The following is a 72,089-nucleotide window of genomic DNA, read 5'->3' as shown; positions in this document are numbered from 1 at the left end:
GGTCATCTGACCATACTTTATTATTTGTTACCTTCATTACCTTAATTCACAGAAATTGCAGTATATTTACCCTTCACAACAAATACCTATAGGTTCAGGCAGTGCACTTAAACCTTACAAATGTACTTTTAACTGTTTGCTTTTACCAGCACTTAAAACATCCCACTGTTAAAGAAGAAAACAATAACCAAACCTATAATACGAGCAAACTTAATCATTAAAACCTCACTTTAACTTAACAACTTTAGGAACCCACAGACACACACACACACACACACACACAAGCCAGTGGCCACCAAAATAAAATATTAACACAAACCCCTCCTGGTTGCAGACCTGGTCGACGCTTATGAACGTGGTAGCCAAAAACGTTAAGGCCTATTCACTCTAACGAGCCAACATAAAAGTTCACAGTACTCACAAATAAGCGGAGTGAGTATCAGTGTCCATTGTCAAAACACAGCACTTCCAAGCTGTGGAAAAATGATGGAGATGTCCAGCAGGCAGGCTCATGGCAAAACGCTGCAAACGAAATGGAGCTAGTCCGTCCAAATGGGCTAAAACTTGTTGTTTTCATCCTTGCCTGAGTAGCTGCCAGGCTTTCCTTTGGTCACCTGGTGCGCTATCCAAAGTATCCGGTGCGTCTTCGGAGGCTAACTCCTTTAGTTCGCCTCTATCACTCAACTCACAACCACCTTTTTTTTTTTAACCCCTGCTTCTTTCTGTCCTACGCGTCCAACAGGTTCTCCCGGAGCTCTAAAGCCCTTGAAAACCACATAAAACTCACTTTGTTTTTTTTTTTTTTAAAAAAAACAACCAGTAAACATTATTAAGGGGAATATTATATTATATGAGCCTAGGGCTACACCCTCCCCCTCCTAAATGTCTGAATGTCCCTATCAGACTATTTACATCAGAGTAGGTGGTAATTAGAGTTGTACATAGCTTATTTAAAGGAGTTCAGTATTGCTAACGTCTATGGAACTGGGATAACTAATCTGAATTACCATGCCTATGTAGACTACAGTAATACTGTATATATATATATATATATATAGTATATATACTGTGTATATATATATATATATATATAAAGTATATATACTGTATATATATATATATATATATATATATATATATATATATATATATATATACTGTGTATATATATCTATACTAATAAAAGGCAAAGTCCTCACTGACTGACTGACTGACTCACTCACTGACTCACTGACTCATCACTAATTCTCCAACGTCCCCTGTAGGTAGAAGGCTGAAATTTGGCAGGCTCATTCCTTACAGCTTACTTACAAAAGTTGGGCAGGTTTCATTTCGAAATTCTACGCGTAATGGTCATAACTGGAACTTATTTTTTCGTCCATATACTATAATAGACTTCTGCAAAATGGTCGTGGGAGGCGGAGTTACGCCTCCCACGTAATTTAGTGCCTGCCCATATAAGGCCGTCCATCAGCGGCAATCCAATAGAAACACTGCCGCTAAATATTCACGACTGTGCTTATGCAGAGGAAGATGAGATGGTCAGGGTGGTGTTTGGCACAAACTCAGCGAAACTGCGAGAGAAACTTTTAAGTGCCGGGTCTTAGCTAACATTACATATAGCCGTTGACATCGCAAGAGATGGCACCAGCACAGCTGGGAACCTTCGATGCATGTACACCGAGCGGCTCACGTGAACTAACGCAGTGCACAGACAAAAAGCAACAGTTCTAAAGAGTGCTGAACAAAAATCGAATTACACAACTGCGGAAACAAAGTACGGTGTGAACCGTAAGTTTAAATTAAGTTTATAGACACACTCCCGCTGCCGTTGGTCATGCCTACGACGAGTATGGTATTCGCAAGATAAAAGTTTAATGAGAAGACACGAGGTATAAATGAGACTTTGGATCACTTTGTTGCGGAGTTAAAATTGCTGTAGCAAGAAACTTTGAAGTGTTGGGTCTTAGCTAACATTAAATAAAGTCGTGGACATCGCGAGATCGCACGAGCACAGCTGAGAAGCTTCGATGCATGTACTCCGAGCGGCTCGCGTCAACTGACTTTGCAGGACTGGAAAAGATTAAATTAAGTTCATACACACGCTACCGCTAAATATTCACAGGCAATTTCCACAACTTACTATCGGGAATGCCTCTTGAACATTTTACATTCACGACTTCCGATTTGGGTGGTGAACACTTCGATGAATGAAACCTGTTATCTTTACAACGGTTGACAAACACGGAATAAACTTGAACACAACACGTCCTCCAAATACAAACCTGATTGAAAGAAATAATGCTAAACAAATTCTTGATGACAGCAACACTCATAATGGTCACAAGACTATTACATTGACAATCGTGTTACGTTATTTTTAAAATGTTTCCTTTTCTTAGCACAAGCATAGCTGAGAAGCTTCGATGCATGTACTCCATAACACGTTAAAAAAATAACGCATTTAATCACACTTTGTATTCCAAGCAAAGGGTAACTTTTGTCAATGCATGATTTCCTGGTACATCGATTACATTGATGCACACATCAAAACTACAAAAATGTAAGAGTCGGAAGAAAGCGCGTTTCTAGGACTGATTGGAGGGAAATTTCATTTCAAAAGACTACCCGACGGAAGCCTTGATAAAAGCGTGGTTTTATGCACACTGTGCAAAAATGAGTTTGCATACCACCGAGGCACTTCAACCTGACGGTTCCATCTAAATGCAAAACGTAACAGACAGCGAGCACAGAAACTGTGTATGCTGTTAGCACTAGCAGTACGGGTTCGAGTACCAACAAAAGGTGTCGGCAGCCCAATCCTCATGAAATGACTGGCTTCAGGACCAAAATTAGTAAGTCAACATCGGTCAAACTTACAAATTCTCTTGCAAAATACATTGCTTTGGACTGTAGACCACTAACAGTGGTGGAAGATAGGGGGTTAGAAAATGTGCTACAGTTAGCGTATTTCAAGTAAAATTCAACAGCTTTATGACATTGAAAAGCAAGCAGAATTAGACACATTACAGAAAGCAGACTTTGTGGCTCTTACTGGGGATCATTGGACTTCCGTGACCGTTAGTAATTCTAATTACATCTAATTACAAAATGTTCAATGATCACACTGTTTTAGCCTTATGTACAAAATAATTTTGCCTAAGGTTACTCAGAGTTTAAAGGTGAAGCTGGTCAAATTACCTTTTATGTTTCTGCCTTATTTTTTAAGAAGAAAAACTGCACTTTAATGTTGAAATTATTGTTATTATTATTTAAAGACAATACCATTCTGAAAATGTACTTAAAGTACTTAAAATACCACTTTTTGTTAAAGTCTGTCCAATTTTAGCCAGGGATGATATTTTTGTTTCTGTTTTGAAATGAAATGCAGTTTAAATGCATTTTTTTTTTTTTCAGAAATTAAAACAGCTTTAGTTTACAATATTCCTGTCCATGTCTATTATTTGATTCTGTCGCCCACTAAAACCCTTTAAAATTAAAAAACATTTGCGATTTGGGGCAAATTTTCATGTGTGCTTACATTCGATTAATGAAGATTAATTAATTACACAGCCTCTAATTAATTAGATTAATTTTTTTAATCGAGTCCCACCCCTAATACAGTGGTGTGAAAAACTATTTGCCCCCTTCCTGATTTCTTATTCTTTTGCATGTTTGTCACACAAAATGTTTCTGATCATCAAACACATTTAACCATTAGTCAAATATAACACAAGTAAACACAAAATGCAGTTTTTAAATGATGGTTTTTATTATTTAGGGAGAAAAAAAAATCCATTGAACATTGAACATGCATGGAAAACATTGTTTAAACCCTTTACAATGAAGATCTGTAAAGTTATTTGGATTTTTAAAACATTATTGTTGAAATACACAGTCCTGAAAAAGGGACGTTTCTTTTTTTGCTGAGTATATATATATATATATATATATATATATATATATATATATATATATATATATATATATATATATGCATGTGTGTATATATGTGTATATATATATGTATCTATATACAGTATATGTGTATGTGTGTATATATATGTTTATATGTGTGTGTGTATATATATATGTCTATATATATATATATATATATATATATATATATATATGCCAGCAACACTCATGACAATGACAGCACAATTACATTGACAATCATGTTACGTTATTATTAAAATGTTTCCTTCTCTTTTCATTACTTCTTTAACACAATACTTCTCCGCTGCAAAGCATGGGTATTTTGCTAGTATATATATATATATATATATATATATATATATATATATATATATATATATATATATATATATATATATATATATATATATATATACAGTATACTGTGGATGGAGCTATTGGGAGGAAATAGAACTGAATAAATGGTCCACTCTACTATAATGGGCCTCAAAACTGTAAGTCAGTCAGTAAGAGCGCTAACAGAAGTGTTAGTGTTCTCTGAAGTTTTAGGATGTTCCCTATCCACACGTGCATGACTCTCTCTCTCTCACTTTTTATATACATATATACTGTCTATACACATATATATACAGTATATGTGTGTGTGGCTGTGTGTGTTGTCATTCATACGCTAGCGGGTTGTCTCCCAGGCTCATCTAAGGTATGTGGCTCCACCCTGTTACAAAATGCTCTTGCTAACAGTCTTGTCTCTTTTTTTCCCTCGCAGCACTGAGAAACTGCCCCTTGAGAGTAAAAGAGCCAGAGAAGCCATGCCACTTCTGGTCTGGGCAATATAGAAGGGAAATGTCTGCCGAAAGGTGGACCTGTAAACCTGACCTTCATGAACTACACCAAGCTTGACCTACCCAGAAATGCCACTAGAGTGGTAAGAGGCTACTTCTTGATTTTCCTTGTTAGTGCCATTGTGCACCTTTTCAGTTAACTTTTTTGTTTTTGCTGTAACTTTAAATTGGGTTTGCCTGATTGGGCAACTATATTGGGAATTGCTCTTCCTTCTCACTCTGCCTCCTACTATATATATTATAAAAAACAAACAAACAACACACATCAAACACACATAAGAGTCTCTCGCTTGTAGGGGGAAGTAAGGTGTGGTCCGATCTGCTCAGCTGTACTGCATGTTTCTATTTAAAGTTATTGACATTCAAATAGAGTGAGTTCAGCTTGCTTTGTCCACAGATCCAACATGCTAATTAAAGTTTGTTCATTCTGATAACCCCTTGGCTATTTCAACAGCATTTTAGGGTCTGAATGATTCATTCATTTGAATATTAGAATATTGATTCATTAATAATGTAACTCACCATTATAAGTGAAAGTTCTTTCAGCTTATGTAAAATCAATTGAAGATTTTACATTTATGAAGACAGGCTAGTTTTGAGTATTTTTCACTTTACTTTTGTCCTTGTTCCATATTCTTTCCAACTTTGGACGAGCGGCTCCTTCAATAAGGTGCAACAGGCAGTGGTGATCACTGTTCTACCAGCTGTGTATGCGAACATTTACTGAAGAGTTGCAATTCATCCATGTGATGATGCAGGTTTGCTCCACACTCCCATTCAGCTTCTGGGAGCTCTTGAACCCGACACCGTCGGTAATGTCACCTATGAGATTGGCAGTGAAGCACAAACAATGAAGCAAGGGGAAGGTGCAAAAGTGCCAAGTGCTTTTATTAAAACAACAACAAAGTTAAAGTGTTCAAATACTTTGTAAATCAAGCACAGTGCATTTCGAAAGTCTTCAAAAAAATAATCCATAAAAACAGAAGTGAAAGAGTGGAGGTTACAATCCAATAGAGAAAAAAAAAACAATCCCTAAAAACAACGAGGTTAAAACAACAGCTGGAAGTTGTACTTGAAAAATAAAGCCCGGTGCATTCCTACTGCTGGTGACTCCTCTGTTTCTTCCTCCTGGCTATGCACCAGGGGAGCCACCCTTGCTGCAGCTGACCTGCTCTGTCTGCTTCTGCTGATCGATTCAACTCACTGACCCCTGGCTCTGGTAGGCTCCACCAAACAGCGACTTGGGCTCCCCAGCGTCCCAAGTCCCGACTCACGCTGCCTTCCGCGGCAAGTCATCCGTCTTCTAGTCACTCCCGCTCTTCACCATAAACTCAGCGGGAGCAACCACTACGACTGCTCCTCAGGTGTCGGCTAAACACCCAGGCTCTCTGCTCAGTTTAAGCAAGGACCACCCATATCACAAATCACCCCGGGAACCACTTCAGCCACATACCACCACGCCCTCTCGCTAAGCCGCGAGTGTGGCGATTATTTATTTTTTAAAAGTGGGCTTTTGACATGAGCTGTGGACCTGGGCTGCCAGTTGCACAGGGTTGGCAGTGGCATGGAGCCTTCCCATGCAGCTGGGGCTTATTGGGGGGTGGAATTTTTAAAATAAATAATCGCTGCACTCATGGCTAAGTGAGGGGGCGTTGTGGTGTGTGACATTACCAACGGTGTCGGGTTCAAGAGCTCCCAGAAGCTGAATGGGAGTGTGGAGCGAACCTGCATCATCACAATCCAATTTAGATCAAGGGAGAACAAGTCACTGGAAATGGTAAATTTGTTGAATAAAGAAATGCAAGCATTTTTGTTAGTTGAGCTAAATTTGCATTGCATTAGGAAGGTCTTACTATGAGACAATCAATAATTACTTGAAGAATTATAGGCTAGTGTAAACTGAGAGGAGCATAAGAAACAAACATGCTTAAATAAACACTGCTGCTAATATTAGATTAAAGGGACATTTTTGATATCAAGGTTTCGGTCAAATTTAGACATCAGAATAAGATGTCATTGGCTGAAAGGTGAAGACTTCTGAGGTTAAAGATGAGTTTTGAGTCTGGTGACTGGACTTTTGACACTAATAAGATAAACATATTTTATTTAGGTGATTTTAAAAGCTTTGTTTTCATTAAGACTATAAATAGACCACTTTGTTTGATACATGAAGCTTATCCCAGTCAATTCAACCCCAAAGAAGGACATCTCTGGATAAAGTCACTGAGCACACTGACTCATATCGGGTCAAACTAGTTAACCTAGCTCATAAACTGTTCAGTGGGTATACAAACACTTTAAAATAATTTGTTTCTTCTCACAGTCCAAAAACACCCACACTCCTCAAAACAGATAATGGAGGATAAAATACCTGAATACAGTGTAAAACATTACATAGCTTGATGTTTAATGCTGGCTTTAACCAACAAGCCACCTTAAAGACAAGGAACACATTTTCATCTTCATCATCTGACTTTGATATAACAGGAATATGAACAATTGTTCTGTCTAAGGTCTTGGCTCTTCTCCTATGTTCAGTAGTTTGGTTTAGAGTCCTGGATGGCTCAATGACATCCAATAAGACAGCACTCAGTTGTTAAAATAAACAGAACGTGGATTCCCTTTGTATCACCTTGTTCTAATACGCATTCTCTCTGTCAACCTGATCTGTTATCAGGGTCTTGTTTTTATGAAAGATTTTGTACTTTACCTTTGTCTCTTTATTGCTTTTTAAATTCTTTTTCTGTGCTGTAAATTGAAGTCACAAACATGACAGAAGAGTGTGTGATGCCTATAAAACCAACCAGGACCTCCACTCATCCTCCTAAAAGAGGCTCACCTAAACTCAACCAGGTCCCTACTTCTACCGGCTGATTTTAGTAAAAGCAGGTCCTAAAAATGGGGAGATGACTTTAAAAGTTCAAAATCCTAGGATGTTCCAGCAATATATCAAAATATCTCACTAGGAAGAGAACAACTGGTAAACTCTGGCTTGCACATAGACATATTTCATAGTAATCTTTATAAATAAAGATTATTTACCAAAATATTTACAATAAAGCAAAAATTCTCAACAGAGCAAAAAAGGCAGAATGAATTCCCTAAGGGCGGCATGGTGGTGCAGTGAGTAGAGCTACCGCCTCACAGTTAGGAGGTCCGGGTTTGCTTCCCTGGTCCTCCCTGTGTGGAGTTTGCATGTTCTCCCTGTGTCTGCGTGGGTTTCCTCCGGGTACTCCAGTTTCCTCCCACAGTCCAAAGATATGCAGGTTAAGTGCATTGGCGATTCTAAATTGTCCTTAGTGTGTGCTTGGTGTGTGTGCCCTGCGGTGGGCTGGCACCCTGCTGGGGTTTGTTTCCTGCCTTGCACCCTGGCTGGGATTGGCTCCAGCAGACTCCCATGACCCTGTAGTTAGGATATAGCGAGTTGGATAATGGATGGATGGATGAATTTCCCAAGGGGCACTCCACAGAAAAATAAAACTCAATATTTGAATATTTGAAAAATTCATGTTAATCAGCAATTAATAAATTAGACTATTAGGAAAGGCTTTCACTTTATTTTCCTTACCTTTCTCTGTATGTGGAATTCCCAGGCTTTATTGTCATATTAAATGTAATTGAGGCATATATGCATTTTAAGAAATTGATGAATATGGTTTATTGATCCACACAAGGGCAATAGAAATTGTCACGCACGCGCGCATGGGAGGCAGCTAAAGGGCTCGAGTGAAGGCAGTTCTGAGGCATGCCGGGATGTGGCAGAGTGCACTAACTCTCTTTCTCACTTCCCTGTAGACCAAACTCAGGAGGTTCCACCTGGCTCTCTTGGCGTCACTTCTGGGACCAAGCCAATGGAGACAGACCTTACTAGATCCGGCCCCCCTGATGTCACATCTGGGCCTAATCCAATGAATGATGAACACGTGCCTGATCCTTATGACCTCACTTCCTGTCTCCCCCTTTAAGAGCCTTCCCTTTTCCCTTTTCTGACAGTCTTGTTTTGGACTCTGTTGTATGCACTTCAGTGCTGGTTTTTTGAGAAAAACGAATTTAGCAGCCAGGATACCATATTACACGGGTGGCTGCCCCAACCCTTTATCTGTCTTTGTCTCATTTTGTGACAAAATATAATAACTTTATGTGCTGTATATCTACCTAATAAATAGAAGTTAAACAATTTTTATAACACAGAAGAGTCTGGCTGTTCCTTGTTTGTTTACAGGCTTCTTCTTTTTATATATTTTTTTTGCTTGTTTATGTTCTGCTGAGCAGCAGAATTTAAATTAGGACCAGAAGTAGAAACATGAGTCAAGTGCAAGTCTAATTTGGAATTGAGGAATAAATTTCCTCTTTCACCAAATCAAAGACAAAACCTTAAATTGTAGTCGAAGCTCAAGCCAATGGTTCTATAAAGCAGATAAAAAAACCAAATTTGCTAAATCTTGAATAATCCTTTAATACATGACCATTTAAAACTGTAACAACATGGTGGTAACCACATCACGATAAAGTGACCCCCAGGAAAAGCACGAAAATTTAGCCAAAATTAAAAATAGCATCATGAAGAGATTTAGCAGCCCAAGAAAACATAACTGCCATAATTACCACTTACTTTTCTCCAATAAGGAGAAACAAAAACAGAGACCAATCACAACAGTGTACTGTCTTATTTTTTGAGCTTTTTGTTCCCTACAGAGTTGGTGGCTTCCTTCTCCAAAAGTGACAGAAAAAAGGAAGTTCCCCAGAGTTTAGCTGACAGCTAAAGCTTATAATGAATGTTGTCAGCATATCCTTGATTTACAACATTGTTATCAAATTATGTAGTGAGCTAACTAAAACATTGACAGAGCTGTTGTTTGGACATTCTCATTAATTTTCCTTCTGGAATGCAAATGTTGTGTGGGAGTGAATTGGCTTTCTGCTAAGTTTGCTCTCTTAACAGAATTTTTGTGTCTCTGAAAGCCAACAAAAATAGAGCAATGTCCACTTTGTCCAACAGTTGTACAAGTTAAATGTGTTAATCATTGCAAGCTACATTTATATGTGATGTGGACACGGCCCGGGCACAGACAGGCGGACATGTTGTTTTCCACCACCACACGTTTATTTACAAAGTACTATTTACAAGTTTCAAGTGCACACAAACCCCAACACAGTCCTGGCCACACAATGCCTTCTCTTCGGGCCGCCTCCACTCTCTCTTCTCCTGCCTTGTCCTGCCTCCACCCGACTCCAACCGCGAATGAAGGGAGACGGCCCCTTTTATATCATGCCCTATGAGCTCCAGGTGTGTCCCAGCATTCCTCCCTGGACACGCCCCAGTGTGGCGGAAATGCCGGCTGTTCTCCCGGAAGCTCTCTGGGTGTCCCTTCTCTTCTTCCCCCCAGCACTTCCTGGTGTGGCGGAAGTGCTGAGGTCCAGGGTCCCCAAGGCATTGGGGCGCCCCCTGGCGGTGACCACGGGTCCCTACAGGGTTGGGCTTCCAAGGACTCTACCCGTGGCCCCCAAAGCAACCAGGAAGGCAGCCCCCACGTGATCCAGGGTGGACATTGACCCTCTTCCGGTCCCTCAAGGCGTCCCGGCCGGGTCGTTGCCCCTGGCATCCCTGACAGTGAATATATAGATAAAAAAAATACTGTTTTTTTTACACATACTGTGTGTCTATATCACTATTTAATATAGACAATTAAGGCATGAATTACAGTATCATACTATAGTAATTATTAATTATCTTTATCGCAAATTAAAACAATTTGTAAGAAACATAGGAAACTAAAGCATGCACCTTTTGACCTTACTTAAACAGAGTCTCCTTAAACCTTTAAACTCCAGACTCTAAATCCCATTTTACACACAGTTGTGTATATTCTGATTTTAAATTCTGTATTGTTACAGAGTTGAACATTCTATCTTTCAGATTATTGTTTGCACATTGTAAAGGGATTGTTACAAATACATTTTGTAATTTATCAGCTTTTGGTAATTTGGATCTGAATTGATAATCAGCCTAAGAAAGGAAAACACTGGTGGATTATTCTTTTTTAATCATTTTTAATTTGACATGAAGTTAGGCTTTTAAGTTTGGGGTGCATGCTGGGAAGATCAATCAGGAAGGAAGGCAGAGAAAAGCAGGAGAGAGAAAAGCAAGGACAGAACAGTAGGGAACAACAAAAAAAGAAGAATCCAAAGAAATTGGCAAGAGCTCTGTGGACTGAATCAACACTGCACCCAGACTTGAAAAGAATCATCTTGCATCACCTTTATTTTCTGCATAAATATTTTAATAAGACATTTCAAAAACATTTAAACACCTTTAATGACTCTTTTACAATATATTTCCTACTTTTGCTACCTTCGGTTTTACTCTGTTTTTATTAATGTTGCTTTATAATAATATTAATTTTACCCTGTTTGATTGAGTCATGATATTTTGTTAAAAGCACCCAGTGTGGGTGATTGTCATATTCCCACTGCAGTTAGCAGCTGAGAAGTGACGTCTTCAAAACGAAGCAGCATGGTGAGTGGGCACCTGCTTTGGTGATTGGCACAGATGTAGCTCAGGTCTGAAGACAACCGTTTGGTCTGCTGGAGGCAGCTGTCCATGTGCAGGTAAGACTGTACACATAAAGCAATATAAAGCAGATACCTAAAGTTCATATATATAATACAGTTAAAAGTAACTGCAGCATAGGCAGACCAAAATAAGGAACACAAGAATCTTTATAATTAAATATTTAAGGTAAAGATATAAGAGCACCTGGTGTGGGTGATATTTTCCATTTTCCTACAGGGCTTAGCAGCTGAGGAAAACATGTTTTCCAACAGTAGCAGCTCAGTGGGTGGTGAACCTGCTTTAGCTTAACCAGTTGGTTTGCTTGTGCACAGCTAACAAGTTGCTTGAGGCAGCTTTCCATGTGCAGGTAAGGCTGTACACGTGGGCGCTATAAAGTTAATACCTAACACTCATATAAACAATTTAATGAACAGCACAGGCGAACCAAAACAGTGAGCACAGGAATCTCCATAATAATATGTTCGTGGTACAGTGATAAGAACACTTGGTGTGAGTGATTGCCATATTCTCACAGGGGTTAACAGATGTGAGGGGCCACCTTCAATAATAAAAGCAGTGGGGACCTGAGCTAGTAAGTCTTTTGGCTTAAAACAGCTATTCACGTGCAGATAAGGCTGCACACGTGGGGTGCAAGATACAGTATATTAAGGCACAATTCCACAATAATAAAGGAACTATTTAGGTAAACATTTTTTCATTACTCATTTAGCAGGGCTTTCACATAAAGGTTAATGTTTTCATCAAAAATATCAGACAGAAGAGGGTTAAACAGATATTAAGATATGTTCATATGCAGATAGATCTATACAAAATGGAGTAGACTTTGATGATATTTTTTTAAAAAAGAGCAGTCAAGCACTTTGAAAGGGGAAAGCTCTAGAATTCAGCCAGCCACTGCCCCAAAACCAAAAGAGGGATGATGTCTATGAGCAGTGGCAAGTATGGATAGGGTGTCATGGAAAAAAGTGTTTCCATTCCAGACACAAGAAGCAGCTGCCAAATGTGTAATTCTGCTCTCCGGTCTTCTGAGAGAGTACTGATAATGCAAAGTGTGTTTTTTGAGGAGCTGAAGCACAATAGATAGAAAATGAGGTAGTGACCTCTGGGAACAGATCATATGGGCCTTGGGTGCAGGAGACACCTGATGCAGAAAACATGACATAAAAAGTTAGAGTAAGGCAGTAATCTAACTTACCTTTTCTTACAGAATAGAGAGTAATACAAACAAACTTGAACCATGTTTAGATGGAAGTCCCAAATCCTGGGCCACGGGCCAAATACAATCCATGGTACATATAAAATTGCCTCAGGTCCGGTGCTTTAAAAAGGAACCAGATAGTAGTGCAGTAGTTTTGAAACATTCATCTATATTTAATTCCAAAATTCAGTTGTCATTGTCATAAAGCCGAGCCTCTTTAATATCTAAAATCAAGACGCCTCATGGAGACTTCAGACTTAAATTTGCAAATGATTCTTGCTTAAAAATATTGTTTTGGTAGCTGCTGGAGTAAGTTCAATTGGGTGAGTGTGTTTTTATAATGGACATGAAAAGATTAAAATACAGACAATATAACCAAAATAATCAAAGCTGACCTGAAAGGGATTGGTGCTAGGCAAACATCCATAAAGCTATGAAGTAAGTGAACAATATGTTTAAAAATCCATAGGCATTGTGTAAAATTCAACAATATCCTCAAAGAATATCCAGAAAAGTTACTAAGGCAAACTGAAAAGTAAAATAAATCATCTATCACACAGAAGACAAAATTAATCATGTTGCATTTTTTTAACTATTGTGAAACTAAGTGTTTGTATCTGATGACATAGTAATTCACACAGAACCACACAGACCACATAGTTTCTCATCTGGAATAATATAACATTGCCAGACTTCTTTAATTCAATTTAGTGTCATGGGATGCCAGAGCTTATCCTGTCTGCTTTGGATCAAAAGCAGGAAACAGCCCTGGACAGAGTGCCAGTTTAGTGAAATTCCCATTCACACGCTCCCCCATCCATACTAGGGCCAGCTCAGAATCACCAGTTAATGTAACCTGAGTCTCTTTGGGGATGTGGGAGGAATACGGGTAGGATAGGTAAACTTGGTTGGAATAAGGTTGTTAATACTTTGAAAAGAAATGCCATAAATCGAGATTTATAATGGAGAATTTTTTATTGTTGTAGTTACTTTTGTCAATGTTAAACAGGCTAACCTATAAGTATCAAAAAAGTAGACAGAAAGGGCAACTCACAGAATTAGCGGACAGAATCCTCTGCAAATTAAATGTGCTGTAATTCATTTCGGTCTATTTTGTTAATTTTGAGGGTTAGTTTCATTTATTGTGTCAATACTTTTGTCTCTCTTCATGATGTCATGCTTTGTTACATATTGTGTTTCACTTCCAAGGACGTTTTCTTGTTGCAGTGTTTCACTGCCCACGTATCAATTAAATAATGTACCAGATACAGCCTACTTTAATCCCACGGTTTCACTATGTAACTAAAAATAAAACAAAGACTTACAGCAAAAAGAATTTCTAAAAAAACTTTTGCTTAGATTTTCAGGGTTCCAACAAAGTACTCTTTGACAGGATTTTTGATTTGTTCACGTTATTATTTGATCCTTACATATCCCATTCTGTTTAGTATTTTCAACATGAAACACTTTTTTCTAGTAATATACACATTTTTTCATGTAAAAATATTTTTGCTGGTTACACTAGCTAACTCAGATATGAGAAACTGGTCAAATGTACTAGCATTTACTGGAGGTAAATGAAAATAATCATTAAGGAGAAACCCAGGCTGGGGAATCTTCAAATGGTTGTCATGGCATTTGTAAACATATTGAATGTGAGAGCCTTCACATAAATGTGCAGCAAAAAGGCTGAATTTGTTAAAGACTAAAAACTCTATCTATCTATCTATCTATCTATCTATCTATCTATCTATCTATCTATCTATCTATCTATCTATCTATCTATCTATCTATCTACAAAATCTAAGTGTGAAGGCATAATGTGGTTGACTGGTTTGGTCAGCTAGCTGAATTGATTAGGTGACACTGGGGAGAGTGATATGTCAGAAAAAGGTAACATACGAGAATGAGGCAGGATCAGAATGGACCAAACAGCAGATGCTTCCTTGAAATAGTGAAGCTTGATGACAGTTTTGCCCCAAGAAAAAAATATAATTTCCATTGAAATCATAATCTCTGAAGCATAATGATAATTCTGTAGTGTAATTGCAGCAATTATGGAGGCTAGCCGAGAAAACGTGATAGTTACTGAAATAAGTCAGAATGATGATAATGTCAAAAATAAGATAGGCAAGGTTTTGTATTTAAAAATAGTAACTATACTGAATACTGTCAATCAGCTATTAAATAAGAAGTGAACTTGACGTGAAGACAGATGCCAAACTTACAGGGTCAATTTAGAGAATGACAGTGATATTTTTAGAGATAGAAAAGGTGTGACAAAATGACTATGCAAGTCAAAGAGAATCTTGATGTCAAGGAAGCACAGGGCATACTCCTAAATGAAATTGGAAGGCACTGAGAAAGAATAAGATGTACAGTGATGGGCTAAACAGCAAGATCAGGAGAAAACCTAGAGTTACGCAAAGCAAGTCAGACTATGGAAACAAGGGGTACCATAGAATGATGGGTGCATGATATTGTTTTATTTGATTTTTAATGTCATTTTGATATTGGTGTGGATCAGATGTGTAGAGTGTAATTAGTATTCAGAACAATGTATTCACATTTGACAATTCCTTTTGAGAACTGTTAATAAAAAGGTCAGAAAAAACTAAACAATTCATTTAAGACCAGCTGTGTTTCTCTGTCCCAAGTAACAGGCCTCCTCACTATAATTCAAAATCTCTAAAATTATTACGTCTCGTTTTATAGAAAATGTAATTGAATTTGAATCAGACAAAAGAAAGAAGACACCAACTCATTCAGCTCCTTTTTGCATCACAGTCCACTCATGGTCACTAAACACTTGATAGATATAGTTCTTGTAGTTGAGTAGATCCTGGGCTCGAAAGACTTTGTTAGCCTCATAGAGGTTCTTCCAGAATGGAGGCAGAGGCTTAAATTTACCCAGCCGAGCCATTTCATCATTGTAGTCCCACTGCTCAGAGTCCAGTTTCAGGATGTGTCTTAAGGCAGTGCCCTTCTGAAGTTGAGTCTGCATATCTACCTCCATCTCCTCTTCCATTTGTTTTTGAGTAGGCAGAGTAAAGGATCCGTCCAAAACAGACAGGGCAAACTGAATCTGAAAGGCAAAGAGAGACTAACATGGAACGATGAAACGTACAAAGAAAAAATAACCAGTTTGAATGACCTTCCTTAAATCTTGCTAGGAGTGGTTTCTTTCAAAGAATCTTTAATAGAATCTATATTATTGAGCATGTCTAAGATGGATTATTTACAAGTTGTATGTGTTAATTATCTGAACTTAACCTCAAGCTTATACATAAGAAGAAGCAAAATAACTTATTTGTATCTCAAAAGAAATGGTTCACTTGCTCAAAGTGACAGACTTTAGTCCTTGATAATCAGGCAAAGACTTCCTACAACATCTTAGCCACTTTTTGCATGTGACTGAAATTAAGACAGCACATAGCCAACCTATCTGACTCATTGGCAACAAAACGATTATGACCCAAGCACAAAAAACATGGTAACAATGTTTTAGGAATGAGCATATCAACCAATGCTAAAACCACCAGGCTCAAAAATAGCAAACCATGCAGGGCATCCCAACAGCAAAGATTTAGTTGAAATGAGCCTGACCATAAGAAGAATGGTGTTAAGCAGCAGATGCATACTAACACCTTTGTGCTGCCAGAGTTCTAGTGGTCAGCTGACAACAGCTATGGAGATCAATTACTTTTGATACCTGACCTGCTTTCATCGGTCACAATGATCTGCTCCATCTAGTAGTGGCTTGGTACTACCCTGTTTTATTATTAATTACACATCACCTACACAACATCGTTAAACCCTGTGGCCCAGGGACAACTGGTAATTTACCACAGGAAGATGAAGTTAAATAAAAGAAAAATAAATCCAACTAACCTGGCAATGGAAGTGTGGGAAAGGACAGATTGCACGGCAGATGCCTATAAGGAAGAGAGATGGGAAGGCAGGATGCAGCAGATGTTTATACAGTGGGGTTACACAGTGTTCTCGCACTTGCAGCCCCACCTCCTCCTTTGACAGAAAGGGGAAGGTAAAATTGTAGCCTGTGCACAACATGAAGACATCTGGCTTTGCCCGGTCACCATCCTCAAACACCAGCTCTCCATCTTCATTGATTAGCTTCACTCCTTGTGCTTGACGCACTCCCCTGGGAAGTGGGCAGGTGAGAGGGCGCTGTCTGTGACTCAGGGTCACCTCACTTGCTACTTCAGACAGCTCTATCATGATGTCCATACCAGACAAGCCAGCACCTAGTAATACTACACTCTTTCCAGCAAAGGGCTCTGCAACACGGTAGTCATGACTGTGCATTAGCATTCCTGGAAAAACAAATGGAAACAAAAAATTAATCTAAATAGTAAATGGGTGACAGCACCTTGCAGAAACAGACAGGAGATAAGCCATGGATGACCAGAGCATTTTTGGAAGCAAGCTGTACATAGCCTCTTGAGTGTCTGTTCAGTCCACTGCTGGTGATCTATGAAGTTGTGCTAGGCCCTTAACATGTCTAGGGGAGGTGGATGCTTGTACTGTATGCTTTGGTATCCATTTGTGTGGAGTTTGCAAATTCTCCTCATGTTTTCTTTCTCACTACTCTGGTTTCAAATAAAAAACATTTATTTTTGGTTGACTGGTAATTCTAATCTAGTAAACTAGTGTTAGTGTGTGTGTGAATGTGCAACTGAATTATCTACGTCCTGTACTTGATGCTAACAGGATGAGACACAGCATGACTAAAACATGGAGACAAGTAAGTTCTACAAATTGATGGATATATAAAAGGATGGATGAATGGATCCAGAACCCTATCATTAAGACCAAAAGTAGTGCCTTGGGAACCTTCAGATCTTAACTGTTAGTTTGTATGCGTAGCCTACAGTATAGGCTGAAATGTAAATGACAAGTTATTACTGTAACTATTCTGTTGGGTGTGATGCTTGTCAAAATACACTCAATGAGCAAATATTTAGGAACACTATACTAATACTGGCTAGGATCTCCTTTTGCTCTGAAAACAGCCTTAGTTCTTCATGGCATGGATTCTGCAAAATGATGGAACATTCCTTTGGGATTCTGGTTCATGTTGACATGACTGCATCTCACAATTTCTGCAGATTTGTCAGTTTTTTTAATCTACTGTTATGCCGATTCCAAAAATTGTTCTACTGGATTCAGATCTGATGAGTAAGAAGGACACTGAAAAACACTCAACTAATCATGTTCATAAAAACAGTTTAAGATGACTTTTGATTTGCGACATGGTACATTATTTTGTTGGAAGTAGACATTAGAAGATAAGTAAATAGTGGCTAGGAGGAGAAGTACATTTCTTCTGCAAAAAGAAGCCAATATGGGAAGAAAGGCAAGACAATGAGACAAAAGTGAGAGAAGTGACAGAAAATCATAATAGTGTTTGTAAAGCTGTGATCAGAAGAGGATGTAAAAAAAGAGTATGTCAAACTGCAGAAAGCAAAGCCAAGTGTATCCTCTGGCAGTGAAGCAAATGAGACACGGGCATAGCAGCTCACAGAGCAGGAGGAACGAAGTACATCCACCATCACTGTTGGCCCAAGTATGGCTGTCCTAGTGCACACACTAACAGCTGAATGAAAACTGTTTAGAAAGTTTTTACATCTACTTCATTTTATGTTATGATGTAAATGTTGATTTTGGTGTATAAACTTGCTAATCCTGTGGGTTGTGCTTAAGCAAGAACTTAAATGAAGGAGATTCAGAGGGAGAGTGTCAACATAAATATGTGTTTAATGTTAATAATATGGAAATGACTGAGTTGTCCATTCTTCTCTCATTTGTGTTAGGCATCTCAAAGTCAAAAGGATCAACACAGCGAGAACTGAGGGTTTTCCAAGTAACAATCCAGGGGGGACAGTGAATGGAGGTTCAAACTGTATGGTACAGCAGATATAAATGGCTAGAGTATTAATCTCAAAGCAGGAAGTCTGCATATTGTTATTCCTGCCAAAACTTCTACCTCCCTGCATTCAGTCATTCAGTGATTACATTTAACTGCCTCAAAATTTGGAAGAAAGTCATGTTCAAAGTTGGTGGCTTTGCAGACTGTGCTAAATCAGATGTGCACACTAATGCAATGACTGCTATGGTAGAATAGGGAATTTCAATAGGCAAGTAATGCTTTGAGAGATCCTAATACAGAGTACAGTGAATTATTACAGTTGTTCTCAACCTGTGGGGCGGGCCCCCCTAGGGAGGCGCGAAGTAACAAAAAGGGGGGCGCAAAGATGTGAAAAAAAGAAAACAACAATCAAAAATATGAGAAAAACATCTGTTGAAACCAAAACAAATTAACTTAAACTACATTCTGATACTAGAACAATAAATATAGAGTTAGATAAATGTCGATAAAAGTTAAGTAGGTATAATAAAATATGCATCTACATTTAAAAAAAATGAAAACTGTTATGAAAACTCAGGTCACAAATACTTAAAGGTTGAGAAACACTGAATTAGTAAAATAAAACAGAGTAATGACTGCTATGGCAGAACAGGGAATATCAATAGGCTAGTAATGTTTTGAGAGATCTTAATACAGAGTACAGTGAATTAGTAAAATAAAACAGTGTATGTATCAAACAGTTGGCAGTATCTTACTTCTAACAGCAACCCATAATGTAGTGCGGAGATGCCACAGAGAGATGGAGACAGAAGATAAGGGTAATTTCCATGCTATAATAGAGCTTATTTCTAGATGTGATCCCAAAGTGAAACAAAACGACAAAAAAAGAGCAACGTACAAAAAAAAATGAAACATTAAATTGTCTAGCTGATATGGTCCATATTTAATAATAAATGAAGTCAAAGTACAGTAAGCAAGTCTTTCAGCATAATAATAGAAGGAACAACATGTCATTTGTGCTAAGATACTAACTGGTGCAGTGCATGAACGTTTTCTAAATTTTGAAGTAGCTAAGCATCTGAATGCTACCTCACCTTCAGAGAAAATAATTCAAATTCTCCAGAATTATGGTCTTGATGACCAAAATGACCTGATAGGGCAAGGCTATGATGGTGCCTCAGTTATTTGTGAGAGGAACAATGGGGTACAAGCACGCATTAAAGAGGAAGCATCTTTGTGCACTGCAATATGGGATGGGTACAAAATGTTGCTGGATTGGACCGTGGGTGTGGAATAGTATAAAGAACAAACACACACACACACACATTCTAAGCTTTATATGTAAGAAAACACATTGCTATCAGTATCAGATTATATTCATTAAATTCATTTCATTTCAAGTAATTTGTTTACTTATTTGGCTGCTGCCTTTATCCAAGGCAGCCTGCAATATTTATGATACATTTAGTTGCATTTCTTTTGGTTTTCCGACTGGAGCACAGGAAGGTCAGTAATCAAACTGTGTCAGTATTGGGGCTTGAACCCATAACTTCAGTGTTTGAAGTCCAAAGCCTTAAACCTTACACCACACTCCCTGCCTAACACTATTTCACACTTCCTGCATTCAGATTGAATTTGGCAAAGAGATATTCAGAAGGCCAATGAATGATATGACTTCTGCTCTAATATCGCTATTACGTAATCTTACTATTATATCAATAGACATTCTACCTTGTAATTTGCCTGTTCTGTAGACTTTAATTGTGCCACCCCATGATCTTCACTGGCCCTATCTGGCCACCCCACTAAAAATCTTGTGAACGATCTTCTTGTTGCTCTCATCTAAAAGGTGTTTCCGTCCACCAAATGGCTGATTAGATAACTGCATGGATAAGCAAGTGTTCAGGTGCTCCTAATTATTTGCTCAGTACATAATAAAAAAAAGTTCCACTTCAGGAATATGATTAGAGGTACATGATATTTTAATAAACCTTATATTTAAGTGTACATTAACATTTAAAGGCTATTACTTCAGAATATCACCATCACTCCAAAAGCCAATATACTCAACCTCATTCTTACAGTTTTTGGAATATCAATGCTTAGAAGATGAGCACCACATCTAGTTCATATGCATCATCACCAAAAACTTGTATTTTAGGAAATCTACTTACTAAAATGAATTCTGTCAGAATGTACTGAAGTGGAAAATACAAACATTATCAGAAGAGGACACACTTAGAACAGCAAAAAGCTGTTGACATGAGTTTGTAGTGAGTGATGACTTTTATTTTTAAAATAACTAATATTGTTATGAACATCTGCGGTGGGCTGGCGTTCTGCCTGGGGTTTGTTTCCTGCCTTGCGTCCTGTGTTGGCTGGGATTGGCTCCAGCAGACCCCCGTGACCCTGTAGTTAGGATGTAGCAGGTTGGATAATGGATGGATGGATGTTATGAAAATGACTTTATTATTATTGAAATAGAAAATAAGCCCAGCAGATATTTATTAATTTGTTTTGAGTTTTATACTGTAGGTGTCCCTATTTTTGTGAGATAGAACAAATTCTGCAGTCACAAAAGACTTTCCTCTGCATGTTGTAGCAGACAAGTCCTAAAAACAATCATGGTCTGCAGAGAGAAGTTTTCTTATTTGTCTGCTTTGATTCAGTTGTGTCATATCTTACATATTGTTCAAAATTAGATAAATGGCCTTGACATGTAGTAGCAAAATTATAAATCAGCCAAACTCTTCACCAAAGCTATCCAACTTGGTATGACTACATAGAAACAATTGTTTCTCATCAGCAAGGCAGGTCAGCTTGTCTTTTTTTTCACAATCACGGCCCCCTATTTATTCTGTGTTGGCTAATTTCCTGAACCTTCTCCCACCTTCACCTATTTTTATCAGACACAAGTGTCCCTGTGCAACTCAGCTAATCAAGGTTTATTCCCATGATGGCATAAAGGCCTTTGTTCCAAGCAGCATGATAAGCAAGAGACAGAAATGTCCACAAATGTCATCTCCAAAGTTTGACCTCAGCAGCATCTTCATTAAGCTAGGTCAAGCAATCACCAGAGGCCTTGCCACTTTTAGTTTGCACTCTTGGTCTTAATCACCTACCAAAGAACAAAAGAGCTGAACAAATGTGATTTACTTTACCCTTGAAGTTTTCCAGACCAGCGATAGGTGGGATGTAAGGATCAAAGAAGTGTCTGAAAAGAAGCAAAAAGGCAACTTAAGAAATTATAAAGCAGGCAGCTCCCTTTAGCCACAATTACACCCCAAGTTGTCAAATGTGCCCCACTTTGAAGACATAGCTACTCACCCGTTGCACACCATTACTGCATCAAACTGATTAGTGGTCTTGTGTCCTTTGCCTGTGGCATCAGAGGTGGTCACATCCCAAGTCAGACCGCCCTGTCTTGACTCTGAAAAGACTGGGCGCACAGACTCAACCAACCTATGAAACTAGAGATTGAAACAAAAGCTGCTTTATAAAATTATTAAAGGCACATTTATTAAATCAGATTTTATTCATAATAAATGTGCCGAACAGTCGACTACTAATGTGTACTAAGAGGCAGCTACCTCCAAGTTTAGCAGAACTAAGTGAGCTTTGTCCTTGGGATAAAATAGCAGATCACTCATTTTGAAGGACACAATCCTTCTATCTTCCAGAGTGGTAAGAATTTCTAGCATCTAGGAATGACTTTATTCAGTGCAGTAATATCTGTATGTGAATAGCAATAGCTAGAGCCATTTTTAAATCCTCAAAGGAAAAGAGACAACGGTCACAACTAAAGTGAATGCTTTTCAGGGTTTGTGAGAAGGAGATGCACCAGGGTGACAGTTTAAAAGGAGCAGATAATGAAGTCTAAAATATGTTATCAGTCTGATGATCTGATACTATTCTGTCCAAACAGATGACCATAGTTCATGGTATTCAGTTAAGATTTGATATTCAGCAATTGATGGTAAAACATTTTTCAAAATAGAAAAAGATTTATAATGCTGAAGTGCAGATTTTTATAGGGGTAGCCTGGGGCCTCATGCATAACGTCATGCGTAGAATTCGCACTATAACATGACGTATACACAAAAGCCGAAATGTGCTTACACACAGAAAAATCCAGATGCAGGAATCTGTGCGTACTCCAAGTTCCACGTTCTTCTGCTACATAAACCCCGGTCACCGTGAAAAGAAATGCACGTGCACACACCTGTTGTCCCGCCCCAATTCCTCCCAGAATTACGCCTCTTTGAATATGCAAATCAATATAAATAGCCCTTAAGCTCAGCATTCTGTGAAAAGACAATGGGAAAAGCACGGGGAAAATATAAGAATTTCAGCGAATACCAAGTGGAGGGAAGGGAAAAATATACTATTTGTTGATTTAAACAGTGATATAATCAACAAAAGGAAGCTGATCGAGTGACATAGCGTGTCGGAGAAACTCGAAAGCTCAAGTTCACAAAGTCGCACAGTGCCCGAAATAAAAAAGAAGTCACATATCAAAGTCGCCGTGAAAAGGCGAGTTGTAGCCCACCGTCAGAGTGTCATATGAAAGCTTATTAGGGTACAGACAAAAAAAAATAGGCACACAGTGGGAAAAAAGCACGAAATATCTACTTTAATACTTCAATCTCGAAATTTCCACTTTAATCACATAGTTTATTTCGTCATTAAAGTAGAACATCATAAACTTCATCTTAAAATCATTTAACTTACTATTTTCTCAAATCACATCCTAAGTAAAGTAGCATGTTAAATGCTTTGTTTTGTATTTGATCTTCTATGTGCTCTATGTGTGTGAATCACTACGTGCTTCCGTTCTTTCTCTTTCTCTGACAGGACACGGAATCCATTACATTTGTGATATTACAGATCTCTGAATAATTAAAATATGTGATATCATTTTCATGATTATTGGAATGAAAGCATATTATTAAACATGGGAACGTGGTGGCACAGTGATTGTTCATGTCTCACACAAGATGCTTGATGCACCATACGCGACCTTCGATGAAATAATTTATTGTAGCAGTACTGTCTCTTTCAAACGTACTAACCCCCCACCCCAATTCCTGTCCTTACTTTTCTTTCTCCAAATACCCAATCACCACACAATCAGCTCTGTAATAGACGTTAAGCCATCTGTAAGCTTACAACGAGGATTCTTCAAAACTTTTAAGGAACATTGAAATATCTTCATAGTACGTGTTTAATTATTCTATCCGTCTATCCTTCCAGTGTCGTGCCAGACTCCGCAAATTTACAGCGCGTTGCAGGAACAATACATGAACTTGCTAGCGATGCGGCACCGTGTCCTCACATGTTTAATTATTAACAACACAGATTATCTAAATGAAGTTAAAGCTTTATCTGTATAATATAATCAACATATTTTGCTGCATTTCATCTTAAAAATGATATCGTCATCATATGTAAATACACGCTTTATAAAGTGGCGCAGGTTGTGCAATATTATAACTGTAGTGCAAGTTTACAGTGAGGTGATTGTACTTAAAAGTACAAACAGTTCCACAAGGAGCACTTGATTGAGTGCATTTATAGTTCTTGGGATGAAACTGTTTCTGAACCACGAGGTCTGTACAGGAAAGGCTTTGAAACATTTTGCCGTGGCTGAGGCAGCGTGTGCTTGATGCTGTATACCGATAATTCTCTTTCCGATCAGCTGCTGCTCTGATTTCCCACTCAGATACAGTGATAAAAATACTTCGAGTGGTGCAGTGAGAGTAATATGGAAAAAGATGATCTGCTGTGGCAACCCTTAAAGGGAGCAGGTGAAAGAAGAAAAAGGTGCAGTGAGAGTAACAACGCTAAAGCAGTTATGGTATTTGGAATACTATGGCTATTTCCTTGAGCATTATATTGTTACAGGTTAATTACAATCAGATGCATTACACTAATAAACAATATGCGGTTAATTTCAGTGTTTTTATAAAGCCGCGTCAGGAATGTGGATCTAAGAAACAAAGGTTAACCACACAGGAACAGTAGCACTGCTTTGATGCTGGGTGCCGCCAGTCTGCAAAACCGAGCACAGAACTTGCGTACGACAGGGTATGAGGTACCGTGGAAATGTGCGTGGCTTTACACCAAGTTTAGGTTTTATACATCACGATTTGAATGTGGAAACGTTCTTATACAACATTTCTGTGCGTACATACTGTTTATACATGAGGCCCCTGGATTGTAAAATACAGGAGAACAGAGGTCAGACATTTTTGGGAACTTAAAAAATGTATGTTTGTGAAATTTCATATGGGCCAAATGGAGTCATACAGGCTGGGCAAGAATGAAAAAATATGATCTATTTGGCAAGGCCAGGCATAGACAAGCAAAATATACTGCCATATACTTTTCCAAATGGGCAGACAGAATTGTGTATGGACTGAGTCAAACATTAAATCGATTGCTTACAATGAGCCACATTCTAGATTCTCTCCTTGTTTCATGTAGTTAAGAAGAATTTCCCATTACTTATGTGGCTGAATAATATTTATGAGATAAAGGTGGAGCCCATATGTTGGGTGGAGCAGAAGACATGCGCTGGTCAAGATTTATATTTAAGCAGAGAGTAGTTGGTATGCTGTGGGTATGTGAACTATACATTGAGCAGTCCTTCATAACTCTGGCATGTCCTTTGTGAATGGTTTGAGAAATGGCCCATGTGCAGAGTGCCCTGATGTGCAGTACTGAGCAGCTTACATCCAATGCCGCATAGAATAATTCAGAGAGAAGACTCACCTTAATGTGCTCACGAATTCCAAAGTGATCGCAGTACTGGTTCAAATACTTGCGCACCTCTGTGTGGTGGACAAACGATGGGAGGTGCTTGTCAAATGGGAAATCTGGGAATGCCATTACTTCCTTGGGAATGTTAGTTCTGGATGAGAATGAAGAAGGTAACAGAGAGATGTGTTCCATTGTCAGAAAATCTGTTCATCAATCAAAAGTTCTAATCTAACAACCAGAAATCCTGCCATAAGTTAAAAATAGACCTAGATGATTAACAGAAGCAAGAGTTCAAGAAATAAATTTGTCAGTCAACCAAAAATTTCAAAACATGTCACTAGCAACTGTAAACACCTGTATTTATTGACTCAGGGTTGCAAGAAGCCGAAGCCTATCCTATCAGCTTCAGATGCAATACAGGAGCCAACCCAGTTTTAGGTCACATACCCTTATTTTCTAAAATTGGATCTATCTGCAGTCACCAAGCTTTCCAAATAAGCTGAAGCCATACATTGAAACACAATTTCTTTTCCAAGGCTGCATCTACTTCTTTAAGAATTAATGTCCACAAAGATTTGATGGATCTTTCCTCACTGATCACTTAACATGAAATTTCGACCGGCGGTTCTTTCAAGAGTCAAGAGATATTTAATAGAGAAACAGGAAGATTATGTCAAATAACAGATAAACTAGACAAGACTCTATCAAGGAGAGAAGAATGTGATTTATTGATAAATCAATCAATGGCATCCACTTTGAATTACAAACTGAAGTATTAGGACGCTTGTATCTTTTGAAATGTGTCTCATGTGATCTCCCAGCCAGCTAGTTTTCATTTTGTTTTGAAAAATACAATTGCCCTTTTGTGATAAGTGCTATTGGAAGTCATGCTGCAAATGAACAACAACAATTGTAATAATGATAATTATGTCTATTTATACAACAGCGTAGTTATGGTGGTGCAGTGTTAGTGCTGATGCCTCACAACAAGGAGACTGGGGTTCAAATCCGAGCCATACATTCAGGGAGCTCCCTGCATGTTTTCCCCATGACCAAGTGGTTTTCCTCTGGGTGCTCCAGTTTCCCTTCACAACTGAGAGACTTGCAGGCTGGATGAAATGGCATTGTTAAATTGGCCTTAGTGAATATGTGAGTCTTCACTCAGCCCTGGCTATTGCTCCTGCCTTGGGCCTAATGCTTGCTGAGTTGCAACCCTGCCCTGAATAAGCAGGTAAAGAAAATGGATTTATAGACTACTTATTAAAAAAACAGTTCCAAAGCACTTTACGTAAAACAATCAATAAATTGACCAAAATAAAGTTAGCACAATAATAGATAATGACAAATATGTAATCTAAAGTGCAATTAATGCAGTACATAAGTACAAATGCTATAAGGCCATTAAACAGATTGGTTTAATAAGACATAATCAGATTAAATTTTAAAATAATCAAAAATAAAACACAAATTAGGTTATTGTTAAAAAGTGCTTGTAAAACAAATTACTGTTAAGAAGGGAAAGAAGGTACAGATTCATCAAGCCTAAGTTCCTCTAACAAGCCCTTAAAGAGCCGAGGTGCTCTGACTACAAAGATTAAGTCGCTTTTAGTCTTATCTTAGCTCACAACAGCAGGTTTTTACCAGAAGATCTCATGATATTCCATGTAGTGGAAATGTGGAACCAGACTACACCTTGGATATTTTGTAATTCATGAACCGAGCAGGACCAGAGGAAGTAAGAGATACAGACAAAAACATGGGGCAAAACAATGGTGCAATTTATTTAGAGTGCTGTACAGCAAAAAAACAGACTTGTGTCATGTGGGCTTTTGCACACAGTTCTTCAGCAATAGCACAAAAACAAAAATAAATGAATAACAGACAAAACAAAAATAGTGAATATTTACAAAATGTACTTTACACTCAAAAATAAACTATTATAAAAAATATACACACATAATAAAGGCAGTGTTCTTTTACGCAAAGTTCAGGAAGCTCCTTAGAGAAAAACTGAAGGCAAATATTCACAATCAAAAATAAGTGTGTGTGTGTGTATATATACAGAGAAACAATTGCACCAAACCCCAAAAGTATTCTGGAAAATATATACAGTACACTGTACATATACCTCCACCAACAAACAATCACAAGAAGATATATGCAGAAAAATATTTCCAAAGAGAAATAAATACACAAACCAAGATTTGCTGCTCCCACAAACACTCCACATTTACCCATTATGCCTTTCTTTTTTGGTTGAATGAGGACCCCTTCATCTTCATCTTTTATTCCCAATTTTGGCAGACCAGCTTTAAGGTGCTTTACCATCATGTACTGAACTGGAGTGGAAAGATGAGACAGTGAAAGTACCCTATCCTCTCTACTTCTAATCTGAAATTGTATTATACAATCTATTAATTATAAAAATCCACATACTATCTTGTGATATTCTTTAATAGAAAGAGAGAGATTCAAACAGAGAATTTATTGGGATGCTATTCTGTCCCATCAAATCCTTCCTGTCTTTTTTATAAGCTGTATATTTCAGAATTATGTTTTCTAATGTTTCTTGATGACAAAGTCTGAATGTCCCAGTGCTATATTTTCCAATTTCAAATAAAATATAATTAGTCCCTAATGACAAATCCTTAGTCTTAATATTATAATCTTCTCCCTCATATTTCTTCCTTCCGCCCAATTAAATGTAACCTTCTTTTGAATGCCATCAAGATGTTTTCCTTATATTTCTTTATCCCAAGTTTCTTGCCACCTCTGTACTTACTGAAACATTTTAATCAATATTTTACTTTTTTTTTTTTTTTTACTATTTTACAATTCCTGTATTCTTCAGTTGTGACAAACCATGTCTAATTTCTAGCATAATATCTTGACAGCATGAGGATATTCCAGCTTTTAGACTGTTTAGTACAGATAATGAGCTGATCACAGCACTTTGAGGTTGCACATTGTCCATCCACCACAGTGCTAGTAAAACTGCCACCATTTCTGTAGTGTAAACTGATGGCTTGTCAGATAATCTTTTCTTGCCTGAAACTTGAAATTGTGGGATATGATATGCTGCACCTGCATGGAGAGTATCAAGGTCTTTTAATCTATCCATAAATATTTTAGTCATGATTTAATTCTGACCTTGTACACATTCACTGGTAATCTTCAAAGATTCATAAGTCCTATATTCTAATATTGTCTTCTGTAGAGTTGTATCTATCTTTGTTAGAGGATTCAAACATGGAGAGATAATTGGTAATGCGACACAGAGAAGCATACATGGCACTAGTAATATTCACGTCCTCTACTTGTTTATTACCCACCCATTGAAAAACAACTAATCATGCCATTTAAATGCTTCCAAGAATATGTTAGTATATTCTTTGCTGGATAATCTTCTTCATGACCATAAAGATATAACCAATATATAACAGCTAACTGAAGTCTACATAAATGTAATGGCATTTGGCCAATTTCACCCTGAACCACTGAGACAGGAGAATACAGAAGCTAACCACTGGTTGCTAGCAGCCATGTAGAGCTCATGCATACTGATGTGTTCTGATCAATAAGTTAAACTTTACTCTTACAGCTTATTCAGGATCATTTTAACTTATCTAAAGTAATTAAATAAACCATTAATGAAGCCAACTTTTCGTCTCTGCAAGGGTGCTGCTGAACTTAGCCAAATGTTTCAGACATTTGCATAGGCCTTCACTCGCTTTATGTGTGTTCCAACATGTTGTACCACAGAGCACAAGTCTGCAAGGACGATGATATACAATTGCAATTACAATTAAAATGGTAAGTGCCTTTTCTTTAACTACTGTTTTGATAGTTAAATTGTACTCTTGTACTCTACAAGGCAATCCTGTTCTTGTCTTTTTAAACATATTGTTTGCTATTATTCAATATTGTTCCCCCATCAGCTCCCAATTACGCTATTTGCATTGTAAACTTTGTGATTTGCATTGTCTACTGAAAATGTAACATTAAAATAATTTCTCAGCTAATAACTTCAAACAACTTAGGGTACATAAGAGATGAAAAATATCATTGTTGGCTTGCGTATTCCTTTAAGACAAGTTAAGAGACCATTGAAGTACTAAAGACATGACAATACCAAAGAAGTTAAAATGATTTCTGTATCTTTAAAATACAAGAATGCTTTAATCCTATGGATGTTTCAAAAGTGATAAAAAACATGCCCCGAGACAGCGCACTGAAGAACGCACCCGCAGCAGGAGACACTACATTCCAGAGGCTCCATAACCTGCCAGAGATGGTATGGGGAGAAAGCTGGGCAGACTTCAAGGTCGGCAGCTGGACGTCACAGAAGAAACCACAGTTGGCACGCCACGAAGAGAGGCCACACGGACAAGAGGTCTTCTGGAAGATGAGACCCATGCAGGGGCTGATGGCCTGGGGCTGCATCAATGGCCTAGGGGCACTGATTCATGGAGGGGTAAGCTCGAGGGCCAGTGAGGTAGGTCCGGTCCCCGTTTTCTCCACAGGACATCAAGCGGAGGACAAGTGCCTGGATGACCTCCCCGACTCGGCTTTCCCTGGTGAGTAGGGGGCAGTGGAGCATAGACGCCATCTCCCAGATGCAGGTAAGGAGGTAGGGAATGTGTGTTGGCACCCCATCGACAAAAGAACAGAGATGGGGACAGTTAATCTCCACCCCGCTTCTGGTGAGTACCTGAGGGGGCCGGCAAGTTAAGTGCTGGGCCCTGATGGCCCCGAAGAAACTAACCTGCTTTGGGCTGCACAGGAAGTGGAGGGTGGTCTCCTATGCCCTGCAGTCTCTCTTGCAGGTGTTCCAGGCTCTGCAGGAAGCCCGGAAAGAACTGGAGGAGAAACTCGGTGCACCATTGGAGGTAATTTACGAGTGGCTAAGTGATCAGTGCTGTTGTTGCGCTCTGCCCTCCCCTTTCATATACGGCACAGGCTTCACTTACCTGTACCACCCCATTCTGCAGGCTGGTGGAACTCGCGCAGTGCCATTTTAGCCACTCGTAAATGACCTACAGCCACAACACAGTCCCAAGCAGAGTACAAGTAAACACCACAAGTCCACACACTCTTCTTTTGGCACCACCACTCCTCTCTGGCAACCCTGTCCTCCTCCACCCAACTCCGGCCGCTGAGTGGTGGACACTGGCTCCCTTTAATTGGGTACCCAGAAGTGCTCCAGGTGCCTGATTGGCGACATCCGCCTGTACTTCCGGGTAAGGTGAAACCAGTGCCCAAAAGGGGCCAGCAGCTCCTGCTGCAGCACCCCCTGGCAGCACCTGCGGAACCCCACAGAGCTGCACAGAACAACAACCCCCATGAAGCCCTGGTGGAGCCCGAGGCACTGCTGCAACCCAGGGAGGCTGCCATCTAGCGTTCAGGGGGAGATACTGGGCTTCTCATCCTTGTCCCCATGGCAGATGTGGTGAAGGGGCGTCCCAGGGGGGACAGGCATGAGCCCCAGCCATCTGTCACACAAGGAAACATAAAGACCTCTTTAAACACAATTTTGGTTGAACAATGGAAAATGTCAAATGACAGGCTAATTGATGGTCCTCTCTCTATCTTACTTTAGCTGGGAGAATTAATTTGGTTAAAATTAATTCCCTTCTAAAGCATGATGAAATTTAATGTAAGTAAATGTAAAGTATTACACATAAGAAGTAAAACTGTTAAGTTTGAGTACACAATGGGAGGTCTGAAAATCGAACATGCATCTTATAAGAAGGATTTAAGAGTCATAGTGGACTCGTCACTATCAACTGATTGACAGTATTCAGAAGCCATTAAAGAAGGCTAACAGAATGTTAGGATATAGAATACAATGTGTAGAATACAAGTCCAAGGAGTTTATGCTGAAGCTTTATAATGCACTGGTGAGGCTCCATGTGGAGTACTGTGTACTGTTTTGGTCTCCAGGTCATACAAAGGACATAGCAGAACTAGAGAAACTACAAGAAAAAGGCTGACTAGGCTGATTCCATTGCTACATGGGATGAGTTGTGAGGAAAGATTAAAAGAGCTGAACCTTTTCAGCTTAAGCATAATGAGATTAAAATGGGACATGATTGAAGTGTTTAAAATTATGAAGGAAATACTGAGTTCTATTAAAAGCACAGGGACACAGTTGGAAACTTTTCAAAGGTGAATTTCACAAAAATGAAGTTTTTCTTCACACAGAGAATCATATGGAATAAGTTACCAAGTAGTGTGGTAGACAATAGGACTTCAGGGACTTTTAAAACTCATCATTTTGGAGAAATTACGGGGATAGTACTGGAAAGCATTGATGAGCTGAATGGCCTGTTCTCATCTATATTGTTCTAATGTTCAAATGTTCTAATTACCAAAGTATCTAGTGTGGAGGAGTAGAAATGGTTAAAATGGTTCAGTAACCTATCAAAATCAGAAAACTGGGACAGGTCTTCATTTGCTGGAATTCTAGAGACCAATGTAGGAGCAGTAGATAGATAGATAGATAGATAGATAGATAGATAGATAGATAGATAGATAGATAGATAGATAGATAGATAGATAGATAGATAGATAGATAGATAGATACTTTATTAATCCCCAGTACTGCTCTCAAGTAAAATGTGAGAGTGCACCATGCAAGTTTGGTTTCAAGTGATGACTTGAAGGACAATTTCAAATACAATACAGGAAAAGAAAAAGGTCGAGACTGAGACAGCTAATACTCCAGGACTAACATATGACCAGGGTAATAAGTCAGATGAAAAAATTGTTTTTTAAAGATAAAGAAAATATTTAAAACATCAATGTCCAATAGAATCTGAAGGATCATCTGTATGAATATTGAAATCATCTACCCTAAAAAGTTTTGTCAAATATTATTGTGATTAAAGAGTGGAAATCACCAAATTCAGGCAAGAAACCCGTGTTAGATTTGGAATGCTGGTAAACGGAAGTGTGCGACCTACACTCAGATACCTTTATGGGGCTATATTTTAAACACCTCTTAAAAAAATAGCTAAAGTCCAAACACAATCATCACAAATTAGTATTAACTGATTCCTAAAAGCCAGTACTGAAAGCATTTATTCTACCAAGCTACTAGTAGACCCAATGACTAGAATTCATGTGGTAGGTAAGATACATGCTTGGCAAACTCAAGGAAACCTGCCTAAAGAAAAGAAAACAGGTAAGTAGCCAAAACAATTTGGAATTGGTACAAGGCTCAGGTTAAAAGAGATGCTGATACTTTTGAAGCCATTATGCTTATTTTAAGGGGTTTGGCTTGAAATGTCGAGCATTACAGTAAAAGTCATGTGAGAAGTAAATAGCCATGTGGATGCTTACCTGAGGTCCCTGTACATGCTGCTATATACTGGAAGATCATCTTCATCCCGGCCAACCCGCTCCTCATACACCCATGTTCCTCCAACACGTTTAGTAAGTTCATACAAAACTGGAGGACAAAAGACATCCTGGCGTGCCAGAAGGTGTCTAGCTGCACATAGGCCTGCTGCTCCGGCACCGATCACTGCCACCTGAAGTCTCCCTGAGTTGGACATCATTCTGTCTTTGGATAGAATCTTCACAAGGAATTACTGTCAATTAAAAAAGAGAAAACAATTTAATTATTAGTTGTGGTTCACATACAGCATCCCCAGCCCCAGAAATCCATTTATTCATCCTAAAAGGCCTTTAACTAGAAGGTCCACTGCACAAAGTGTGAAGATGTCCTGCTGCACAAGTAATGCAATAAATGAAGTGTTTCCATTTGAGATGAACAAGTATGTTGGTTCTGTATGAACTTCCACACTTGACGCACACTATAAATACCTTTGTGGAACAAATATCATCATTTCAATCCCACAGTGGATGATGATGGGCTGGAGGGTTCTCTTTGTTTTTGACAGACTGCATAGATGTGGGCTGTGCCCCTTTCTAAAACATCCATCCATCCGTCCATCCATTCATCCTTCAGATTTTCAGGTTGCCTGTCCTTTTAAGAAGCAACACTGAGCATCATACCAATGCATTACAACACAAACACAAACACACTCACACATGGTAACTCATTTACAGTGGAGGGTAGTTCATGGTAGTGATAGGCAGTTGGCTCCTACAAAACACATGGGACATAACACAGGCTTGAATACAGTTACATAGAATGTACAGAATACTGAAATTTGAAAACAAAAGAATTAGTAAAACATTGTCACGCATGTGCACCAGAAGATCACCTTCAATACAAAGAACTCCCACACCAGAAGTCTGCATTCAGTTGCAGAACCCACATTTGAGTAAGGTCTGGAGCATCAGGAGTGAACAATTGACAGATGTAACCAGACCAATGTGATCCTTTATATCTTTTTGTTTGTTAATTAGCTTTATTGTTTTCCTCATTACACAAGGCATACCTCTAGATATCTTGAATCTTCTGTGTTTTTTCATTTTCATTACAGAAGCCAGAAATGAGAAAGCTAAAAGCAAAGTTGACCAGGAATCAAACTGCATGAGAGACAGTAAACTAATGACTCACTCAAAATTAATGACAGGTGTATTATTAATACATATGGAAAAATGTCCTATAAATTCTATAAAATAAATCTGACAAACAAGAGAAGACCATTACATGCCTCAAGCATTTTTATCTAGCAGATAGCTGAGATGCCCCGCTATTTTATTCAGATACTTCTTAAAGGCTTTCAAGTTTTTGCTCTGACTATATATCTTGGTAGTTTGTTCCAGATTCCCACACCTCTTTGTGTAAAGAAGTGCTTCCTAGCTTCTGTCTTAAATGCACTTCCCTTACTTTTCATGGGAGTCCTTGAGTAGGTGATTTGCTATTGAGTCAAAAGAATTCCTGCTAGCTCTATGTTATCAATGCTTTTGAGAATTATAGATCTGGTAATTAGGTTTAATTATCTGAGGCTGTCAGTGTACAACTTGTCCCTAAATTATGAAACGCTCTCCTCTGCACAGCTTCAAGTGCTGTTATGTCTTTCTTGTAGCGTGATGACCAAAATTGTATACAACACATCAGATATGGCCTCATTATTGCATTATACTGTATTGTATGAGCTTTGACTTATATTGAGTATTTTTGTAAGATTTGACAAATTGGGTCATGGACATGTTTGTGAGGGTTTGTCATATGATTGTGTAATAAAATAATGTTCACAGAACAGTCTTGCCTTGTGGCATGTACTTAATATGTCACCATATAAATTTACAATAATGGCATAATGCTGTCTCAGGACACATTGCCGGTAGTCTTGTATTCCTATCATTTTGCCAGAAAATTGGACAAACCTGCAAGTATTTGGTATGTGAAAGATAAACCAGAATACTCTGATAAGAGCCAATGCAAAAAGAAGAACATGTAGACTCAAGGGTTAGGACTCAAAGCCAGGACTGTGGACATGGGAGGGTGCTGCACAAACCACTGCACGACCTAGAAATAAAAGTGAGGCTTTAAATAAACTTTAAAAGCAGCCTAAGAGTCATGCTCGAGATGCAGGATCCAAACAAGAGAAAGCCATGACAACCCATTTTATGCAGCCTTGTACATAAAGCAAGATATTTGAACAAAGGTACCAAACAGTTGCAGCAGGGTAATCATCAGGAGGATAATCCTCAACACTATAAGGCTATAAAGTAGCAGCCTCCTGAGCCTCGATGTCAATAATTTGTAAGAAAGCTAGAGTAGAGATCCTCAACCAATTTTTAGCATACTTGTGGCTGCACAATTTATGCCTTGTTCTGAGCACACAGTGATGAATTTGAGCTGTTCGAGAGGCAAATATGGGAATAAATTCAATATTTGGATAGGTATAGATTGAGCAGTCAGTGTGTAATATTAGTTTAATTATCAGGTTTGCCATAATCACAACTAATATAGGTAATGAATAGATGAGGGGTATTTATGTATTTCTTGGAGTCACAGACTGGATACATTTAAAAATACAATTTGCAATGACACAATTTTACTTTAGCAGCAAGCATCAAAATCATTATCTAGTCTCCAGTTAGGCTGCTTCTTTAATTTAGGAGTTAATTTAAAGAAAAAAGTGTAGCTACATCAACTCAGAACTTCAAACGGTCTTTCAGTGGTAATGCAAACTGTACTGTTCAAGTAAGGAAGCGGCTTTTGGGAACACATTTTCCATGATTAACCAGGTTCTGCAGATTATTACATATTTATTCTGATATATGCAATATATCTATCACTGTGCCTGACTAACACCCTGTCCAGGATTTGTTCCTGCCTTGCACTCTGTGCTAGCTTGGATAGACTCCAGCATCCCTGCTAGCCTTGTACGGATTAAGCAGGTTAGAAAATGACGTGACATATATCCATCAATGTTCTAAACATTCCTTTTCTATTACAAAGGCAAGGAGAGTCAGAGTCAAAGCTGATTCTGGCAACATCAGCAGGAAGGCAGAGGTCAACTCTAGGTGAGGAACCAGTCCATCACATGGCATGCTAACATGCACACAGTGCATTGGGCTTTAAATCAGATTACTGTTATGTAGACTATGAGGTGTCTCCAAGCAAAGCATTTAACCTGACTAAGCTTCAACAACAACTAACTCTCAAACCTTTTGAATCAAATTCAGGGTAAAAAGTATATAAGGGTATATAAATAACAATCTTTACAAATACAACCATGTGTGGTGCTATTGAAAAGCACTCCCTTAGCTAATGAACAGTGAAGTGCTAGTAAAATACAAAAACAGAACTTTTGGTAGGTTTGCAGTCCCATCATACCAAGTGACAAGCACTCACGCTTAGAGAACATCTTCAGGGCTCCAAAAAGTTAAGTAATAACACCCAGAGCACAGAGGAGGTGCTCTCACTAACTCCATCTCCTTTTCCATCCACAGATCTGAGCTTGCAAGCTGAACAAAGAAGGCTCAGCTTCCACTTTCAAAATAAAGCCCTTCTTCTTCCAAGTTAGCACTACAGAAACCTCAGAGGCAGACGTTCATTTGAGGAACTTCAAGGAAGGTGGAGGGATTGATTCTTTGTCTTTGTTTTCGTCTGACTGAATGCCAACTTGTTTTGTTCCCTTGCAAGCCATTTATTTTGCCTTTGTTTATTGTCTTTATTAAATGGAGTTTACCAGCTGGTACCCCAAGCCATTTTTTGGTTCTTTCTTGTACCTTTCAGATCAAACAAGGAAAAAAGGAAATTTCCAATCATCTCACAGAAGCCATTATTGATGTTCATCAGTCCGGAATAGATTATAAGGTCATTTCTAGAACCTAGTCATCCTACAGTGAGACAGATTATTTACAAATAAATAACATTCAAGGCAGCAAACTCACCCAAAGGTCACACTGAATGATCCTTCAAGAAATTCTAGAAACACCCAAAACTACTTTTTAAAGCCTTTGTCAACATGATAAATGATTCTACCATTACAAAAAAATAAAGATGTACAGTATACCTATTTAGATAGATAGATAGATAGATAGATAGATAGATAGATAGATAGATAGATAGATAGATAGATAGATATTTTATTAATCCCAAGGGGAAATTCACAATTTATGAAGCTGAAGCCAGGAAAAATGCCATTCTCTCTCAAATCAAGATGGCGATATAGCTAATGTTTGCAAAGTGACATCTGAATGAACTACAAAACATGTATAACAAAGTGCTCTGTGTAGATTGGACCAAAATGGAGTTATTTGGCTCTTAGGCACAGTGCCAGTATTAGTAAAAAATGAACACAATTTATCATCAGACAAACTTCATACCATCCATTGAGTATGGTGGTAAAAGACTGAGGATATAGGGTTATTTTTAGGGTCTCAACTTATAAAGTGTAATGAACCTGGGAAAGGCACTCTGTAAATAACATGTATTTTATTTTTAGTACTAATCTTGTGTTGCCAGTTGCCCAAGCCCATGGATCTTTAGGGTATGAAGAAAACAGAAATTATGTAAACATGTTGGGAATGTTGAACCCAGATCTCAGGAGCTATGAGGAGCAGCACAAGGCACTGTGACATCACAATATAATTCCATATATCCTCTTTAATAAAACCCCTGTGTGCGTCCAGGTGTCTGTGTGTGTGTGTCTTTTGGTGAAGTGCGCATGCTGAGGCTCGTGCGACACGCACAAATGGCATCGTGGACGCACACACACTGGAAGCTGAGCACACAGTGAATGGCGTAGCCTTGGCCGCCGCATGATAAGCAAATAAAGGACAGCATTGCTGGGGAGAGTGCTGATTGGGTAGTCGCGCACGCATAAAATCCAATGCTGGGGAGATGCCACACATACTGCCCCGTGCATGTTTACTAACTAACTATCTACTAACAACATGCCACCCAAAAAAAAGGACATGTCAAGTAGGACAAAAGACACAGACACTCAAATCGTATATAAGCAACATCTCCTGGAAGAACGGTCAGCTCAGCAAGTAAACATCAACAAAAGAAAGGCTGAAAGACAAAGAAAAATACGAGCAAATAGATCGACTGTAAAAAAGAAAATGAGCGTCAGAATATTCCCCGTATTGATTTGGCTCTATCCTCTACTAAATTACCCTTTACCATAAGAAGGCGACAATTTCCAGTTACATTAGCCTTTGCCATAACAATTAATAAAGCTCAAGGGCAAACCTTAGAAAAAGTTGCCATTTACCTGCCAGAACCAGTATTCAGCCACGGCCAGTTATATGTTGCATTATCAAGAGTTAGAAGTTTTACATTTGTACATTTTTAATATTATTTTACTTTAGGCTTCTTGCAAAAATATTTTTAACAAAAAAATTAAGAAAACAAACAGAATGAGGTCAAGGTCCCTTGCCATTTAATATAGACTGTTCCTAATAATGTTTATGCAATACTGTTCTAGCGCCCGTTATTGTAACGGGCTTAATGGCTAGTTTTTATATAACATCCCTCTAAGTGGATTAGTACATTGCACTGTACACCTTGTCAAATGCAAAGGAATACCGTGTCACATACAGTATGCACTTCTGCGGGGACCACTTTCCATCCCAGAATGAGAGGGAGCTCAAATGCTAACATTGTCCTTTCTTTCCTCCCAAGGAGGACACCTGACTCTGCCCTGCTGCCCAGTTAAAGCTTCGCCCTTACTTGGTGGCAGCAATCAACAGGATCAACTCCAGTATTTACACAGGTTGTTGTAAGTGAACTTTTTAAGTATTTTATGAATTCACCATGTCCATGCAAAACATTAATAATCAGTCTTTGCAAGATCTCTTCCTGGATGGGGTCTGGGAGTTCTTACTGAGCCTGTATGAGTTTTTTTCTGGCTACTGTAGATTTCCTCCTATGACCCACTGACTATTTAGTGCCTCTATATAAAACCTATATGACTGTGCCCAACAATGGATTGGCACCATGTCTAGAGATGATTTCTACTTTACTTGTCATAGGGCCAGTAAGTTTCAAGGTCTATATTTTTTTTGTGCAGTTAGATATGATGCTTTTGTTTTTTGTTTTCTTTTTCAATAAAAAAGCAAATCATCTAAACTCAATTTTTAAGTAAAAGTTTTAAGCGCAGATTGAAAAAGAAAGAAATGTAGACCTCAAACAAGAGAAAACAAATATTCCCAGGTAAAATATCACAATCAGTTTGACCACTGAAACCCCCTTAAGCACTAGTACACATGTACAGTATCCTGACAAGAACAGTAGGACAGTGAACTATGAGAATAACAGAAAAAAACAGGAGGAGTGTGTGAAGCTGCTTTATGCTGTGGAGGTTTATTCATATTACAAATCTGAATGTCAGAAGACTGAATCACATTGTAAATGTAAGTAAAGAATAAGATAATAAAGAGTCTAAGCAAGGAGCTCAAGAATATTAAGACAACAGCAATGTCCTTGGTGTTACACTGGTCAAAAAATACAGGTGCTGAGGAATGGAAGAAGAAGAAGCAGGTCAGAGACATCTGAAATGTGACCAAGAAGAAATATGGGGGTTATCCACTGGCAAGACCTTAAATTGAATACATTCTTCATTTAATCCCTGTCTTTTATTGTCAATCCTTTTTAACAGAATCAGTGTCTTGACATTATTCAGAGCATGCAAAAAAGCAGTAAGGTTAACCTCCTTGTTAAGCAGTTTAAAGAAAGTCTAATGAATTTAAAGAGTGTAGAAGAAGAGTGTTCTCCTCGGCACCTTGTGCTCTGTGTATTTGGTAACTAAGTTTCATAACAGTGCTCTGCCAGTAAAAAAGAAAGCTTGATTTATTGAACTGACAAAAATATGTTACCCAATGCCTAACTTCCTCAAAGTACATGGCTCAGAAAAGAAGAAAGATCATAAGATTGCAGGGCATATGTGCAAGGCACCTGTATGTTTTAAGGGGAACTTAGATAATGTCTAGTTCAGATATTACATCATTTACAGAATCATAAGATAGAGGGGTATTTAAAGCTCCCCCTAGCCGTTGTTCAGGGTTCAGAGGAACAGCCTGCTGCAACGGACTGTGCTCTCTGGATCTCTACTTTCTGTGACTCCTGATGTAGAATAAACAAGAACTTGTGAAAAACATCACCTGCTGTCGAGTCTGCAATTTCTTTCGCCCACAAGAGTTATGGAAGTTCCTGAAAACCAAAAGCAGCAATATATTTTTTTATGCTGGATGTCTTTAAATCTTTGAATCGAACAGATTACTTCCATATTATGTAGTAATAATCATGTAATTCCATTTTCCTTTTTTTAAGATCAACCTCTGGAGAGATCTGAAGATAAAATCAGACTCCAGAGATAAAAAAAGAGAAACGGCTTCATTAGTTGCACTAAATGACAACTTCCTTTTAGCAGCTAAGGAGAACATGAGATTTGAGTAACAATTCTATCAATTTGCGTTTAGGGTTTCTCTTTGAATTATATGTTTTGTTTTCCAAGCGATAAAATCCATGACAGGTGTAAATATTATAATTAAAATGATATGCAAATGTTTGGGCACCCTTCCTTAAAGTGTCTGTGAATAGCTGAAATGATCACCAAAAGGCATGAAGTTAAAGACTACATATTTCTTTTCAGCATTTTATGCAAGATTAGTGTATTATTTTTGCTTTGTACAGTTGTACAGTGAAAAAAGGAAAGCAGCACCATGCAAATGTTTGGGCTCCCAAAGATATTTTAGGTCTCAGATAGCTTTTACAAAGGTCTCAGACCTTCATTAGCTTGTTAGGGCTATGGCTTGTTCACACTCATTGCTGGGAAATCCCAGATGATTCAAATTGCAAAGCAGTAGAACTTCTCTGGCTCCTTAGACCTGGTGGTAATAATCAACAGCCATGAGCTATTCTAAGCAGCTGCCTAGCACTCTGAAAAATAAAATATTTGTTCCTCACAAAGCTGGAGAAGGCTACAGGAAGATAGTAAAGCGTTTTCAGGCAGCAGAAGAAAACCTTTCCTGCATCCTAGCCACAAATTTCAGTGCCTGAAGTTTGCATATGAACATCTAAACAAGCCTGATGCATTTTGGAAACAAGTCCAGTGGACTGATGAAGTCAAAACAGAACTTTTTGGCCACAATGTGCAAAGGTGTGTTTGGAGAAAAAAGTGTGCAGCATTCCAGGAAAAGAAAATAGCTCCAACTCTAAAACATGGGGGTGGATTGATCATGCTATGGCCTTGTGTTGCAGCAAGTGGCACAGGGAACATTTCATTGGTAAAGGGAAGCATAAATTCAAATAATTACCAAACAATTCTGGAAGCAAACATCACAACATCTGTAAAAGAAGTTTAAAAGAGCATGGGTCCTACAACAAGATAATGATCTGAAACACACCTCAAAATCTACAGTGGAATACCTCAAGAGGCACAAAATGACAGTTTTTCCAGGGCCCTCACAGTCCCCCAACCTAAAATTCACTGAAAATCTATGGAAAGATTTCAAAATAGCAGACTTTTGTAGAATTAGAAGCCTTTTGCAAGGATGAATGGTCGAAAAAACCCCAAGTAAGAATTGCTGGCTACAAAAAACATTAACAAGCTGTGATACTTGCCAAAGGGGATATTGCTAAGTACTGACCATGTTGGGTGCCCAAAATTTAACTTCAGGCCCTTTATAGTAGTTTGTACCTGTGAATGATAATTTAAAATAAAAATGTCATCTTACTTAAGATATTAAAGAAATATCTTTAATGTTATGCCTTTTGGTGATCAGTTCATCTTCTGCTCACTTAATTATACACAGTAACTGACATTTTAAGCAAGGGTGCCCAGACCTTTGCCTGCCATTGCATATTGGTAATTATGGGCCACATAACATTGTGGTGGTTTTTGCCTATTGAACTCACTGCATATTTTATATAACCTATAGTGAAATTCGTGGTACCACATTGGTCAACAATCAAGTTCATACTCAATAATTCTGAACTGTGCAGATTACACTTGATTACATTTCTTGTGAAATTAAAACTTTCCATTTTTGAAAAGAGTCAACATCATCAGTGATTGCACATGCTCACTAAGCCCTCAGCATTACGCACTTTGTGTTGTGGATGATGAAAATCCTGAAAAAAAAGGATATATACTATATATCTAAACAACAAGGAAACAGAAGAGAGCTCCTCAAAACGATCTATTTTTATATGAGCTATTGTTTTTGAGAATATGGTATACATACAACTGAGGACAGAATGTTTAGTGAGAATAAGTAATTATTAATATATAATGTTTATTGCCAAGAGTCATTTATTCAAGTCCATACCAGTATAAGACAATTCTGCTTTATAGGCTTTGATGACAATGAATGCAGAGTTGTTATTTATAGCATTTTAAAATCAATTTTGGATGATTTTTTAAAATTATCTTTATTATATTAACAAATGCTGATTCTGATGCTCTGAGTCCTAATGATATCTCTGTAGATCTCCCAAGACCTCACTCCTAATGGCTATAGATGCTTTCCACAGTTCTTGTAAAAAATGGAGAAGCTGTTACCAAGTGGGAGTTTGATACATGGCTGAAATGTTAAGGCTAATAACATGGCATTTTTTATTTGCGTATTTGCGTTCCATACTCTTTTGACATGTCACTATTTCATAAGCTGTGTGCTTAATTGTTTAATGATTTATTGTAGAAGTGATATTTTTCTGAATTGCACTTCATTTGAGCATTCTTGACAATAATGTAATTGTACATTGTAGAAACTTTAAGAAAATGTTGAAAACTGAGCAATCTCAAGCCATGATAATGAATTCAAGTCATGAAATCAATCTGACAGGTACTTTCACCTTTACCTACATATAAATGGTCTACACTTAAATTTGGACAGCAGCAAATGAATTCAAGTATTCATTTGCACAAACACTTTTCGTCCTAAATAACATTTCCTGCAGTGCTGGCACATTATGACCAGAGGACGGTCTGCATTCACATTTAAGCGCTTAGTGCCAGTGCTGTCCTAATCATAGTTTTCTAGCTTTGAAGTTTATTGTGTGTGCAAAAAAGAACATCCTGAAATGTGGAGTTTCGTAACTCTCGTGCTCTGAATAATTTCCTCTGTCCTACAAATCAAGAGAACAACAGTCTATAAAGAATTTCTGTAAAAACTTTTGGGATAGTTCAGCCAGGTTTTCTGGGTAATCCAGTACACCTTTCCATTTCCTCTATTTCTGTGTCACCAATGTTTTTCTCTATATGCTTGCATTGTAATCTTGTGCTTTTCAAACAACTCCAGATAGTACATCCTTGGCTTTTTGAACTCTGATAAGATAAGTTACTCTAAGCAAACAGTACTGTATGTACAGATTTGCAATCTGAAGATAACCTTTCACGTACTTATATACCAAGCTGGACTCCAAGAGTTTCTTGCTGAAATAAATTCTTTACTTGAAAAGTGTTGAGGTAAAATGTTTTTAAAACTGACAGAATGGTAAGTGCTGCTACTTCATATCTGCATTGAACTTGCTCCTGGTCACTGTCATGTAGAGTTTGCGCATTTTCCTTGTAACTGTATGCATTTTTTATGGGTAGTATGGATATTCTGATTTGTCCCACATCTCAAACACATATGGGTAGAGCTGACTAATGCTAATGCTATAAATTGGCTACATGTGGATGTCTACCTTCAGACATACTTTGATACCATCCTGGATTAGCTCAAGTTTTCTATTATCCTATCATAGAATATTCAGGTTTTAATTCTTAATTAACGCAGGAGCAAGTAAATAGACATTATGATACTGTACCAACAGTCTTTTCTTTAGTATGAAGGTAAGGATGTTGATGCCTTCATGCATAAAAGTTTTCAGCATCTCACACAGAAGATGAGCCTACAACTGCTCAAACAGAGGCTTGGGAACTGAAACCAAGGCTTTCTGTATTTCTCATGCATGACATCTGAACTAACTTTGATTTATTTATTCTACAAGTATTGTTAAATTTTTTTTATTCTATTGTTAAATCAAGTTAATAAACTGTGATATAAAGTGTGAAAGGTCCTTTAAACATTCATAATGATTAGCTGTAAAATGAAATGAAATGTTTTTAATTGGTGCACAGAGGATATAGCACTGTCATTCATATGGTGCACTGTGCTAGCTTTCATTCCCACCATGTCGTAACCAGAGTTCAGTCACCTTTATACCTGTTTTCATCTTGATTATCTTTCTGTGTATATAGTGACTTAAAGAGTGATCGCTCTTGGCTTACCTAAAGGGTCTCAACATTACAACATATATCTTTTCTGCAGGGAGCTATTTTGCTAATGCAATTTCTACTAAAGCTGATACAGTTTCTACACATATCCTGCAGTTTTTTATTTTGTGCCCGACAAAATCACTATAAAATGTATTTTTTGTAAGTTATGACTGAAAGTAAAGTTGCTAAGCATCAGATGTTTCGGAAACTGTAACCTCTCACATTTAAGAGATTGTAAATGTAAACTGTAACCTCTCACATATTCTGGATGACACTTTTTTGTTACACTAATGAATAGGACTATTTTCAATAGACATTTTATCTTTAACAGTGCTGCGGTTTGAGTGAAAACCCACTGCCAAGGACACAGGCTACTGATTCCATTCTTACTCAAATAGTGTGCATTAACAAACTCAGCAAAACTCACTTTCACCATGAGGTGTACTGCAAATAAGCATATTCAATTATGCCAGACATGGGTTGAATTTTGAATCACTTGCTTTCTAAGATATTGATGCCTTTTTCATATTTACTTAAAAGCAGTTAATTAGCAAGGTACAGAAATAAATGCAAACATATACAGATGTTTGAGATCCTTAGACATATGCTTTGTTACTATTCCAAAAGATTTGCTAGGTAACTCTTGGCATTTAGCTTTGAATCTCTGTCAGTGTTCACTTTGATATTGCTTACCATTTTTATTATTTATACTTCATCCACCTATCTTCTATGCTGCTTATCCATTATGGATCTGCATCAGTAACAAGCTGGAAAAGGCAAATATTTTAAGAGGCCTTATTAAGAGTTAATAATTAACCTAACCGGTATGTCTTTAGGGTGTGAGAGTAAAGCTAGAATACCTGAAGAAAAGTCAGCTGAGAGAACAGAAGAAAATGCAGACTCCATATACAGTACAGTAGACTCTGCCCAGGTCAGGATTCAATCCATAGACTCTGAGCATTAGTAAGAACTGTGGCATTCGCCACCTACATCTGCAGCCATTGACTCTTGTGTGCCACTGAGTTGATTGTGATTCTACTATATGTGATGCCATTCTGTCAGTCAGCTCATTTTGATTGATTTTTAATTTAACATGCTCTTCAAAGTTTGTTTGTTATGGAGTTCTACCAGCAATAATCTATATAAAATCACTCAAAAAAAAAAAAAAACATATCAATAGATTGAAATGCCATCCCTCCATTTATGAATAAATAGTGTTGACCATAAACTGGAGTGTTAAAAGTGCATTCTTAAAAATTAAGATACCAGAGTGATTCTTCAGAGCAATGCCATTAAACACCCATGAACATGAAGCTTCCAGAAAGAATCTTTATTTATTTAGATTATTAACAGTCTCCAAACAGTGAATAACCATGAACAGATGGTAAAAGATTTGTGAAATACCAAAGAGTCATGATTTTTAAAGGACTCTTGCTGTATATGTCCAGTAACACAAGCTAAGTCCAGGATTTCTTAATATGTCAGTGTCCTGCAGCAAGACATACATTTAAGGTTTTGTTTTCTGTTCTTTTTTTTCTACATATCAGCAGGTTTTCCAAAGTACAAAGAACCAGCTTTATATGCAAAGAATCCCAGTATGAAATGGTGCTTAATCAAGCAATTGCATTGAAGAACCACCCAACCTAGTAAAGAACCATTGTTTTTAAAAGTGTGTGTGTGGGTGTGATATTGGTGCTTGGTTGGCGCTGATCCGACACAGACTGACAACAGAGGCACATGTAATATAAACAGACTTTTAATTTCTTCACCTGAACCCCACAGGCACAAAACAGTCCCAAAATACAAAGAAAAATCACCCCAAACCACACTCTTTGTCTTCACTCCTCCCAGGGCAGCTTTGTCGTTGTCGTCGTCGTCGTCGTCGTCCTCGTCCTCGTCCTCGTTCTTGTCGTCCTCCTCCTCCTGACTCTGGCACCCTGAGTAATGGCTGCAGGCTCCTCTTATAGCCCACCCGGAAGTGCTCATTGACCTACTTCTGGCTGCACTTCCGGGTGTGGCTGTGCTCCTTATGGACATATATAGATAGACGTCGCATTCACTGTGTTGCCCAGTCGACACGATACGTCAGCGCGTCTGCCCTATTGCAAGTGGCAAAAGTGCCATTTAAACTAATACAGGTAGATGTGAAAACCGGGTTTTTTAATGAAAAAACAATAATGTTTAAAACAGTATCGTTTACATACAACAGATTTTGATGAATCGTTTAAATGCAATTATTTATATCCATTTATACACTAATAATGGCAATTATTAAATAATAATAATAATAATATTATTATTAAATAATTCCTCCCATATAAGTAACATTTCTCGGACTGCCTTCTTCCATCTCCAAAACATTTCTAGACATTCTGTTCTTACGCAACACAGTACTGAAGTATTGGTTAATGCCCGAGTCACCTCAAGTATAGATTATTGTAATGCTATTCTATCTGGCATCCCACAAAAACGTATCCATTACTTACAACTTCTTCAAAATTCTGCTGCCAGGATAATAGCCTGTTCTAAATCCCACCTATTCTCAATCAACTTCATAGCTCTCTGTTAACTACAGAATACAATACAAAATACTGCTCTTAACATTTAAAGCTCTCCACAACCTCACTTATATCCTCCAGGCTGACACTCTTCTCACTCATTCAGATCCTTATCTGCAGCTCTACTTTCTGTACCACACATCAAACTCACTTCTATGGGAGCTCGAGCATCTCTCGTAGTGCTCCTCAACTCGGGAATTCTCTTCCCTTTCGTATATGTTAGCTCGATTCAATAACACATTTTAAAACTGCCCTCAAAACTTATCTTTTCAAACTGGCATACCAATTGTGAATTTTGCACTGTTACTGCCAGTTATCTTAGTTTGTTTGCTAATTAATGCTTTTTGATTTATCATTTTCTTGTTTTAATTTTACTAATGTTGCTTAATTTTATTGTAAGGTGACCTTGAGTGATAAGATTCTAAAACAGGATTTTCTAATGGTTAAATATAACCAAAACAATTTTTCAGCCTTGCCTATGAAATGTAATCTTCCGGGATCTGGTTTGGAGCGCACAGCAGTTTGTACAATCACAAGCAGCACATTATTCATTGCTTCACTCCACAGCAGTGCCTCTCGCAATATGGCGGCGACGTTGACATACAATGCTGCTGATCATGCGGCGTCTAGTAATTCTATGTCTATGGTGCTCCCGCCCAGATGTGCTCGTTAAGCCGTGCAGCTCTATGCAGCTCCCCCTGGTGGAGGCCATGGAGCCCAACCAAGGTGAGTTCTGGTGTTCCACGAAAGTGGCCCCGATGCAACCCAGGGGGGTTGCCAACAAAGGTTCCAAGGGATGTAGTGTGGCTCCCATGGCTGCTCCCCCGGATCTAGTGACACAGAGGCGTCCCGGCTGTCCACCTCAGTGTGTTTCTACACTATATACTCTTTCTAGCATTGGTGTCTGCTTTGTGTCAAGTGTTGCCAAGAAATACTCTGACTCCTCAACACATAATAGAACAAGCCAAAGCACCTAGAATTGCCAGGCATATTTTTATAATATAGACAAAGGAATTTATTTTTTAAATCTTTCATCATTGTTGGGTTAAATACTAGTGTCCCATTTGTCATTTACACTGTCTTTCTATTAATTTCTTCACTCTATTGATTTGAGAATTTTTTCTTTTGTGTGTGATTGGATTCAATAATTACAGCAACTCCTTGCCGGGCTGTAACCATAAACAATGCTGCTTTGTATTTCCAGGTTTAGTTTGGTTCCACAAATAGATTTTTAATCTCAGATTAATAAACTGGATGGCTGGTTGAATTGCTGAATGGTTAATATGGCATGTAAACTGGGCAAAACTACCACTTTTTGTGTCATACCCTCTATTGAATGGCTATAAAAGATGAAACCTTTGAAACTCTATAACCTCTGTATGTTAAGTTGGGATATGTCTAATATACATGCAAAATTTCATGAAGCTCCTCTCAGCTGTTTGTTGTAATGATTGTTTATTTATATGTTGGCCCTCCTTTTATGACTCCTAAATTAAATTCATGAAACTCCATTATGCCTATATTTTAAATTACATGAACAATAATATAAATAAAAAAACTGTGTGAAAATAGACACCCACCACCCTGCTATTGTTTCTGTTGACTGACATGGAATGTAATCTTCATTGTACAGTAAGTTAGGCCACACCAAAGCAATAGGCCAAATTCATTAACATTGGTTAAATTGATTTTGGCATGATAATACAGTTGTGTTTTTGTCTGCCAACCCCTTAACAAATTATTGAAAGGTCTTAAAGTTGAGATTTTAAACTGTATCAAAAGTAATATGCAGATAAACGCTCATGAAGTGTGGCTCAAACATTTAGAAGTGATGCATTTTTGTGCCCTCATCCCACCATCCAACCAACCTTCCTTTGAACTTTTTTGAAACACCACAGAGCCTGGATTTTGAGTTAACTTCAGCTTTATTACACAAGAAAATTCCTTTAAGATTGACTAAGTTATTTTTGAATAATTGAGTTTTTAGGCTATGCCAATTACAACCCTTCCTTCTCTAATGAAATGTTTGAAACACCTGTATTTTAAGATGGACCAATGGCAACCTCCATGCAAAATTTCAGGATATTCATTTATCTTTTTTGTATGATTGGTGTACAAACTTAACAGGCAAGATGCAATCTGATGGTTGCAATGAGGACCTTTGTTTCCCAAACAGATAAATAAATAAACTTTAGAAAATGGGTAGATTTTTACTATAACTACTATCACTGAGAAAGTGATAATTATATAAGCTTTGTAAAGTGCTATAAAGGAATTAGTTTCACACTTTATGAATATATCATTCATTCCTTTATTGATGTACATTACTTTGACTTGTGGATCAAAATTGGCTTCTGCCTTGTGTACAAGGTCACTAAGAATGGCTCTGGCTCTAACATGTAATAAAAAAATAAAGATTAGAAAATGGATGGATAAGTGAGTACTATTACCACGATTCAAGTTGCTACATGAAGTAAAGATGACCTGATTTGTCATTTGATTAAAATACCATCCATTCTTCAAATGATTCGTGTTATGCAGATTGCTGTCTCTGAATTGATCTGCTTAGTTTGTGTGAGTGGATGTACCTCATGACACACTATGGTTGCATATCTGGTTGGTTTCAGTGTTGCAGTTAATGTTAACTCCTTGTCAGTCGGTAAAGAAAAAATGTTCAAAAATTAATGGATGGGCCAGTAGACTAATACTACAATTATCATCTACTATGGACTTTTATTTGCATTGTAAACTGTCATATTATGCTGGTTAGTATTTTTTGATGGTTCATATTTTATAAAATAAAAAATAAGACAATAAATTTGGGAATCATGGCTTACAATTTAAAACAAAGGAGATACACCTCAAAATATGACCATATGTCCTATTAAATTTGAAATCCACGACCATATATATATATATATATATATATATATATATATATATATATATATATATATATATATATATATATATATATATATATATAGATAGATAGATAGATAGATAGATGTTTGTGTGTGTGTGTGTTTAATTTTGGACGATCGGTCGATCGATATGCTTCATATACTGAAAAGTTTATCCTGCGGATGACGACTTTTCTAAGAAAAAATACATTTCAGGATATTGAAGGAATAGCTCTGAATACATTAATGCCCGAGTGTAGTAAGTTTAAATGGAGTTTTCGCATAAACTTTGTGCCAGGTACGAATTCAGCTTTCCAGTTAGTCCAGAATTCATTGGCAAATCACCCCACCCCCTTCCAAAAAAGGGCCCCAATACGTTTCCTGCATTGTGCATTTCTAGAGGCACAAGAAACAGAAGTGAAGTTGAGGGTAAGGCTTGGTCGTCTCGTTGTGGTATTACTATAGCTGTTACTACACTGCATTTTAAATAAACAGCAATAAGATCATGCTGCACTCTGCGAATATAAAATGGACAAATATGATAATGATAACGTGTTTGTTTTAGGAAAACGTAACACAGATTAATTAGATGGGTTACGTAAAATGTAAGTCAGTGACAGCGAAATACTTTGTATCTAGTCTTTCCTTAGGTCAAGAGAGCACTCCAATCTGAGTAATACATAAATATTACACTTACCCTCGACTCCAACGGCTACTAGCTACACGTCTGGAAGTCCTACAGTTAGCTGGTGACTGTGCTATACATCTGGCCACACACGACAGGCCACGCCCCCAAAGTGACATCACGCAACGCGAAGACGAACGGCGAGGCAGTCTCTAAGCTAAATTGGATTGTAACCCTCATTAGCTACAACCAGTTCGTCGTTTGTGTATGGAATATTTACAGGGTGGGCGATACTGTACATGGAATTCTATTAATAGCTTTCGGGATTTGGGTTGGTGCCAGTCTCAGAAGACCATATCGTATTTAAGGCACGTATGGGCAACCTGTGTTGCACTAAATGTATAAACAACAGTTGATGGCATTCTCTCTGTGTCTGTGCACTTTTCGTCCTGTAGTCCAAAGACAGATGTACCTGTTAAGCTGATGAATAAGTGTAGGTGAGTGCGTGAGAGACTGTGCCTAGCAATGGATTAATTGGCGTTCAGTACGTTAAATCTTCTGCCTTGATCCCCGTGCTTTCTGAACAAGATAAGCCTCTACGTGACACTTTAACATGAAATTAATTAATTTAAATATGTTAATTAATTAATTAATTTAAATATTTAAAATGTTAAATGGGTTGAGGCAAGAAAAACTTACTTGTAATGTTCAGGAAAATAAAAAAAATCAATATTTCAAATTCTAAAAAGAAGCATCTTATTCTTGCTGAAGGCACCACCATATCCGCTGTTCTATATTGTTAATGTAAAGTTGTGCTGTCAATAAAGAATTAAATTAGAGGGGTAAATGTTCATTATACTATAGAATGGGGATATGTATATACCTGCATTTAGACTTGCAATACTCATTCCTCTATTAAGTTGTAATGTGTTAGAAAAAAGTGTTTATAAAGTTAAGCATTCAAGATCTGGGAGTATACATATGTGAGAGGAAGTAAGATTGTTATTATTTTGATTTGGCCCTGCGATGTGATAGCAGCTCTAAAGAATACAGTCTGCATGCATCCAGTTGTTTTTGTTCTTAAAAAGGATTCCTCCAACTTAGAAAAGAAACTTTGTTACATTTTTTAGCAGCAGTGGGATCAGAGAATAGAGTCTTTATTGAAACTGAACTCTGCCTTCTTACAGTTCTTTTTGTTCCTGAAAAGGATTCCATCCACCTTTGAAAAAAAAAAAAACAAACCTCGTTACATTAGTGTCTCATAATTTAAACTTTTTTCCCATGTTGTGATAAAATATAAGATACTAAAAATTAAATAGGCTTTTGAACCCCTGTTCATGGATATTTTTTCTTAATGTATTTGCTTTATTTCTGCCGTTTTCCCTGTATGACATTGAATGTAAATCATAGACACCTTTTTAAACATGACTACAATCATGAGGTGGACCATTGTTGCACTGGTTAGTACTGCTGCCTCACGTGCACAAGCGCATGCTGGGTTCAAACATTGGTCTGGTCCCTGTCTGCGTGGAATTTGCCCATATTCCACACAACTTCAAAGCTTTTCTCCAGGTTTGCTTCCCAATTATGTGTACGTTTACAATTAAGTGATGACACAAACTTGGGCTGGCAAAGATGGATGAATAAATGTGCTGCTGTGAGAGTATAATTTAGAGGTGCACATTGAAATATATAAGCATTTGTTTTAAGACATGTCATGAAGGAGAACTACTAGAATGGTAAAGTACACAAAACTCAAGGATGTACCAGAGAAAGGTTGATATCATATACAAAATGTATTCAGAGATCAGATGCCCTCTAAACAGCAAGATTGGACAATTGGACAAATGGACAAACGTTTCTACTGGCTATTTACTGACTCAAAAAGTTTTTTTTTAGACTTGTGCGGGTAGAGGATAAGTCTTTTTCTTTAATTAATATGTTTGATTTATACCACACTGCCTCCTGCCTAGTGTTGCTGTTGGCAGGATAGACTCTGGCCTTCTATAACTCTAAATTTAGGTTAAAGAGATTCAAAATATGGATGGACACTTCCCAGGAAGCTCAACATGTGCCAAATGAAACACTTTGATCAGAAAGTTAAAAATGAAAAAAAAAATGAATGCAACTGTGTCTTCCTTGGATTTTGACTTTCAAAGGAAAGTCCAAATCATAATGCACACTGAATGCAATTTTGACAGTAATGTCCCTCTGTAAAGAGGATGTTTATGGAAATTTCAAGCAACCTTAGTCATATGAAACATCCTTTTTATTTCAAACCAAACGTCTTCATAAAAATCATTGTGCCATTCATGAAGTTCCCTCATTCTGTGCTGGCAATGATGCAACAAAGGAAAGTGACAGTCCACCACCCCATCAGAGCACACAAGAGTATAAGACACTTAGTCACATAAGAGCAGCTGAGAAATGCTAAGGCTGAGAAATGCTGATGGCATGGCTTTGGACTCAAAAGTTCCAAAAAAACAGAGTTACCTCCACTTGGAGAGCATGCCGCCTTGGAATTCAACCTGAAACAAACTGTTGGGAGGCGCTATTGTTACCAGTGGCATCATTCCAGCACCGCTTTTAAGAGATCATTACATTCTTGCGTTCACTCTGGCCTCTGCAACTCTGAAATGGACAAAGCAGGGACAGATGATGGACAAATGCGACAATGAATGGATGGATGGATTATATTGCTTTTTAATATTAAATAAAAAAGATACACAAAGCTAACAATATTTAGTTGTATTCTACTTCTTTGTTTATATTCACAACTTTTATATCATACCGCATTAAAAGCTTGATTTTAAGAATGCTGATGTAGTTTTATGAGGTCTACGTAGTTACTATCCTAGCAAAAAAGGCACAAGCCAATATGGATGTTGTTAGTTCAATGTAGGGGACACTTACTTATACTGAATGGCTCCCAAGCTGAGGCGTTAGACCACCACAGGGGAAGCTCAATCATTTAAGACCACCCCTTACAGGATGTCTCACAGAAATCATGATACCTCCTAGTAGAATGCCAATTTAGTGTTGCCTCACTTAACTGATATTGTGTCCATTTAGCATCATCAGTAGCAACCTAAAACAAAAGTCTTTGGAATATCTAAGAGAAACCTGAAATCTGAAGTCCTCACAGATATTTTCGAGTGTGCAAACTCCACAGCGATGAGCTCATCACGCAGGACTTGTGGGATTCAAAAAGAATATATTTAAAAATGGCTTACAAATGAATACATTTTGGGAATATAGGGCCAATAATAGGAAGAAATCACAAAACTCTTGCGTCTTCCATAATAACCAAACCTCTCATATGTAGGGTTTTTCTTGTACTGATAAACACAATTTAGTAGAAAGAAGAAATTACATATACTAAATAACAACGAAAATAGCAAAGCACAGGAAAACACAAAGACACTACAAACGTGGTATCTAGCAAGTACGGCAAAAAGATAACACGAAAAATACCCAGAATAGCAGTTCATGAAGAAATGCATTACAATGCTGTATAATTTAGTTAAATTACAATAGTGGTTCAGGTCATTAAATGTGTTTGTGGCTTCCTAGTTGCCCCTCTGTAGCTGGAGTCTTTTGGAAAAGCCTGCTGAAATCGAAAACTGAACGTACAAGGAGCAAACCGGTTGAGAGATTTGACAGAACACCTTTGCTTGCCCAGACAGCACTGCACGCAAGGCAGGAATGAGCCCTGCAGGACATACCTTGGTGCAGTCACAGCGACAAAAGCTTTATGCAGAATTATTTACTCAGAAAACTTGTATTTTTGTTTGATAAGTTCAAGTACACTATGTTTTGTTTGCTTTGATCAAAAATGCTGATGAACGGCCAATGAAAAAGACGCTGTGTTCCTTTTTTAAGCTGACAATTGCATTTTCCCACCGTCTGCACATTAAAAACAATGACATTTCACTTTGAAACAGACCGTAAATAAAGAATTGTCCCATTTGTTTCACCTCTCCGTAAATCTCTTTAAGTCTGATCGAGCGTCACTTTCTATAGCGTCTTTCCCACTCGTTTAACATTAAAATGTAATAAGTCGGATACGACTTTACTTTAGCAGCTCTCCGCTACCTAGGTGCCGTTCAGACTTACTTTATCTTCATTGTGCCCGAAATTGTGCGAAGTGACAATGGGTGAAATTCAAAGAAAGGACATTAAAGGGGTGATGGTTATGTGTCTTTTGAATATGGTACTTTAGATGGAGGGCTTTTGCAGGTCCCAGTTTTACATATGCAGTATTCGTATATCGGGGCTAATATCTAACTAATTTAGTGTACATACAGTAGTTCTTTGTTACTTTAGCGTGCTGTGTATCTGATTTGATGAAAACAGCGCACATCATCGTAAAATAGGGAAAAAAAAGTATGAGTATACATATTTGAAAAAAAGCAAGGATATTTAAAATGGTTAATCCTCGCTATAACGTTAGAGTCAAATACATCTGTATATTAGCAAGGTATGAATGAGCCGACGCCCCGTCCTGCGTCTCATTCTGTCTCGAGTCCAATTTTGAAGAGCCAGACTTCACCCTCCACTTATCTCACAGCAGGATTAGAGCGAATGAACAAATGTGTTGTGAAACAAAAGCGCTTTTGTTCCAGCATCGAAATTATTTGTTTCAAAAACCAAACATCGAAGCTCCAGTGGCGCAATCGGTTAGCGCGCGGTACTTATACAGCAGATACCTGCAGAGCGATGCCGAGGTTGTGAGTTCGAGCCTCACCTGGAGCACAAGTTTTAAAGTCACCTCCAATCGATCATCAATCAATCAATAGTTATTCATCGGTTATAGACAATGCTCGTGCTGCTGTATAGATAACACGATTTAACAGTTAGGTACCATAATGTACTCGCAGAAATAAGAAAATACAAAGACTGATAACTTTCGTTTTAGCATTGATGAAGAGTCACCAGGGGTTTCCGTTACAGTACGGCCAGCCTCTTTTTTCGCCTGAGAATATCTTATATAAATATAACACTTAGAGCAGGGGGAACACACGCACACAAATCAGTTATGCTTAAAGTACAAGACCTGGTGTATCGATTACAGATTACTCCCAGATACTGAATTACTGAATACAATGATTAATTTTTGGACATTGAACGGTGTTTTTTACAGTTAAATGAATAGTATGCTTGAGCAGCTGCCCATTCTCGAGAAGCTTCTTGCTGAGTAAGCTCATGCAGAACTCGGACATACTGGGACAATCAACTGGTCCAAATACTCCATCTCAGAAGATGTGCTTTCGATTCTCTGCTCCCGTAGCCTGCATGGAGGTCACACGTTCTTCTCCTATACAAGTAGATTTCAGGATGTTCCGAATTCGTTAAACCAGTGGTTTTCAACTGGGATGCTACAGAAGCATATGTTAATAAGTTAAGTTATTGATTTTTCAAGGCGAATCCTACTGGTACCCAAAGATTGTGTTTGGAGTGTACTAAAAATAATAAAAGAGAAAAAATCGACGAAATTCACAAACACAGGAGCAAAGGAATACACCCCCAAAGCCACTCCCAATAGTCAGTCACCTACATTCTTTAAAGTGCTGGCACCTTAATGGCGTTTGTTGTGTGGTTCCCCGTAGAACAATTGCTTGACAAAGAACCATTTAAGTCCACAACTGGGAAGTGTTTTTTGATTATAAAGTTGGTTGTTTGGTCTTCGAAAAAGTTCGTAATATCGGGGGGAAACAGAAATCGTCAATGTGTATATCAGTGTTTCCCAAACTCGGTCCTGGGGACCCGCTGTGGCTGCAGGTTTTTGATCCAACCAGCTTCTTTTTTTAATTGAACTCCTGGGCTAATTAAGTGAACTGATATTTCCCAAGTTCTGTGTTTAGGGAACTAATATAGAAATTAGAAAACTAAGTTTGAGAAAAAAAAAAAATTAAAATGTACCAAGCAGTTATATAGGAATGTTTTTTGTTTTCTTTTTAACAGTATTTTCATCTTGATTTTCATTCTACTTTTCTAGGTGTTCTAATTGTTTAATTAATCCATTATTTACTAATTAGTGGGTCTGACTCTAAAGTAGCTGAAGCCTTTGATTATTCAGTGTTGTTTGCCTGGGTGTCTGATCTGCTTGTTTTAAATTGTCATTATTAAGATACAACGAATGGGGAAAAATTGCACAGAGAAAGGGCAAAGTATAATGAAATCAACAAAAGAGAGTTAAGCATTTAAATCTATAGCAAAAGCACAAATATTTATAAATGTCTTATAAATGTAAAAATCATGCTGCTGTGCTTTCTCAATGTCGAATAAAAGAAAAAAAAATACCAGCTAATTAAATGAAATCAGTGTTATCAGGTGTTGTCACTGATTAAGAATCCGGTTGGAACAAAAACCTGCAGCCACAGGGGGTCCCCAGGACCGAGTTTGGGAAACATTGGTGTATATGTAAGGATTGATAAATGTGGATGGATGGCCCAAATAGTAACTCGTGGCTTATGACTATGTTGGGCGTTGTCTCTTTAAGAGACTTAATTCACCCAGTTGTATAAATTAACCTAGGAAAGATCACAAGCCAGGTGAGTGGGGATATCAGCGCTAGCTGGGTGTTGTAGTAAGGAAGTGAACTCTATGTGCTTGGTGGGTTTTATTGTTATGGGGGATTTTAAGTATTTTTGTATGTATGTATTTTTTAAGAGGCAAGTTATACTTGACCCAAAAACAAACCTAATTTTAGTCATTTGTACTTTTTCGTGATCCCAAATTCATACACAAAACCTCTCCGTCCGAAACGAAGCTTGGCGATTTTGCTCATCGCACCGCTTATTTTTTGGTGCTGCCTATTTATTCGCCGGTAGGTCTTTTTGATTCCACTCAATTGCAGTTTTGAAGTGCGACTGAAATTCAGCAGCACCTTAATCTCGTAGTTCTCATGCTGCCGTGACGGACCTCTAAAGTCGTATCGCCGTATTCCACATGTAACCGTAACCTGTTGCTACAAACATATTTTAAATTTAAATTTATCCATTAAAATACGGACAATTAATAAAAAGAGAACGTAAAGCTGATTGTGGCGAAACTGAAAATGAAGACAAGTGCGAGTGAAAGACATCTGTTCCCTCAAATGAAAAAGGTTTGTAGTTGGGCAGCTGTTTGGGATTTACTTGGGTGTGGAGATAAAGAGAGTCCTACTCCAATGTATTGTGATTTTTGTTTTTATTTATTTTTAATTGAAGTACCCTACATATTTTAAAAAAGTAATTTAACTTTGAAATCTCACCATCTTGCTCAAAAACGTGAACCTCCTTAAGTGACTTAGTAGCTTAAGTGCTAAAATGATGAGGACTTGAAGAAGCAGAGACTTAAGGCTTTTACTATGGCACTACAAGGAAGGAGATGGGGGTTGGAGGGGTGAAGTATTAAATTAGGACAAATGTTGTAGACAACACTGTAATGACCTGATGGTAAGGAATACTGCTGAAGAGACAAGTAATTAATAACTTTACTGTATGCCCTGCTAGATGCTAAATTGCTGTCTCTGTATGGCCACTGAAGGACAAAATAAATGTTCTGTATAAGGTGCTGTCTGACAGTGCAGTACCAAACACATACAGGTAGTCACTTGAGAGAACTTGTGCTGAGGTTAAGTTTGTTCTTGGTTTATCCTGGAAACTTTTGTACAGATTGAGCTCAAACATTGGTTAAAAGAGAGGATTTGTATCTTTGTGCATAAAGGAAAGAGTGAGGTTAAAAAAAAAAAACAAACATTGCTCTCGCCATTGAGAACTGTTGTGTGTTGGGAAATTAGCAATGAGTTAAATAATACTGTACTATACAATTGTAAAAAGGGTTGATTTTTATAAAAAGCAGGCTTTTTAAATCCCATCTCTTTGGCAAGCTATTTAACTGCTGCTCCACTGACAGACTGAGGAGATCATTCCTCCCCCACACTACGCGACTCTTCATTTCCACCTGGGGGTGTAAACATGAACATTATTCAAAGTTATTGTCTGTTATACCTGCATTGTTATCACTCTTTAATTAATATTGTTTTTTATCACAATGCTGCTGCTGGAGTATGTGAATTTCCCCTTGGGATAAATCAAGTATCTATTTATCTAACAAATGTGGGGCACAAATAATGTCTCCAAATATCTCATTACACAATTACAATGATAAGTAGTATTTTGATTTTATAGTTGTGTAATTCATGTATATTTTGTAAGAAGATATATAAAGAAATAAAATTTATAACTGCAGTAGCATTGGCTGATGGTCATGTTAGGACGTGCCTCAAACAGAAAATTGACGAGGGGTGCCATAAACTTAAATGGCTTAATTGATCATTACAATATGGTTGAGAAACGCTCCCTTAAACACTGTCAAGGTTTAGGGTGTGCATGCACTGGACACCATTCAGCGTAACAGAATCCATAGGGGCTTGAGTGTGCCTTACTTTGAAAAGACGTCCCATCTACACACTGCCTAGCTCCTCAAATCCCTGCAATAAAAAACAATAACTGGGTGGATGGCACAATAAAGAACTCCAGGGTGGCCAGTGCACTTGCTAATGTGAAGCTTAATCACTTTCTCTGTGTTATTTCTATAGTCTAACACAGCAAACTTGCTTAAGTTAGTGTCTCTAAATCATTCAGGTATGAGGCAGTGTGTGTAAGTGAGTGTGCCTTTGGGTGCAGATGCCTCCTGGTTTGATCCCTCACTGTGTTTAAAAAAAAAAAGTCATTCTGCATTTTACAGTAAATTATAGTTGCCAGCAAGTACAGTAAAAACTAATATAACAGTTTACTGTAATCATGTTACAGTAGACCACTGTAAACACCAGTACAGGACCAGTACGTTACTGTAAAATAAATACTTAAAAACACTCCTAGTGTAAGAACTTTTGTAGTAATTTGTCGGCTTGCTTTCCACAAAATTTCATATAATTAAGTGCCTGTCATTACTAATTATATAAATCTACAATAAACCCACTAATGTTTATAAATACAAAATGTATTTTGATAAATCCCATTTGAAAATGCTAAACAAAAGATGCAAAGTTGTTTTATTTTCACTACATATGTAAAGTCATTAGTCTTGTCTGCTCTCTTTCAGACTTTAATACTCATTCAACTGGTGACTTGTAAAAAGGATCTGTTCATGTTGTAGGATGTGCGTCAGTGTATTGAACACAACGACCACAAACCATCTTCTACAGTCACGTCTAACTATCTTTACAATCTTTAACTTTCTTTCTCACTAACAAAAGTTTTGGGGATCACCAGCTACCATTTTTGCATCTATAACTCAAATGTACATGTCCATATGTAAATCCCTTATTATGCAAATACCAAGAAAAATACACCAAAATGTAGGAAAAACCATCAATTTTAAGTTGTATCAAATGAATACAATTGTGCTTTGGGAAAACTATTAATTTTAGTGGTAATAAAAAAACATTATACAAATAAAATATGTAAAAAACAAAAATGTGATCTGTCTCTTTAATGAAGAAAATAAATAACAGAAAAAGCTCTAACTTTCAAATCTGAAAGTTTACAAATATGAATGTTATGCCATGCATACATTTTCTAACTTCCTAAAATAAGGAAGTGCTTATTTTGCCACAAATAAATTGAACAGAAAAACAAATTAAAAAACACAACTTTTACCATCATTGAAATATTGTTAATGGTATTTGTGCCCTTTTTTTGTAAAGATGGCTGACTTTCAAGCTGATTATAGACATCCTGCCATCCTCTTGAAGGTGTGTGTTGAATTGGAGCCCACATTACAGAGACCAGTGCATAGAAATCACACATTTGCTGTTCCATTAAAGGTTTAGAACAATTGGGTTTAGAACATGGATGGGTGGATGGATGGTTGAACAGCAGAATGTGAGTGAAGTTCTAATGAAATTAAACTTTCTGTTGACTTCATCATCTAGGTACCTAGAGATGTTAAAATGCCAATACTGCAAACGTCTGCATTGGACTTACAGGTGGTCAAAACGTTCTATAACATTAAACCAATTTCCACAGCAAATTATTGTTTTGTAAATCCCAACTTTTCTACAAGAAACGGCTTAGACATGTTTCTGAGAGTAGGTGAGATTTATACACGAGGCCCCAGGACTTTATTGATATTCAAAAATGGTGATAATTTTATTTTGGAGAAGTTTAGTTGGGTTGGATCGGTGAGCTTTGTTGGTCTGAATAGCATGTTCTTGTCAAACTTTTCTAATGTTTTAATTTTTTGTTTTGCCCCATATATCAGACTTGACCCAAACTTGATAATGAATATAGACACTGTGGACCCTGTGGCACACATTTTACATTGTTTGTAAATTGTTCAGCAAAGCACGGTCTTAAATCACAAATAGCATCAGCTCTGTTCAAAGCAGGCACAACATCTGACCAATCAGACACTAATGTCAGTGCATATGCTGGCAAGATAGTTTGCGATTGGCCCGCTCTGCACCCTTTGCTAGACTGCTTCAAGTAAAAAATACTGCCTTTAAAAAGCTTAGAGTTTCTAACCAAGATAATTAAACTCATAGCATCACATAACATGACTTTCTCCAGCTCAGTGACTGCTTTTGTAATTACATATTGCTGACTCTGCGGTGGGTTGGCACCCTGCTCAGGATTGGTTCCTGCCTTGTGCCCTGTGTTGGCTGGGATTGGCTCCAGCAGACCCCCGTGGCCCTGTGTTCGGATTCAACGGGTTGGAAAATGGATGGATGGATGGATATTGCTGACTGGTTTTGATATAAACTTTTGTAGTTTGTGCCCTTTGAGGGGGGCTATTTCCTTTTTTTTCTGTCATTGTTTAGTAACACGTTGGCTATAGCTATTGTATGTGTGACCACTACTAACATGAGAGGCAGAGGTGGAACTTAGGCCTAGTAGCACATGGCTGCAGAGTTTGAAAATATACATATAAAAAAAACTTTAAGCCTCCCAACAGAGCTCTACTCCACCACCAGTCCCAGGGTTAATTCAGCAAGAATCAGGTCATCCTTAAAGAAGGGTAACTAAGGCAATGTGGCATTGAAAATTAAACTAACATGCTCATCACTGAAAAGAAAACTCTTAATACACTGAGAACAATCCAAAAATGCTAAGAGAATCTTGCAGATTTTACAGACACTCGGATCAGATAGCCATCGACTCCAGTTCGCTGGAGCTCAGTGTACTACCTCACTTCTCTAACATTTATCATATTGTCATATGAATAAAAGTAAAGGAAAAAAAATAATGCATTCAGTATGTGGCAGTTAACATCTATAGAAGTTCACATGTAAAGAAATAACAGTCCCTCTGGTTTATCTTTAATTTATGGTAGGCAATCCAGCAGGACACTAACAGATTAGCAAAACCTGGACTTAGCCTGTGGTATTGTATGCAGTAAAAGTCCTATTAAAATCCATTGGTATTTCACAAATCAGTTACCATCTACTCATGGCTATTTACTGTATGGAGCCTGTTATGGATCTATATAAATAAAGGTTTTTTCTGGAACCTTCATGTGGTTGAGGTCCTTTTGAAGAACTACTCTCCTACCTTAATGTTTAAGAGTACAGTTGAGAAGCTTTTCTCTCTCTACCTAGCCCTTGGGTGAAAAATGTCTTTAAAAAATTTTTTCCATGAGAAAATCAATCAATCAATCAACATTTATTTATATAGCACATATTCATACAAAAAAATGTAGCTTAAAGTGCTTTACAAAATGAATACAAAAATAGAAGACACAATAAAAAATAAACATAAGTCAACATTAATTAACATAGAATAAGTAAGGTCCGATGGCCAGGGTGGACAGAAAAAACAAAAAAAACTCCAAAAGCTGGAGAAAAAAAATAAAATCTGTAGGGGTTCCAGACCACGAGATCACCCAGTCCCCTCTGGGCAATCTACCTAACATAAGTCCTCTTTGTATTTAGGGTTTTCATGGAAGGACTTGATGATGACGGAAAATGGGAGTGATCCCTGATGAACAATGGCAGAGGTTTCACCAAGACATTGCTTATATGGAGGGACATTATAGTGGAAAGTGGAGTGAGTTTATGTTAGCAGAAATCTGTTGGTTATTCCACTGTGAAACACCTTCAGAAGATTGTAAGAGGACTAAACTACCAAGTGACTACTTTTTGTAATTAATAATTATATTTAAAATAATTATATGTGTAATTTATAATTTTCAACTGTAAATAATTAATTTAAAAAAATATTATGTTTGTTTATCTAATTTTTATTTCATTTAAACCTTCATTTCTCAAAAACTGGATTTGATAGAAAATTTTGTTGTGAAATTTTGATTCAACCCCCTCAAATTTTTAAACAACTCCTAAAATATTTGACAGGAGTGAAAACAAATTATTTTTTGCAGGCCCCAGTGCCTGTAATCAGGCTAACACAGCACCCCACCAGTTTGACAGACCCACCCATCCAGTAGCATCCAACTTAATCGCATTCAGATGGAGGCTGGAGCAGCACTGGAGCAATGGAGGACCCATCCCCGGGCATTTCCTCAATCTGTTAAACGTCACACTGACGTCACACACTCGTCAAAGCAACGTCCATTTATTGAACATGCTCTCATATGCGAAAGTAGTGAAGGGTATTTAAAAACAGCAATGGTGAAAATAAAGTGAAAAAATATAAAACAATTACTTCTAAAAAGTTTTAAGGCAGTGAATCAAGAAAGTAAATGTTCATCTTAAACCACATCAACAATAAATTGCTTATCAGACCAGGTTATGGTTGACAATATACCCAAGACTTCACAGTTTTGGGTATGGGAAGAAAACAAAAGTACTTAGGAAAATCCCCCACAGTCAAGGGAGAACGTGCAAACTCCACAAATCCAATACCCGCACAGGGATTCGAATACTGTACTAGGAACAGAAATAAAAATCACCAAATTGAAAATTTGGCACATTCACCCAATTACGGAAGCAGGGAATACTCTGGTGTAACAGCTGAAAAGTGGTCAAAGCTCCCTAGTCCTCGGTTGCTAGAGAACTTAAAAAACACAAAGACTGTCTGTGGTCAAAAGGCGCTTTTAGGTTTTTTTTATTTTCACTTTCTGTTTATACAAGTTTTCCATCGTTTCCATCAACGAGCGTCTATCAAGTACCCCTTATATCAATGCATTGTTTCATATTGATTTAAGATCTAGCAAATAGCCCCACATTTTTTTACGTAAATCGGAAAAAAACTGACTCCATTTATTTGCTTGCTTTCCGTCGTGCGGTTCCATAGTGTAGTGGTCATCACGTCTGCTTTACACGCAGAAGGTCCTGGGTTCGAGCCCCAGTGGAACCAGATCGGTTATTTTCTTTAAATTCTTCCACGTCGTTTATCAGTGTATCTGTTCACGAATGGGTGTGAGTGAAACGTCTGCCAGACCAAACAAACCGAGCGAGTGTTACTTAAGAAAGCAACTCGAGCCAAAGCCGTTCCTGTTCCTTAGCCAGTACGGGCGGCGTGGGCAAATACCCACACAATCTGTAGTGTCTAAGAAATGCTTCAGGCAACAACGCCAATGAAGACGCACGAAATATCACTGTTCTGTTGGTATAAAAAATAGGAGAAACAAAACGTGGTGTCACAATAAAATCTGAACAGGGTAAGATTACTCCAACCGTATGTCATGTAATCTGCAGTAAGCGCAAAGCGGCTTAAAGTGTCCCGACTCGGTAAACCAAACGAGCACCAGTCCGAGACAGGATGCCGACTGATCTCCAACCTGTCTTGAGCACTAAGGCCTTTCACCGATGCTTTCCACGGGTCAGTTAACATAATTACGTGTCATATGGATGCAGGAGGACATCACACGGTCACGAGAAAAAAACCTCAAGCTTGGATCTCATCGGATTCAGAGGGTTAGAGGCGGAAGTTTTGCCCACTTTTGTCTGTCACATCAGCTGAGTTAAATTATAGTGACCAGATTTTTTCTGGGGGCAACCTGGGATACCAGACTTTGGGGAGTTAAAGGCGGAGGGAGATAATGCCTAGTTTCGTGTTTCCTGCATCTTATTTTTAGTTTCTTCCTTTTGAAACAATCATATTACTAAACCACGAACATATACCCATTTTCAAAGTAGGGTTCTATACCATTGTATGCTTTTTGTATATTTTCGTGAAATGTCCGTGAAATTACAGGCTAGATCTTGCCAAAAACAGTTCGTGAAAATTGACTGAAAGACATGCTTTCCTGAAGGGCAAATAACATACTCATTAGTGTATATTATATAGTATACTGTATGTTATGGACGTACCTAAACCTTACGTTGTTAATCAGGAATCGCAGTGAAATTAGAGAAGTGTCAGAAATGTTTTATGAATAATTTATTAATACTTTCTGAAATTGAACATGACACTTTTTCAATGTTTATAAAGGAAAACACCTTTTCATGTCATAAAACTTGTCACATGAATCACTGAAATTGCATTTCAGAACTAGCATATGTTTCAATGTGTCAACTTTAAGTTGCGATTTTTCTGGTGTCCAGATGTTGTTAACCAGAGAAAAGACTCTTTCAGTGGGAGCATTTGGCCCTGGAAGACATAAAGCAAATTCTGCCATGAGTTTCACTCTTTAAAGTTTAAACTTTAACTTCAGTGAAAACGGCTCACCTCGAACGCCGTATTGACGCGTGAAATGACTTAATCAGGCATCAGCTCTTATATCAGGCTCAGAGCAGAAATAATAAGATGATTCCTGGCCCAGAGCGTAGCATAGCCAAAACGTGTCGTATCATAAGGCTTGGCCGATACCATCCGACGATGCCTCCGTTTCCACCTTCTCGCCTTCCGTGCGTTTCCATACTGCAAACTATGGCCACCAGCAGGCGTCCGACTCAGAAGAAGGTCGACTAACCGTCTGACGTCATGATGGGTAGAGAGTATGATTTGGAATCAGAAAGGCTGAATGGGGTCTAGGCCTCTAGGGAAAAGTACACATTTTGTCGGAAAACGCCACAGGCCGGGACATTTCCTGATCTTTCGGGGATGCCGGGACAGGTGATCCAAAAATAGGGACTGTCCCGGGTAAACCGGGACGTCTGGTCACTGTAGTTAAATCTATAGTTCAGTATTCTCATTCAGTTCACAAGGGGATTGTCGGCTTGTTTTTAAATTTCTTCAATGCTCATACGTACCATTATTACATATGTATCATTGTTGTTAAATTTCATATTTGATTTATAATATTTTTAAAACGCAGAAGACTGTTTTAAAAGTCCTTAAAGTCAACTGCAATTGATTATGCTGGTAAAGGCTTCAAATGTAAAGAATGGATTGAAAAAAAAAAAAAACTTTTTGGCCAGGAGGTTTAGCTTAGTTCCTGCATTACTTCTCTCTGTCCTTTTTGTGCCTTTTTCAGAAAGGGCACTATCAAAACAACTTTGGATTCATTTGGGTTTTTGATTAATCAATCGATAAACCTTTGTGGTAGATAGGGGGCGCTCTCGTTCCCTTGAACCCCTGTCCAGGATTCCAAACACCAGGTAAAAGTTCAAATGTTGACTTTATTTAATAGCCACAGTGCACAAAGCACACTCTCCACCACAATACTCATATAATCAATCACAAATAAACACAATAATACAATCCTCCATCTTCCAGACGCGTTGCCACCCTTCCACCCAGCTCAGCTCGCCGTCTGAGAGCTCCCACAGTCCTTTTATATTCCCTGACCCGGAAGTGTTCTCAATCCCCAGTCCATGTGATCCTCAATCACTTCCGGGTCAGGTAAAAGTTCTTTTCTTCACCCTGGAAGCCCGTCGCTCTTCCTATGACGAACTTCCGGGTAATAGGGCACAAATGAGTCTTCGGTCCTCCCTGCAGCACCCTCTTGCGGCCCCTGAGGTATCCAGCAGGGCTGAAGATAAAAACTACATCGTCCATGATTCCCTGCTGGCACCTCCATACTGCAGGGAGGGCTCCATCTGGCAGCCTGGGGATATTGGCCGGGATGATAAGCCGGCCAAATATCACACCTTCCTTTTATAAAGCTGTCCTCACAGAGCACTCAATCACAAGGAGTGCTTCTTAAAGAAAACAAGATAACAATTTACAGTAGTAAGATGAATACAGCATCATTCAATATCAAAACACTACAAGAAAACAAGAGAGTATACAACAAGCAAAGATGAACAATGGGAGCAGAGCAACAGCAAATGAGTACACTAGAATCAGTATTAATACAAGAGAATCAAATTAAAGAATAAAGTTAGCAGATGCATCTCTAACTATTTTAACAGGAGGCATCTGAGGTTTTTTATAATCTATAGAATTTTTTGAAAAGTGCTACAGTGCAATTTAAGCACTAATGCAGTATTATTCATTTTTCATATTAGAAATTCTTGCCCATTAAAGATGACCTTTTAAGTGTGATTTCGGTGTGACTGTTAGTGGAGCTTCACAAGCAAAGCAATCTGTCTGAACCAGTGGCACATCTAAGTTTTTTTAAACTTACTTTTCAACACACTACTGTAGTTGTTACGTTTCCTGACAAGATAGCATAAAGTGTCAGAGCTGCCCAAGAGAATCATATGGGCAATCGGATATGAGAAAATTAAGTTTAGAAAAACAGACAATTGAATGGATAGGTTGATCAAAGTCTGCAGCATTATGGGATTATAAGAATAACAGTACATAGTCGGTCTCTTGGGTACCCATTTAAATATATACCACACATGCTGTCTTTTAATTTTTACAAACAAAAGGAGACCTTTCAGCCCTTCAGGCTTATTTAAATAGGTAATAGTGAAGTCTTCCCAATGTCTCATCCAGATATGTAGTCCTTCAAACTCAGTTGTATACTGAGGTTTCCATTCTAACCACATTTCTTAAATATTCAGCTCATCTGAATACACTTGGGAAGGACCTGATCAATTTATGTGGAGTAATCAGGTAACTTTCGGCTTGGACCTGCCTGCCTGAGTTAGGTTCTCTCTCCTCAGGTAAGTGAAAAAGAAAATGAATGATAGCTGATCTTGATTAATCTTCCAGTAATTGTTTCCAAACATCAAAGTATTTCAGAAAATCTTAAAAATAATCTTTAAGCATCTTTCCATCTACAATTTATGTTACATCAGAACATGGAAATGTGTAGAGCACTTCTTTAAAGTCTGTTTTTTTGTTTAGCGTGACAGTAGTACTATGGTGATGTACTGTGTTAGCCATTATGGATGCAGTGAGGAGTCAAGCAAAATGACCCCTTTTATTGGCTAACTAGAAAGATTACAAGAGGGCTGAGTTGTCTCAAAAGCTTACATATTGTAATCTTTTATTTAGCCAAAAAAGGAGTCATTTTACTTGACTCACTATTAGGGTGACTGTAATTCAATACTTGCTTGTTGCAGATCTGATCCATTCTTTTTGGAGAAAGCTGGATCACTCCAAATCTCTACACATGAGTAGACAGCGTGGCTAAGGAACTGGACCTGAAGATGCAAAGTTGCCATTTCAGTTATTCACCTCTGGTTTGCCGAATTATTTTGAGTACACTATCCCTCTGTCTGTTTGTGTTCCAGCTGTGAAATGTATACAAATATTTGTACTATTCTTGTGTATGTCTAAATTATCATGGGGAGATGTTCACGAATAAAAGAGGTGATACATAAGGTTGTAGCGCACACCCTGCTTCTAGGGTGTGTATGTGGAGGTTGCCACCAGATTTACGTAGCAAAGAAGCTGCTATGCTTTTAAAATAAGGGATGGATAGAATCAGGCCAATACCAAAACCCTACCGCATTTCCACACGGGCCAATTGAATATTAACAACACCCAGGAAAATGCCCATAAAGATTAAAAATACCAAACACACAAATAATAAAATGTTCCTTATTTGCTAGAATAACTACTTACTAACACAAAAAGTACTAAACAAACCTCCACACGACGATACTTACAGTCCTGAATAAAGTCCTTACTGTAAGTGATGGAAGTGATTCTGGAAATGGAAAGTATGGTTAAATGATGGAAAGAAGTGTGGAACACTCATATTTAATAAACTGCTTCCCAGAACATGGATAGTTAAATACTGTCCTACCACCAGAGTCCAGAAGAATAGTCTTCGGTGGCATACCTCTTCTCCAAGAGGATCGAAGGACTGGATTGGGAGGAAAAAGAACCCATCACCGTCCTTAAATCTGGTGGCCGAGCACTATCCTTCTCCACTACGAATGTCCAGTAACTGAAAGGTTTGGAGTTGCTACGGATGATGACGATTGGAAAATGGCACGATCAAAATGTCCTGCCAGATCCTTCTCTTCCTGTTTAATTGGTACAGTGCCTACAAACCACAAACTACAAATCCCACAAGCCCCTCCGCATTGATGCAAACCTGTTTAAAGACACCAACTCCAATTTACGAACAGGAATCTGTGCAACCAGTGTTGTTATTCACATTTACGAATCACTCAGCAGGACATACTTACATACAAATGAAACCTCCTACAAGGTATTGTTTGACTGCACAGCAAAGGAGCACCATCCTCACCTACTTGCAAATCAGTGCTTTCACATGCACATTTTTAGCACAAGTAGCATGCAAGATGATTGCCAAAATTCAACTGACCTGACAAGCATTTAAAATTGATTTTTTTCCCAATACAAAATTAGTTTATGAATTGTCATAGGTTTGAACAAGGCATGTCATAACCCGACAGGGCGAGAGGGGGCACTGTCGCTGATGTTCTCTTCTCCTTCTTTCCCCGCAGCTCTGAAAAACCACCCAGTGAGGGCATTTAGCCAATCCTTTTCTGGGAGCACCACCTTAAGAAACCTGGCTGCCCGAAAGTACTCCGCATTTACCCCAGAGTGACGTTCCGGATGGAGCTCCCGAGATACTGACCCTTTAAATAAGCTACCATAGCATAGCTTGTTGTTTAAACCCAAGTGGTTATTTGTTTCCTTGATTTCAGGAACTTTTCTTTGTGATTGAACAATAATAACTAAATACACGGCAACAACATTTACAGAATTTACTATGTTTTTAGAAAACGTGTCACGCATACGCTGGCACAAAGCATGAATATAGATCTTCGAAGTCAGAGATCATTACTAAATATGAATTAAATATACTAGATGAATCTATCGATAGAGGTAATGTTTATGTAGCACCATTGTAAGGTGTTGTAAATGCTCTTTTAAGTACGCCTTTTGACATATTTCTACTGTTGAAGCACCAATAAGCTGAGTAACTTGCTCAGAAAATGACAAAAGGTTACAATGAGCCAGAGGAGAAGAATGAATTAGAAACTTCTTAGATACTGGCTCACTGTGTCTGGATTTAATTATATTAATAACTAGCTATACCCCACGGCTCCGCCTACGTAGTAGTGAAATAGATCAAACTTTAAAAATCAATAAACAAACAGGTATCGCTAGTTAAGCGGAGGCAAGGTACACTCCAAAACGTGGGCAGAGGTGGGGCGATTGGAATGCAAGCTGGCCAATGAGTGAGGAGGGCGCCGCCCGGCTCTCCACTCCTGACGTCACGCTTCCCCCTCTCCTCGGCCCGCAGCCTCTGTCAGATTAGCACTAATATATTACTCCTGCATGCGAACTATGATACTATGATAGAATGTTCAAGCAAATTATAGCTAAAAACCCGATCTAAATCCGTTAAGTAGTTCTCTCATGAAAAGCGGACAGACGTACAGACAGACAGACGTTGGATTTAACATATATCGAGATATATTGACAATTTCTGTGGTGATTCTTTGGTTTCACGCAATATTTCAAAAAGGAAATGAAAGGCAGCCATCCACAGAATACACTCTAGTTCGATATGTGCAATGCACTCAATTTATCAACTTAAATTTTTCTATTGAGCACATTTATCTCGATTAAAACTCCAAGATAAGGTTCAAGCTGTGAACGTTGCAATCTAGCTCCAGACTTACTGCTTTGACAGTGCACCAAATTAAGGCCATTTTGGACAAAAATCTTTGACTGCCTATCAGATGGCCTTGCATCACAATCACTCCTAAACCATTAACAGCTGTGTTTGGTGGACTCCCAGATGGGCTTAAAGTGGAGAAGGACAAACAAATTGTAATTGCCTAGAAGGTGGACTTATCTTGCTCAATTGGATGGATCTCACCCCACCACTTTTAAGTCAGTGGGTAACCGATATTCTGTACTATCTGAAATTGGTAAAAATCAAATTCTCACTTAGAGGATCTGGTATGAACATTTTTTTTTTTAAATATGGCAGGATCTTAATAAGATCTCAATAACATTTTAGAATAAGCTTATGTATTGGGAAACGGATACTCATCCTTCTTTGCTGCTTTCAAAGATTTGCTTTGTTGGCTGGCTCTCCTCTCTTTCATTTGGGTGGGTGTTGAATTTTGGCTTTGTTAAGTTTGATTTGATTCTATTGTTATTTGCTTTTAATTAAAATCAATAGAAAATGAAATAATTCATTAAAAAAGGTGTCCTTCAGGGTTCAGTGCTGGTCAAGTTTACAGATGATGCTAAACTAGGTGGAATGGTAGATGATCTAGAACCAGCTGAATCATAACAGAATACAGGTGTTCATATTTGTGGCAAATGTTATGTAATTAAATGTGAGGTAGGAATTAAAAATGCTAGATTTGAATAAACCATGGGAGGTCTGAAACTACAAAGTACACTTATTGAAAATGAAATGTTAGGTTATCCTGCATGATGTGTGGGGTACAAATCAATGGAGGTTATGCTTAAGCTTAATGTTTAATGTATCTCACCAGCGAGCCCTCATCTGGAATATGGTGTGCAGTTTTGGTCTCCATATTACAAAATAGGCCTAGCAGTACAACAGAAAATCCAGAGGACAGCTACTAGGCTAATTCCAGGACTAAGAGGTAGAAACTATGAGAAAAGAAAATAAAGATTACCAGGTTACTTCAATGAGGTGTTAAAAATTATGAAGACAATTAGCACAGTAAATTCCAACTGTTACTTTAAAATGAGTTCTTCAAGAATATAAGGATGCAGGTGTCAATCTTTTTAGTGCATATTTCGCACAAATGTTACAATGTTTTTCTTCACACAAGAAAATAAATGACCAGGTAGCATGGTACTGTGAATGCAATTTTAATTTAGAGAAACTAGATAGATAGGGCTGGTGAGCTTATTGGAATGGATGGTCAGTTCTAATCAAAGATGACTTAATGTTCTAATGATTTCTCATAGTGTCAGCTTCTTTTGGGGGATGTCTTGTGTCAGACATATTAAAGTAAAGCACTTTGATATATCTTACGAAAGTCATTTGTAATTTAAAGCACACATCAGTTGTCTTAAATAAAATAAGATGGACCTAGGGGCTTGCAGGCCTTGAAACCAGAAACTGAATGGTATCATTGGCTTCAGATGAGAACTGGATGGCACAGCAGACATTAAGGCATTAATTTAAACCTTAATTAAGACATGGTAGACTTTAAAAAGTCTCAACTAGTTCAGATTAAATGTAATTAAGAGTCATAAACACTGTACATTACAGGTTGACACCAACACAATGCCAAGAAAGGATGATCTGCATATCTTTGACTAGACTGGAAAATAGACCAAGATGACATTTGTGATTTTAATGAAGGGAATCAGGAGTCCTCATAATTGCTAAAAGTAGACCTCAAGTTCACTCAATGATACCAAATCTTAGTTACCTTTCAGATCTTGAGTACTGCAGGTTAAACGAGCCTATGGTCCTTCTTGGTAGTGTCCACCAACATATAAAATGTTTAAGGAGTTATTGTTAAACAGGATGAGTAATTGAAAGGAAACTTTTCATTAAGCAGGTGTTGCAGTTTGAAGTAGGGGTAATGTACAGTATATAATCTGTGTCTCCTGACAACAAGATTTTTGCACTGTCAGCACAGGAACCCATTTGCATATCACCACCTCTGGAAAGATTATATCTTTATCAAGCCCGTCAGAGTTAACAGCGAGAAAGTGCTAATAAGAAAATGAAGCACCTGCTGGATACAGCTAGTTCTGGTTGGTATTTACAACTTGTGTGAGAGTTTCTGCAGCTTAAGCTAATGTTGCATTATGTAACTTCAAGTCTGGTATGTAGGGCTTGCAGACTGAAATCACTGATCTCTTTGCTGGACTATGTCAGTTTACACATCTGAAAATCACTGGGCATATTGCATTTAGTGGCTGCAAGCCAACCTT

General features: G+C 37.9%; 1 protein-coding gene and 2 non-coding genes across 3 annotated transcripts; 2 read left to right on the top strand and 1 right to left on the bottom strand.

Moving 5' to 3' along the window:
* Positions 1 to 12,680: 12,680 nt before the first annotated feature.
* On the bottom strand, positions 12,681 to 50,091 carry zgc:77439 (uncharacterized protein LOC378987 homolog). Its single transcript, XM_039747381.1, has 7 exons — positions 50,008 to 50,091; positions 32,550 to 32,800; positions 25,218 to 25,356; positions 21,771 to 21,913; positions 21,605 to 21,657; positions 16,445 to 16,887; positions 12,681 to 15,638 (listed from the first exon to the last, which is right to left on the bottom strand). Exons 2-7 carry the CDS (start codon positions 32,765 to 32,767, stop codon positions 15,315 to 15,317), a joined length of 1,320 nt encoding a protein of 439 aa, XP_039603315.1. The 5' UTR covers positions 32,768 to 32,800; positions 50,008 to 50,091; the 3' UTR covers positions 12,681 to 15,314.
* Positions 50,092 to 54,596: 4,505 nt separating this feature from the next.
* On the top strand, positions 54,597 to 54,690 carry trnai-uau. The gene is made up of 2 exons: positions 54,597 to 54,634; positions 54,655 to 54,690. It is a non-coding gene; the product is annotated as a tRNA-Ile (tRNA).
* An 8,476-nt stretch (positions 54,691 to 63,166) lies between these two features.
* trnav-uac lies at positions 63,167 to 63,239 on the top strand. The gene has a single exon. It is a non-coding gene; the product is annotated as a tRNA-Val (tRNA).
* Positions 63,240 to 72,089: the final 8,850 nt, after the last annotated feature.

The sequence above is a fragment of the Polypterus senegalus genome, chromosome 3 (assembly GCF_016835505.1).
Source record: "Polypterus senegalus isolate Bchr_013 chromosome 3, ASM1683550v1, whole genome shotgun sequence".
NCBI classification, from domain to species: domain Eukaryota; kingdom Metazoa; phylum Chordata; class Cladistia; order Polypteriformes; family Polypteridae; genus Polypterus; species Polypterus senegalus.
The sequence above is the reverse complement of the archived record's forward strand: the minus strand, read 5'-3'. Positions and strand labels throughout refer to the sequence as shown.

Excerpts from the sequence above, each read along its gene's own strand:
- zgc:77439 (XM_039747381.1), bottom strand. The coding sequence starts at position 32,767 with ATGATGTCCAACTCAGGGAGACTTCAGGTGGCAGTGATCGGTGCCGGA. Across the intron at positions 25,357-32,549 it reads AGCATGTACAGGGACCTCAG|AACTAACATTCCCAAGGAAG; the intron begins GTAAGCATCCAC and ends ATTCTCATCCAG. Across the intron at positions 16,888-21,604 it reads TGGTCTGGAAAACTTCAAGG|GAATGCTAATGCACAGTCAT; the intron begins GTAAAGTAAATC and ends TTGTTTTTCCAG.